Source organism: Papaver somniferum, chromosome 7, assembly GCF_003573695.1.
Source record: "Papaver somniferum cultivar HN1 chromosome 7, ASM357369v1, whole genome shotgun sequence".
Taxonomy (NCBI): Eukaryota; Viridiplantae; Streptophyta; class Magnoliopsida; order Ranunculales; family Papaveraceae; genus Papaver; species Papaver somniferum.
Genome location: NC_039364.1, coordinates 268,322,469 through 268,379,019, shown reverse-complemented (window position 1 = coordinate 268,379,019; position 56,551 = coordinate 268,322,469). Strand labels below are relative to the sequence as shown.

Sequence of the window (56,551 nt, the reverse complement as noted above, 5' to 3'; positions counted from 1 at the left end):
TGGGTCGTAGTATTCCGTATACTACAACACTTTTCAAGTATCGTTCTATGTAACGGTGTTTGCAACAATTAAAAACGTTGCAAACACCCGATTTTCATTATTTTCTCCTTTTCATCATTTGTACACCTCCTTTGAGCAATAAAATCAACTTTTGAGCGTGTTTCCAATATGCGGAGATAGAACCCATCACTGGGACAACGGAGGAAGCAACTTTTCATGATTGTGGTAAATGAATTAATTCTTTATATGACTTTTTGCATAGATTTACTTGTTTAATGATTTCTATTAATTATTTGTTATTTTGTCTGATGTCGCATGCTTGGTTTAATTTACTTTTGATGCGTCATTCTTACGACTTACAGATAATGTTTTATGAAATCTAGTTTTGGCAAAGAATTAGAGTCACAACTTCTTTTGTTTGAGCTATATTGTCTAGAGTTAATGACTAAACCACAAGAATATGAAAAAGTGTGAAATCCTGCGTCCTAGTGTCTCCTCATCCTGGTAATAAATTTTTGTACATTTATTTATTATTTTAGAAAACTTTAATCTTTACAAGTCCGAGCAACGAACTTTTACTACCACTTTCAAAACTACAAAAGTTAGTAAAACCCTATTTTTGGAAAATCGGCCTAACCGAACATGGCTCTGTAACTCCTACAAAACCCTATTTTGATGATTTCTATTCGATTGAAGCAATCAAAATCAAACTAAAGTGAAGGGTTTGTTAGAAAATACCTCCGGAGTGGTCCCATGGCAGAATCAGGCTGCGACTGACGTCTTTTATACTCGATAAAATTATCATGTAACAGAACTTAATTGTGATTGCATTGATGTTGTTACATTTCTTAAATAGGCGGTGGTGGTAGTGGTGGTGGGAGGAGGTGGTTGGTGGTGGTGATAATCGGAGGTGGTGGTGGTAATCGGCGGTGGTGGGCGGTGGTGGTGGTAATCGGTGGTTGGTGGTGGTGATAATCGGAGGTGGTGGTGGTGGTAATCGGCGGTGCTGGGCGGTGGTGGTGGTTATATATATATAGGTGATTATTGGGTTGGTTTTAAATTAAATTAGGTTAAGGGTAGGTTAGTCATTTCAATGTTTTAGTACACCCCTTATAACTATAGGGTAGGTGGCCTAATAGGATCATGGTCCCCCAAAAAAACCATGGTCCCCAAAAAATCGTTCAATTTTTTTCTTCGGATTTGTACCCACAGACTACCCTTTGATACTTGATAGATGCCAAATAGGTACGAGCCGGTGTCTTCTAGATTCAGGTCTAACACTATGAAAATTATTGATTAACTAATTTAATTTACTTGATTCTAATTCCAGGAATATGGAATTTACTTGATTCTAATTCGAGGAATGTGGAATTTCTGCATGTGTTGTTTGGCATTACAGTAAAATTTTGATAAATGAATCTGCGATAAATTAATAACTTCGCTAAAATAATATTTGTTGCCAGTCCCGATTTGGGCCAGTGTATTAAATTAATAACCTCGCTAAATTTATAAGATAATAAAAATTTAAGTATCCAATAGGGCCCAATTGAAATATAAATTAATAATCATTATAATAGCATTACATTACTGGCGCGTTACTAAAATTAGATTTCAATGTTGTTTGTTTTTTTGTTCACATTTATGCAACACTGGGCTTCATTTCTGATTTCTTTGTAGTCCCTTGAGGAGCTCAGGAGTTTCAAATTGTAGGAGGAAATCATTTAGCTTTACTATTGATAAGATTGCTTCTTTATGAGAAACTGGATTCACTTGAGATGTATTCCGATGCACGCTTAATTGTATTTGATATCCTTCCTTGACATACTTGTATGTTTAACTTTTCAAGAAGCCATTTTTGTGTTTCTATTTGAGTCAAATTCGCATTGGAATGACTATACTCACACAATGCTTTTCGAATCTCGTTTGTCATCGTGGATTTTTTGACACCTTTGAGATGAGCAGTATGAGCTATACTTCAAGAAAATAAATGAAGATTCAGAAGAAAACTGATTGCTCGTTTGTTATAGAGACTCATGGCATCAGTTGCATACGGCCTTACTGCATCCTGAACTTGTTTAGATGTGCACGTACGTTCTTTTACGGGTTTAGCAACCTGGTTATCTGGATCAGGCCTGAAAATTGTCATGATTAAAACGAAAATCACTCAAAAATTTAAGGTTATCAAGCTTTCGTCAAGACATTTAATTCATAGTTGAAAACAATAAAATCCAACAGAAAATATATATCACTCAAAAGTCTAAAACCATGACTGCCTAAGAATTACCAGGCAGGCACAACCCTTGAACGCAAACATTTGGCGTTATCAAGTGAAGAATCAGACGCATCCGTCGAACGCGAACGTTTGGAGTTTTATGAAGAACTACCACCGCCATTAGTATTTGAACGCAAACCACCATCGTTACCCTATCTCTCTCGGGACTCTAACACCTCTCTGCATTGGTCCTTCACGCCTAGGGGTGAGCATTTTATCCGTAATCCGCCGATTTAACCGGGACCAACCGTATGTGTGCGGATGGATGCCCGGACCGTTCGCTAATGAGTTGGATAAATTTTTTGAAATCCAACGGAATACAGATTGGACCCGGATGCAACCTTGAAAATCCGTTGGACATCCATATCCATTAGATTAAGGGAATTTGTATAGTTTCTAGAAAATATATGGATAGTCTTAGAATTTTTAGGTGTTTACTTGAAGTATTGTCCATGACACTTCTATATTTATATACATATATAAAATGTGTAGGGTCTAAAAGAAGTTATCTATATAGGCTTTATTTTTTCATTATAAATTTTAACTAACACAAATCCATTGGATTATTCGCACCCAATCCGCTCATCCGTGCATCCATTGGATGCAAATCCGTTGGATATTGGATTGGATGCGGATGCCAAATTTGAAATCCGTAGTGTATTGGATTGGATGCGGATGAGGTGAAAACCGGTCCATACTGTCTCATGCTCACCCCTATTCACGCCTCACCAAGTAATATACTATGACCATTATAATGGGCTTGTGTAGTGTCAGGCCCATTTATTTTAGGTGCAAAATATTTTTGGGAAAATTAGGGGGAGACCCAAAAATAATAATATTCTCATTGTCAGGCCCACAATTAATTTTGGGTACCGTGACACCCATAATTATATGAAATTATTAAAGATGTCTGCATGAAAAATTATGCATCTGCATGACGGGTTATGCATCAGGGGTATAATTGGCAACGCAACTTGGATATAACATATCTAAAAATTCACGCCTTGGAAATTTGCAAATTTTATATCGTTGGAAATATTTTAAAGAGAGATATGCAACGAGTACAAACAACAATATCAAATTTTTGTTTTTCACGAAAAAATCGGAGGTGATCATCGTTTTAGGGAAAAATTTCGAAAAACTGACTGCATATTCATTATGCAGCCTCCAAAAAAGATGTATAACACATCATGCAGACGCATAACAAATTATGCAACCATTTTTTCGACTGCGTAACAAGTTATGTAGCCATTTTTTTGGTTGATTTTAGTTCGTACAGAAAAAGTTGATGCATAATACGTTATGCATCCATATTTAAATAATATATCAGGTTATGCATCCATTTTCTCGATGCATAATGCATTATGCAGCCGTATTTTGGATGCATATCAGGTTATGTATCCATTTTCACGACTGTATAACATGTTATGTAAATATTATTATAGGTGCATGATAAGTTATGCAGCCTTATTTTTTGTTGGTTTCAATACTAAGAAAAAAGTAGCTGCATAACGTGTTATGCAAAAAAAAAAAAAAGTTGCAAAACGTGTTACGCAACAAACTTTATAGATGCATCACCTGTTATGCATCACTATTCACATCCAAAAACAAACCCATATCTCTTGATATATAAGGACTATGAATACCCGATATCTCATCCATTAGTCAATTAAAAAGACGAACAACAAGATCCGCATAAAAGACCGAAGAACAATCAGGTGGATCGTAACTAAATCAAAAAAAATAAAGTCCTAACAACTAAAAACATAAAATTTGACATCCAATCATATGAACCGCACTATTAACGCATAGAGAAGTACAGAGAGATAGAGACAGGTACAGATCCGTAAACTTTTATCAAGCTTCCCTGAAAGTGCTTGCAGAAATGTTGTTTTCCCTGAGGCTGGAGGTCCAAGTAGCAACGTCAATCTGCAGCCAGTATATGGAGAGCATAAAATAACATTCCACGGAAGCCATTAAGGTTGATTTCCTTTCCTTCAAATGTATCCATCGTTTATGGTAAATAGAGAGTAGTTAACATCACGAAGTATCTTGTTAACTACTTTCTTGGATGGCGAACATCGTATAAAACCAAGAAGAATTTATTAAGAATAAAAAGATAATCCACATAAACACAACTACTTAGCAAGCATCTCATAAGAAGACTAAAGAATCATTTCATTTCACCATGATCCAACGACAAGGCAATAACAGAAAAACCACAGGCTCACTAAGTCCAATTGTTCCATAGATGTCATACTACTGAGTTGATAATACAAAATCTATAAAACTTGTGAAATTCCCAAACGACAACCTCCACTTCTAAACTTCCTAACTACTGACAAACTCCCAAACATTTCATATTGATAATCATAAAACTGCAATCTCTACTCTTTATGTTGTACAATAGAATTTACCCTTGTAAATTTTTATTAAGGTTAAACCGAAATCACAACAAGCCATCATTTAAGCAACACAAATTATTCCTACTAAAATTTCTGTATCCGCACAAATTGAAACACAAAATTACCTCCATAGCGTTTAGCGAAGCATTGAACAAAGTCGTAAGTGTTCTACTTGCAATAAACGCATCCCTTTCCACTAACAAATTCTCAAATCGCACTTCAATTTTAGGAATATCAATTCCAACCCTGTTATCAAAAAAACCAAAATCAAGTCCTCCATAAACAAAATTAACCTAAAAATCCAACAAATAAACAGAAAAAAAATTCAACAAACCTATCAATTCGATTCCTCAATCTCAGAAGTCAGGAGAAACTTTTCATTATCTTCTTCAACAACTTTAAGTATACTTTCCGTCAACTGTTTTTTATCCTGTAAATCCAATTTCGAAATATCAATTTCAGAAAGATGAATCCTACCACTCGTTGTAACCAAATAAACTCCATGAACCAGAAAGATTATAATTTATTCATTGATTAAAAGAGAGAAACCAGATTTACACTTAAGGGATACGAGAAAAATTAAAAAGCGGAATTTTTAGAAAATATGGGTTTGGGAGTAATTTTTTCCCCAAAAATGGGGGCGCGATTGAAATTTTTTGTCCGTGGGTTTCTTAATGAAAAACTCTAGGAGAATGGGTCTCACCGTAGTTTTCACAATATTTTTCCCGGATCTGTCACACCCACATACTACCCTTGATAGACGGATACCAAATAGGTACGAGTTGGTTTCTTCTTCTAGATTACGCTATGAAAATTGTTGATTAACTAATTTTACTTGATTCTAATTCCAGGAATATGGAATCTCTGCATGTGTTGTTTGACATTAGTACTGTTAGAGGTATTTGCGGTGTGTGAATCCTAATTAGAGATTCTCATAAGTAGAGATGGACTTTTTTTCGTAATGGTTTATTCTACTGTTTATATGATTGTTAACACTGCTGGTTATAATGCGACATATGTCACATCTCAACTCAATTTTCCTTGTGCTAAATTCTGGAAGGTTACTCTTCTAACTAAGATCATTTATTTCTTATGGAAATGTGTACACAATAATTGTGTTTTTATAAAGAGGAGACTTGCTAGATATGTGCATTAACATTAGCTCTTGTTATTAAACATTTTGAACCGTTTAATAGGTGTGAAGTGTATCACACGAATCACATATATTTTATATTTTCAAACTTAAAAAAGAAAACACCGAGAAATAAAGACTACCATTACAAATGACAAAATATCCAAATAGATAGGTGAAAAATTGAAATACAAAATATATGTGATTTGTGTAATACAATTGAACTATACTTTAAATAAAAATGGTTTGAACTTAAGATGTTCGAAAATATAAAATATATGTGATTCGTGTAATATAATTGAATTGCTTGGGAAATTTCCAAATGATCGACTTGAAACAAAAATGATTCTTCAGCAATAAAATATTTTTAACTAACATTGTTAGGGGTCTAGAACATCCATTGCTTGGATCATATTTAGAGAGTTTAAACAAGATAAATTCGAACTTGAAATTTTTTCTTTGCAGTATTAATTAAATCTACTAAAATCATACGACATGGTCTCATAAGATAGAATGGTAAATTCCGTGAGTAAATAGGATATAGGTCAGTTTTCGCATACCTCTTTGTTGATGAAGTTCTCGAAAATGTCTTCTTTTGTTTTTCATCCTTCAATGATATTTGAAGGTTATTCCGTGGTGTATAATACTCAACTACCATTTTCTAATCCTAATCCGAGACTTGACTTTAGTAGATTAAAAATATATATTTCTACATCTAACATTGACAACAATATAATAAAACTTGCGAGTTCAAACGAGTGTTGCTCTAACAACTAATATTCTAAGAGAAAACTAGGGGCATCCTTTAACATTTTTATCAGTGACCCGACTGCTCAGGAAACAAGGAGAAAGTTCGCGTTGTTGGAGATACCGCTGAATATCCGAAATGCCGAACAAGGGACCGAGGAGCCATATTTAGAGCTCGTTTTGTTTTTTTCTATTTGTTTTTATTCTCTAGTTTTACTCTCGGAAGACTACACTCTATTGACCGTAAGTCTATAGAGTACAAAACTAGGAAACTGACAGGTATCTAGTAGAGTCCTGACCTATAAGTCTTGGTCAGACTGGTACCTAGGTTTTGTTATTTATAGACTGGTACCTAGTAGCTAGATACCTTAATATTATTCAATCGATTCTTGTCCTTCATTAATGGTTAGGGTTGTACATGGTAACTTCTATCCGCTAAAACCGAAACAAACCAAACTGATTAGGGGAAGACCGAACCGAGCCATTTACTTCAATAGTTGGTTTTGGTTTAAAAAGATAAAAATTGAGAGTCTAACAGTTTCGGGTTTGGTTTGATTTAACCGTTTAGTTTTGATGTAATTAATATCAACCATTAGATCTATCTTAGATTAACTATGTTTAATCTTACATGTATGTTTGAATTATAAAAGTATATATTTAATTTTATTTAACTTTAATGTGTTATTTTTTGAGTAACTATATTTTTTGTCCAAGTTTATACAAACTTTCACCAAGACATTCAATTCATACTTGAAAAAAAAAATTCAAAAAAAACATTAAAATCACACAAAATTTTAAAACCATGATTGCGTAAGAATTACCGTGCAGGCACAACCTTTGAACACAAATGTTTAGAGTTGTCAAGTGAAGGATCAGGCACATCCTTCTAACACGAAGGTTTGGAGTTAAAGGAACAACTACCGCTGACATCATAATTACCAATATTTTCCTTTGTACTTGAACACAAAGCCATCATCGTTTTACCCTATCTCTATCGGGACTTCAACAACTCTCTACCTTGTTCCTTCACGTCCCACCCAGTAATATATAATGGATTTGGTACCACTATTATGAGCATATGTGATGGCAGGTCCATCCATTAACTCAGACTTAATTTTTAGGTCCTAAATGTTATTCCTGAATCCCTCGTAATCCTAGATTACCCTTGATAGATGAATACCATATACGTCCAAGTTGATATTTTCTAGATTTAGGTCTAATGCTATGAAAATTGTTGATCAAATACTTGAGATGAAGGTTACTCTGGGCAAAGAAGCTTTATAAGTGATTAGAAGATCATCAACATACATTATATGGAGAATGGGTGGTGTCTTTTTCTATATTCAAAGTCCTTGAACTAGTTTTCGGTTTTGAAGGTTTCAAAGATTTGTAGGAAAGATTTCTGCATATATTATGAAAATATCAAAAAATCACGGGTTTTCTTGCATAGTACCTTTCGTTGGGGTTGATATATCCATATGTTGGATGTTGATCGAGTATGTAATGATTGTGATAAATAGGATAATATAATCTACATCTACAAAGATAATTGGAAATCCAAGCTTGGTGAAAGCAGTTTTGATGAGTCCCCAATCTAGTATGTCGTAGGCTTTCTGGATATCCAGTTTGAGAGATATTTTTAGGTCTTTGGTGAGGCATGAAGTTTTGATATAGTGGAATAGATCTTCAACAATTGTTATGTTATCGTGAATTAATATTTGTGATATAAAGGCACTTTGATATGGGATTATTAAAAATGGGAGGAGGGGTCTAATTCTAACTAGGATTTTTGTAATGAATTTATGTGTGACTTTGCAGACCCTATGGGTCTGAATTGAGAAGGTTTTGATGGACGGTCCATTTTAGGTATTAGTATGAAGTTTGTATGATTCATGAGTGGTTGTATATTAAGATCATTGAAAAAACTATGAACCGCAGCTATCAATTGAGAATGAGTTGTCCCAAAAAAATCTTTAAAAAACTTAAGTGTGTAACCATTTGGACCAGGAGTGAGAATGACGAGGGTACCAAGTACACCACAATTTTTTCAGTATCAATCTATAAGTCATATATCTCGTGTAATCTAATATAGATACAATCTGTCAAAAATATAGCAAACCACAATGCATACACTTGGTATAGTATTGGTTCGAAATTGAACACAACGATAGGGATCAACCCAAGTGTTTGGAATTAGCGTACAATTTATTTACTTGTATTTATAACTAAATCTGTAATTATAATTGCGGAAAGTAAAAGTAAAGATACAACAATATTTTGTTAACGAGGAAATCGTAAATGCACAAAAACCACCAGACCTAGTCCAGTTTTGAATACTCTCAGAATTAAGCCGTTATACAAAGACCATTACCAACTTTGTATAGTTGAGACCAAGTAAACTACCCCTAGTTACCTAGTTTCCTCAGTATCCCTACGCCTACAACCAATTTGGCCAATGCACATGATTCCTAAGATAGAGTCCACTATCTTAAGTTGCTTCAAAAGTTAAGCATTATACTTCTTAATATAATATACGAATATAAAGCATTCACAACTATTGATATATTCTTCCTTGACGCTTTGATCATAATAAGATGATCAAGTATCTAATACTAGATTTGCATATATATATATATATATATATATGTAACTTCGCATGTTATGTTTTCAATCGGAAACGAATTGAAAGCAACGATATGGATATGGATACAAGTCAAGTCATGTATTAATAACCTCAATTGGAAGGATGGTGTCTTCATTGATGTTGATACGTCTTCGGATTCTTCAGGTATTCAAAGTAATACTTGTATGTCTCAATATTTCTATACTTCCTAGTCTAACCTAATGAATTTGACTCTAGTAATCTAATTTAGAAACTTATGAGTTTTGATACTAAAATATGACAACTAACCTTGACATACCAATTATTCGCGGGTTCAACCAAGCAATGCTCTAACTAGGAGCACTCTCGGTGTTTGTGGAGAAAAGTTCTTAATTGACTTCTGTTATAGGTACCCATTCAGTAACAAGGTTCATTTGTCTGGGGTTAATCTTGGGTTGATATCCGTGAAAACATGATTATCACTGTAGGTAAAGTCGTGTATTGTTCAAAGTAATGGTCAAGAATGAGCTGCACCACGCCTTCCTTATTATTAACCCAAATATATTGTGGGTCCTGAAGCTGTTGTATATTATTAGATGCCTGGTGAATGGTTTTTTTAGCGTGAAAAAAGGTTGTGTTGAGATTTCCTGATTGTAACCATTGAGTTATGGATATTTATTGTCAATATGTTGCGTGACATTATAGCAAATCTGTGTGGTCGGATCTTAGTTGCTTTTTTTGAGCCAGCCAGAATTTCAGGTCATTTCCATATTGAGTAGCACACTAATGTTGAGCTATTTTTATCTTTACCGTCGATTTGTTGATCATAGTTGGTAGGCGGCCAAAAGTGTCCTTATTCCATTCCAAGAGAGTTTGAACGATTGTTATGAGCTTTAATTGAAGGTCCTGAGTAGGTTCGATATCTTGTTGTTGTACCCAAGCCGAATCAACCACTTGTTTAAGCTGCGGGTGAATGAGCCATAGATGTTTAAATTTTTAATTTTTTTTATTCTATGCCAGTCTATTTATTTTTCTTGCAGTAGGATTGGGCGTGATCAGATGCTATTCTCGGAAAATAAGTGACTGTTGCATGTATATTTGTGGTACAACGATATTGGGTTATCAGTACTTATCTATTCTATCTAGAATATTATCTTTCCTCAGTTGGTTGTTTGTCTAGGCGTAGGGGTCACCTCGAAATCCTAAATCCATTGGCCCCATCTGGTCCATCGTTGTGAGGAGAGGTTGAGATTGTGCAGAAGTTACTTGTCTTTTTTTTTCTTCCTCCAATTGATCCAGAATGTCACTGGATTCTTCTAACAAAAGCCAAGGCATATCCGGGTTGATGTTGTTGAAGATTGAAGGGAAGCCCTGCCATGAGTTTTTCCTTATATCTATATATGGTGGGCCATATATACCCTTGCAAATCCAGGGTTGTTTAGGGGTGGAGGAGTAACCATTGCGCGAATATAATTTTGTGAGTGAAGTAATATTGGTATACTGAGGTTATCTTACCATATTAAACACCACATCACTTTCTAATTTTAGGGATAAAAAAGTGATTATGGAACTGTAGGAATTGTGCCAGTCCTTTCATATAATGATCATTTGCTAGGGTTTCAGATAAGAATAAAATGTTGGGCATGTGAATGAAAACTAATCCCCCTAAATGTTGATCAGTTATTGGATGGTTTATTCCTTGACAATTCCACGCAAGAATAGTCATTGTCAAGTAAGTGAAAAGAGTTGAGTTATATATAAGAGGTTAGGTTAACACGGATGGGGTGAGTGAGTAATGGGATGGTGGTGTTGTTGGGAAAAAAAAACTTTACATGGGACTAGCGGCTTAGGATTTGAGAATACGGGCTCAAAGCTTTTGAAGATTAGAAAATATAGTGATGATTTGATTTACAAATGTATATGAGGGAGAAGGAAACAATGAGATTTTTTTATAGAGGTTGATGTTGGAGGCGAAGGTGTTTTGTTCTAAGAAAGATAGCAGTTAACGTGTTACTATTAAAAGCTTGCAGAGTTTTGGGTTCGGTTTTAGGAAGAATGAGATTGAAAGATTCATATAAAAGGTTTAGTAATTATAATTAAGTTACAAATACTACAGAAGGATATATAAATTTGATCGAAATTAATACACCAGTATATAGAATAGGAGCGTGAGCAGCAATAACTTCAAGATCAGCAATAGTAGGACTCAAAATAGAATGCAGATGATTTATTTGGTTGACTTGCTAAATTATGGGGATAAAATGCACAATATTGATTCTAAATTAATAAGTTTTCTAATAGTTGATATAACAACTTCAAAAACTAAAACACTTTAATAGATCACAAACAAACAACTACTTATAGGAATTAACACATAAATAATTAAACTCAAGCAAAAAAAGAATGACTGAATAGGAGTAAAGAAAATTTTACTGAACTAGTATTATGGAAAGAATAGAATTCATAAAAGAACATAGTATCTGGGAGGTTGGCAACGGAAGAAATATTTACATTTCTAAAGATAACTGGATCCCTAGGCAAGGTATTTTATCTGATTGGCAGAATACCGCTTTAGTGTATGTTTCAGACCTTATAAATATGCATGGTAATTGGAATATAGGCCTTATTGATTCTGTATTTCAAAGAAGTATCGGATCTAAGATAAAATCAATATATATTAATGGAAACAATCAGGATAGACTAAGATGGATAGAAAATAGAAATGGGGAATTTACCACCAGATCTGCATATCGTATACTATCTAATGAACATCATAACAATGCAGATAGAATATGGAAGGAATCAAATATGGAGGATGAATTGTATTCCTAGGGTAACTCTGTCTACATGGAAAATGGAAGCAGATGTATTACCTCTGAGAGCAAAAATGAGTTCAGTTCTAAAACATGTGGATTCCCACTGTCTCTTATGTAACTCAAATGTGCCTGAAACTTCAGCACACTTATTTGTTCATTGTCCTTTTACTACAACAGTCTGGTTTGTTTTAGGTATTCATAAGTCAAGTTATGATTTAGATTTTTTCTCTTGGATAAGGAAATGGTTTACTTCTGAACTTTGGGAGCGGAAAGAAATTTTTGGTTTCATATGCTGGAAACTTTGGAATCATAGAAATTATGTCAACTTTAACAGGGCTAAGCCAAATCCTGTAGATTGTATCAAGGAGATTAGATTGTTTTGAATGACTGGAAAATATTTCAGCACAAGATTTTCATAAAACAAAGAAAAGAAGAAAAAATATAAATGAGAGTAAATATGATAATGTAAAGCATGAGATCTTCACGGTTGATGCTTCTTATGATGAAGTAGATGGTTCATATGGTGTTAGAGTCATTTACTGGCGGTATAATGTTATTGCTGACATTCTATTTTTTTCCAGGAAATACGACAGGACCAGCTGCAGCAGAAGGATTTGCGATCTACAAAATTGTGCAATGGGCAAAGGAGTTGGGAATAAATAATATCAAAGTTACAACGGATTATAAGGATGCAGTCAATTTTTTGGGCAATAAAACATCCTCCTGTGGCTGGAGAGCTAAATCTATTTTGAAGGATGTGATGTCCTGTGTACTTTTGAATGTAATTATGTGAATAAGAATTATAACGTGGAGGCGGACAAACTGGCAAAATGGAGTTTTGTAAAAAAGAAATGTTTTGTAGATGATGATTCCACTAGCATAAACTTGAAAGCTAAAATTCTAGATGGCATCGTAAAAGGTCATAACATTTTGTTGTATAGCGGCTAATTCTTAATAAGACTTTAGTTTATTAAAAAAAAAAACAGATCTCTCTCCAAATTGAAAAGAAATGGTATGTTACCCCTGATAAGAATTGTATTTTTTCCTTAATTAGAAACAACCGAATTTGGAGTGTTTTAGGCATACATCTCTTGTGTTCTACTAAATATGTTAAAATAGGGTCACTGAATAGGAAAATGACAAAACCTCCCGCCAATTTTTTATAATGGTAAAACTGCCACGAATCCTTACGTCTTTTAACTATTTTATTTTTTTCTTGGGAAATGGGAAATTAGGCTAAAGCAAAAAATATACAACAAAAATGATTGACCCACTGAAATTTTGCACCGCAAAATGCACCGTGTGAGAGGTGTATTGAGGTATACAATCACCCCACTCTCTATCCCAATGTTGAGAGCTACATCCGGGACCATTGGATTCCACCGAAGTGCACTCTGCGGTGCAATTTTCAGTGGGTCTAAAATCCTTCACATCTCTGTGGCTGCCAATGAATGGACGCCACGATTCAGTGGGTCTAAAATCCTTTCAGTTCGATTTTTAACGTATCAAAATCAGATATTTTGCATATATTAAAGTTGTTAAGATTAAAATATTTTCACGGAGATAAAATTGGAAAACGTTTATCCTCCCTCAACCTTAAACTAATTTTTGTGTTCGCACTGGCCAAGAATTTTCTTGGTTCTTAAAGCATTTTTTGAACCTTCAACTTCTGTTAAGTTGTGTTGATCAGAGTAGACCAACATCCTTAGCGTCTCAATAAAAAGACAAAGGTTGATTCATATCACCATTTTCCCATTGTAGTATGAAATGATTATTTGTGATCTACTGTTGCGTAATCCATTTGTAACACATTCGTACCATATGATCTACTATGAAAAAAAGGAAAACCCATGTTGGCCATTTTATTAAGGGGGTTGAGGTTAATGGTTCTTGACTATTAACTAGAACCGGTGACATCAACTATTTTCTGCATACAGTCCATCTCTATAAATGTAGAAAATTATTGATAAATTTTTCTATCAGGAAACATTTCAGTATGCGGTTTAGTCCAGCTCGAGTCAACTAGGTACAAATTAGTCCAAATATATGAAAAATACACTAATAACCCTTAATATTTACAATTAGTACAAATATTTGTATTTTAGTTCAAAATGACTCATGATGACATCATCAATTTTAAATAATATATAAATATTTAAAAAACAATTTAACTTTCGAACCGCTCATCCAAAATTTACAAACTTTATATATTCGAAAAGCTCTTTTCGAGATCTATAAAAAGAGTACCCATATGAGTATATAATTTTCACTTTTAAATTTTTTTTAATTCACACTAGTGTACAACTATGGACACATCGACAAAAATACATAAAAAATCCAACATTCATGATAGCAAGACTGCCACTCTAGTCTGCACAGACTGACAAAAATATCAATCACGCCAAGCTCTTGCTGAATAATGGCAGGATTTCCATAGGATGGTTTAGCAGTTAACCTGCATCCAAGAAAAATCAATAAAACATAAGAAACCACATCTTGAAAAAAAAAACGATAACCTTTCACCAACAACCACATAAGAAACAAACATTAAAATGAAATGCAAGTTAAGAGAAGATATTATATAGAAGATCATATGTATATGCACAGACCTCGCCAGCTCTGACCAAGAGGTATGAACTGACTTCAGTGTCAGGCAGAGCGACTTAAAATCAACATGTGTACAATTATGTACACATTAAGAATGAACATGTGTACATGTGCACATTAAAAATGAACATGTGTACAATTATGTAAAAATTTACGATCGACAGGTCGATTGTAAACTATCGACCATACATGTACAGAATAAATGGGTAAAAACTCTTCATTTCTCTCAAAATGAACTTATGTGAAACGAAATATAAAATATTATAAAATTTCACAGTTAGAAGATACTGATAAAGTTAATCTAGAATTTAGAAATCTATGTGAGGTTTTTCGAAAGGATTCTTACGAATAAGAATTTTACGAAAAAAGAATTATTATTATTCCGTGGATTATATCGCGCAACCAACTATAATTGAATGGGAAAAATTTCTTAAACTCTTTGTATCAATAAAAAAATAGATTAAATGAAAATTAATTCTCACATATAGAAGTTTTGTATCATCTCCTTCATATCAACCACTCATAACCCTACTGCTGCAAACAACTATAGCACCTCAACCATTCAACTCGAATCTTCTATCTTTGTTGTAGCTTTCTAAATGTCTTACATATTACTACAAAAACAAGAAAAAAAATCTTCGAGTCAAGGACTCAATCCATACTATATGTGGTTCTCCCCATCACCTGACTCAATGCATACCATATGTGGTTCTCCTCATCGGGTTTAGATCTCGTAGAGACCGATATGGATCATTGTAATGATTCCTCAAGTCAGGAAGAAATCTACGTCTATTGTGTATAGACAAGTCTAAATACAAATACTAATTTGATAGTTTCAGGTTCATAATCAATGTTGAAACAAAGTGCACGAACTGGTGTTATTTAAAAGTACACTGCGTATAATCGGTGCACATATAAGTACACCGGTACAATAAAAGCAATGCACATAAAGGTTTTTACAGATTATCTTCACAGATTTTACAACGAAAGGAATAATTGGTTAGAGAGGCTACATGTGAATAATTTACCTCGCCAACTTTGTTATCGTGAGATGCAACTCGTTTTGTTACTGCCGATATTGTTACCTATAAAAAGAAAATGTAAGAAATCATGACACACCAAGATGGGATGAAAGAAAATATAAGACAAATAAAGTAGAAAAACAAGGGTAACGAGAAAAATAACACTGAGCATAAAATAGATTTTGCACATCGATCATTTAAAATAACTTTTCTATTTATTTATAGACTTCTCAAAAAGAAAGTATGAACTATTCAAACTACGAGTGACTCTCAAATTAACCTATGTTAAATGATGCAAAAAAATCACCTAAACAGAAATCCACACAAAAAAGAAGATTCTTCAGCTTCGATGCGTCTCTTAGATATGATCGATCCTCATGATCTTCAACCTGAAAATTAAAATATTAGACATCATTTAGTTGCTTTGAAGAAAAACATATAAATAAAAAACAATTAAATTGCAAAGCTATGCAAAACTTCAAAAAGAATAACACGTGTACAACTATGTACACCATAATAATTAACATGTGGACAATCTAATACACATTAATAACTCAAAAATAAAATGTATAAAATGAGCACAAGCTACTAAGGCAAGTGTTTACTGTATCTGTAGATTGTAGAGAGCCAGATAAAAACTTGGACTAGTTGTCTCTTTAAGGTTGTTATGTTTGTTTAGATAATAGGTGTTATCTTTTAAACCGTCTCCTAATATACAACATAAAAATTTCAAAAAATAGTCGTGCACGACAGTTTCTCAATTATGTAATAAAGTGATTGGACACTTTGCATGAACTGACATTATGTTAGTTTAGTTTTTTTTTTATAAATGTACTGGAGACATTCAGGTTCTCAAACAGAAGTGCAAACTGAAAAATGAAATGATAATCAACCACTATATCTCAAGTATGCAGTTCTTGTCCCATATCCTATCTATTTGTATCTATACAAACGAGTACATTTTAAAATCCCTTCACAGAACATTATTCTTTCTGCCATGTTCTTTTCTCATTATTTTACTGTTTCAATAAATCTTTGATAGGGAAAAAAAATCTTTCTGCCATGTTCTTTTCTCATTATTTTACTGTTTCAACAAATCTTTGATAGGGAAAAACAATGTACAATAAAGTACAGATACTATATAAATAAAGTTTATCATTTCTTTTTATGTGTTCCTTTTACATAAGGCAAAGAAAATCCCTACACTTGTATCATTCTGAAATGAGGGTCAAGAGACTACTTACTAACCCATCCAGCGGCAAGCCCCGGTCCTTGAATATCACCATTCAAACATGCAATAGTTTTTCCTATTAAAAAGTACCACCACCATTATCAGTAATACACCAACATACAAAAATGGAAGATGATAAATAATTTGCACTACGAATGATAAATTGTCAAAATTACAAATTATAATCATAAGTGATTGTAATCTGGGCAACCCTCTAGGGTCAAAATCTCATGGTAACTTGTTGCTAGGGGGAGTAATCCATTCTTAGCAATGTGTAAGGAGCATGGACATGTGTCAGGAGCATATTAGGTGAGGACAAAATACACCTAGACATGATGAAAATGAAACAAAGTAGTGCCACACATTCTAACTGAGCTGAATTCTTATTATTAATTTCTATTCATTCATGAATATAGTTTTCAGTGTTAACACCAACAAAGCCGTATGGACCATTCACCTGATAAAAGAAATGTTATTATCCTCATATATAATTGACCATGCAAACTGATAAAAAGTGGTGTTGTCATCATATTTAATTCACATGTGATTTCATATACACAAATCAATCAAACAGAACCATGAACAAACACCATACATACACAAATTAAAGATATGAAATAGTAATACTTACAAAAAGGGTATGTATTTTTTTTTATCCCGAATATCATCAGGACCCCAAGAAGATAAAATTGGTGTTGTTGTTTGATAATAATTGTCATCATCCACATCCATATCGCCCTATTTTTGATGATTTAATAATTGTTCGATAATAATTACAGTTTATTCAGATCTAGAAAATCGAAGAAGAAGTAAAGAGGAAATCAATCAAATAACATAAAATGAAAGGATTAGAGCACTAACCCGAAGAACGAATCTCTGTGGAAGAACAACAACTCCAAATCGCCTCCTTGTTTATCTCTCTCTCTCCAAAAAAAATTCTGAGATCTAAAAAACATTGTAAAGACGAGAAGGGAAATTAAGGTAAGGTAAAATGATGGTTTTTTTTGGATCGGCTGAAATTTGGACTAACTCGTCCAAAGTTTGGACTAAACTGTTAATGCGGGGAATTTTGCACTACCGTGTACTGGGCTTGGGAAGGGAGGAGTAGAGTGTCCAAAGCCCAGGAATAATGGGATTAAATGTTAATTTCTACTGGAAACATTAACTCATGTTTTGTAGAGAAAATATGTTTCAGGTGATTTTTTGCTAGTGATAATAAGATTTTACACTGTGTGGGCAGAGAATATCGTCCCCACGTAGAACCATCTGGATACGCCGTCACAACCTAAGAGAGTGGAAGTGACAAAACGAATAATACCTTGGATGTCATTTTACCTTAAACCGAGATATCTACCATATTCTCAGGATATGGACACGATTAAGCTTGTAAGGATACACAAAGCTTAATCGTGTACATAAAGCCTCTTGGTAAATTTTAAAAAGCAGCAAGTGCCCAAAGCTTGAAGTGGGTAGATATGTTAAAAAGGAGAGGATACCGAATACACCATTAATTATTTTATTTGAAAATTTTATGGACAAACTTGTTATAACCAGTATTCTGTAAGTATCCTTGTATCGGACTTGTAAATGAGTTACTTGGACGATCCAAAAGTCAACCTTGTATATATCCAAAATGAACATGAACCGAATTCCAACAAGAATAAATTTTATGATCTATATTTCTAGACATGAAATAACAAGAGGCTTGATGTAGTGGAAGTCATCAGTCCGACCTAATTAGCCTTAAAGCCGATATGAGTTTTTCTATTCCACCCCCTTCCCCTCCCATGATCTAATGAGAATGGATAAGAGGCTCGTGAGAGTCTTGTAGTTTGAGATTAAAAACTGTCTAGGTTGTTTAACATACTACTTGTGGTTTTTTTATTTAATATAAAATAAGCAATATAATGCTGAAAAAAATAACAAAAGACACCAGAAATTTTTTTAACGAAGAAAACTTCAATGTGCAGTTTACCCCCAGGACCTAGCCTGGTGTGAACAACGCACTATATTAGGTCGCTAAAACACTAGCCTACTATCAGACATCAGACTAAAATATAGTTGAAACCGAATCGATCCCCTGAGCAATTCAGCTTCAGTCGTTCTACTTGCATCTCTGGATCCAACGTGATCCTACGCAATTGATTTTCCTAGATGGCGTCTTTGACATCTAAGCCAAAATGAATACCTTTAACTATTCTGCCTCTAACAAATAACCCATTGGTTTCCTTCAGAAAGATATACAGTCAAGGTAATAGAAACTTGTTTTCTTATGCGGGATCTTCAAGGTAAAATAAGATATCAAGCAAACCTCAACAATTAATTAGATAGCTTATTTTCTTCAAAAGGTTATAGAGATTCCTAATTGATTCTACCTCACAAGATCAATTTATATCAATCTTGTTCCTTGGTAGATAATTCTTGAATGATCGTACATAAGAAGAGACAAATGTTTAGAATAGACTAGAATTACGATGATCAAGATAAAATTGTGGATATCAAGAACTATCAGGTGAAAGATAGTTTGATCGGGCTTCATCAATCCCTCAATGAAAACTCCAAAAGTCATAACCTAATATAGTTTCACGAAGAAATATAGGTCTTTAGAGGACAACTCTAGCCTCAACTAGGACATAGAGGTGCCATAATTGAGATTCTAGTTTGCCGAGTGTTCTTTAGTTATTATGATGAACAAGGATAGGTAGCTTACAACCAATGTTGATCTCGTGAAATAGTTTCCATGTTTACTAATTACTTGGATATCAAGTAAGATTAATTTCTCAATATAAATTAATCATGATAGCATGTGAGAAGGTTTCCTTGAATTACATAGAAAGATGCGCACCGCTTATAAGTCGACATAAGCTATGTGCACTCTCAAAGATTAAATAAGGTCAGGAACTGTCCAAAATAATTTATGAACAAATAGTCGTCTCGGTGTTCTGAAAACTTTTCATATCCATAAGTTCGCCATGTACTACTCAAGTTACAAAAAGTGTCCAAAAGCCTCTCCAAATTAACCAGTCCCCATACTGACCAAATCAGTTTATGTACTTGAGGATTCAAAGGTATCCAAGAACATCTCAAAATCAACATGGTAGAGCATTGCTTGGTTGAACCCATAAGTTTTGTTATCCCAAGCTTGTTATCAATGTTAGATGATCATAACTATATCTTGATTTCTAGTCTATTGAGTCAAGTTTCGGATAAGTTAGAATTGTAGTTGAGTATAAGAGATCACCCTTGAACACTGAAGATCGATGAATACATTTGAAGAACTTCTTTATCAAGTATGTGAAGACTAAACCATTCTATTTTACTCACTATACCATCATTCTATCTATTGAGACTATGTCGTATGACTTATAGTAGATTAACAAAGAAGATGTTTCGAGTCAAGCTTGTCTTGTGAAAAATCTCGAAATATGATTTAGCGATTGGATGTTCAAAGTTCCTTAGCAATATTAGTTCTATGAATTAAATTGTAGATCAATTGAAAATTTCCCATGCAAATGATTATATCACTTGGGAATGTTTCAAACATCATAAGAGAGAAATATAAACTTACTGAAATTTCTACTCAAGGGAGGTTGGCGAACTAGTTCGCAAACTATAGATATCTGATATTAGAATTACAGAAAGGTTGGCGAACCTGTTCGCAAACCGCAAGTTCAGTTGGGTACAATTCACGAAACCCGGTTGGCGAATCGTGGTGAACTTATTTTATAAGTTGGATAAATTGGGTAACAGTTGGATAACCTAGTTCACGAACTGAGGTCAACTGTGTTTGGTAATCTAGTAGGGTTGGAAAACCTGATTCACGAACCGTAGCACCCTGACTCGTGAACAATCCCTACGGTTGGCGAACCGTTGTACCAACTGTCCCAACAATGTTTAGCAGATGCTTAAAGACTTATTATTTTAATATGTTTAGCATCCTTGAACTCTCTTAAACACTTTTAAGGCTTCGTTGATCACTTAAACACTTATGTGTCTGAAATATTATTAATTTCTTAGGTGTTTAAATGAATATCAAATAACTTTTAGTTTTTTTGGCTAAGTTGCCAAACCAAACAGTCATTATACACGGTTCAGTAACCGAACCTATGTGTATAGTCTTTTTTTTTGTAGTTTGAAGACCTATTTTGTTTGCTTGATTATCAAGTTATCTTAGCTTGAATTGTAAGCTAACCATTGTCTTTGAAAACTATAAATATAACATCTCTGTCAACCAGGAAAATAAATCCCTGACATTTAGTGTCCTAGTTGATTCCAGAGTCGCCTCTACTGACCTTTTAGGTCTACGACTAAAAAGATTTCTCTTTGGGATTCGTGAAGCCATGTCCGACTATTTTTACCTTGATACTTCGTGTATTCTGATCTTGCTTTCCGTTATTGAGGTTTTCTTAATATCTTTCAGGAAAGATAGATAGTAATCACAAAGTTCTCTTCGTCTCAGACTTTGTGATTCCTCAAGATAGATATCTAAAGACTGAACTTAGTTGATCTTTTGATGATTTTTCTTGAGAGGTATTTAAGAATCTAAACCTCTCTTCAGGAGTCGTAATTTCCGGATTTGTGAAGTTTTCTAGCTTGTCTATTGGAAATAGATTTCCACACCTTGATCTTTGATCTAAACGGGAATAAAATAGGCTTATCTGTTAGAGGCAGATTGGTATCAAATTCACTTCGGCTGAAGCAACTCTTAGGCTGTAAAAGACGTCAGCCAAGGGAATCTGTTACGTATGACCTTGCGAGGTTCAAGAGACGTAAGGAGCGCGACTGCAACTTAATCGCTTGGAGGGTGGACTTGGTCTCAACTATATTCCAGTCCTAAGTCTGATATTAGGCTAGAGTCTGTAGCGGCTTAATATATACAGTGTGGTGTTCAATATGGACGAGGTCCAAGGATTCTTCTATTGCGGTTTACACTTTAACAAAATTTCTGGTGTCTTGTGTCTTTCATTTTCCGCATTATATTGTGTATCTTTATAATTGGATTTACACAATTTTTTACGTATTCAATCTAAATAGATACGTCCACTTATTTGTAATCTGTTACGAGACTAATTTCTTGCATAATTCTTATCTTAAAAGATAGATAACAAGTTTAATCGCTTGGCATAATTCCGATTGAATTATTTGGATACGACTAGATTGATCTTGGATATTGATTTTTGAGATCGTCCAAGTACTCTACTTAACAATCAGGTTCACATGACCTTGTTTCTGTATACATACTGATTGAGTAGAGGTTGAGATATTAACCCTATATACTTATTGCCATGGATCATTAAGTTGGCCTACTTGCAATTGTATTAAATTTTTCTATACAGGTTGCTGAACGAAACAGTTGGGTGTATTTGGTATCCCATGCATTTTCACAACCAATTAGGGAACTAACCAAATCAGTTTTTGTGCACGAGTTAATAAGAGTTTGATTCATCAAATATTATTATTTATAACTTCAAGTTAGTGTAGTGACCAAATCAATTTGTGTATGTAGAAAATAACTTGATGACTCATATGAACATTATATGCAATTAGATATGTTAAACAATAAATTGCTCTGAACCTATTATGTGATAAGTTCTCTATTGTTTGATCTTATAAGTCGTGACTTATCAAGCATTTACCTTGAACTTGAGAGTTTTTATTTGCAATATTCATCATAATACTAAAGTCATACGACATTGTCTCAGTATATAGAATTATAAATAATATGAGTAAACATGATACTCAATCTTCAAACAAATTTGTTGATGAAGTGCTCGTAGATGTCTATGTTGTTCTTCAGTCTTTAAACTTCCAAGTCAATTGGTGATATCTAATACTAAATTACCATGCTTTATTCCTAGTCCGAGACTAACCTTAGTAAATTAAAAATCAGGATATTGTTGTGATCAGCTAAATTTGACAAGCTTGACATACCAAATTAAAATTTGTGAGTTTGACCGACCAATGATTTAACAATCTCCCACTTTGTTAATTATACTGACAAAAATATCAATTAAATATGGATTTATATAAAGGGATATTTTCACATTGGTTCCCAACTTTGTGACCACTATTGCATTTGGGTCCTAGAAAGTTGCAAACTAAAGTTTGGGTTCCAGGACCATCATTGACCGTGTTGATAGTAACCAAAACAATTTTATTTTAAAAAATTAAATTAGATTTTATTAATTTGTTTTTGTAAAATATGAAAAGAAAAAAGAAAAAGATTGTAAAATTACATACCAGGAAAGAAAGTAGAATAAGATATGTCAAAGAAGCGATAATATCATCGGGAAAGAAAGAGAATAAAAGAAGAAGAAAATAATAGAGGAAGTGTATATTGCATGCAGAGATATACCAAATTTTAGTTGAAAAATTGAAATCAACGATGAAATTAATCTATGTTGCTGGATTTTGTTGGGTCTTGAGTATCGATCAGGTAAATTTGGTGATGACGGTGGGGATGAAGACAATAAGAGTATTAACAGAGAAGATGAAGAGTTCAAATTTGTGTACTCCTCTAAAACCGGGGTGCACATTGCGACCATCATAATTGAGGAATCTGCGGTCAAATACCAGGTTTGTTATTTTATTTTTAATAAATATATTTTCCGTTTAAATACAAAATCTTCCTATAATACAATTTTTATCTCTTCTTCTATTATTTTCTCTTTCTATGTTCTTATTTTCACGGTCCCCAGATCATCTTGATTTTCATAACATGAGTACTTATCTTGCCGATAATCAAAAACTAATTCGAAGACAAAAAAGAAAATATATTACTTTTTTTTTGTTAATACACCAAAATAAAGAATTCAGTACATCACAACTCTACACAACCAACTGGTCCAACTCCAAGAGATTTGAGTATACAAATTCCATTGTTTTTTCCCTATTTTTTTTTTTTCTGCTTTCATTTCTTCTTTTCAATAAGAATCCTTTTTGTTCTCTTCCCATTAAAAGTTTCTCACTTTTCTCAATAGTTTTGATATGTCTCACAGGTTCTGATTCCATTTGAATTTTCTTATCTTGTTTAAGACCTCGGTATTGTTGTTTAAGATGTTTGTCCCAGTTCAAGAGAGTTTTCTCGATTCTATGGAAACTTCTAAGACTCTGTTACATCTGTTAAACAATGCTCTAAGTAGAGTTGCATGTACCATTTCTTGTTGCTTGATTACTTGTTTATACCGCTACGACAGTCCCAACACGTTTTAATCCAATTCAGACATGTGGAAAGAAAAGGAAACGAAATTGCACTATATATTCAGTTTAAATTTGGTTCTTGTGTATCACCATCCTCTTCCTCAATCGTCTCAAACAAATCAATTCAAAAATTTCAATGTCCTCAGAAGATATCAATCATCTCACCCATCAATTTGATTCCGCTTCAATTGACTCCTCTGAGGATATTAGAGAAGTCACCAATGTTGCTCAAATCAAACCTGATATATTCTTACAGAGATACGGGAGTAACATCATTGTGAAAATCATCACTCACATCAACGTGAGCAGAGGTTCTGCAGAAAAACATGCCGAACTTCTTTGCGGAAATAAAGTAGGAAACTTTGAGCTGAGAAAGTAAGCGAATAACTTATTCACTGTTAAATTTTAAACAAATGAGGAGTGGAAGTGGGTTTTATCTGAAGCCCCTTGGTGCTTGGATGGCTTTCTGTGGATCATTAAACCATGGAATCCTACTCAAAATTATCATGATCTCAAGTTTGACAAGCTACAGTTATGGGTCATATTTAAAGAACTTCCACTAGATTTTCTTAATGTTCAAGTAATTAAAGAGATGGGACAAATATTGGGAAAGGTCTTAGAGCTTGACCCTGGAGATGATAATCTAGTGGATTCAAATGATTTTAGTGCTCTCATAGAGTTGGAGATTAAGAAGCCACTTAAAAGAAGGGTCTTAAGCCAAAATGTAGCTGATTCTACTCAACGAATACCATTTTATTATCAGAAACAATCACATCATCTTTGTCCTTGCTTTATTATTGATCATGATGATGATGATTGCAAAAGATGTAAGAGACCTATCCAAGAAGTTGTCCAGGTTCTTAGACAAGATTATTTATAGCATGATTAGAGATGAGTTCTATAATTTTAATGAAGTTCCAACTATAATTTCTCCGGAAAATAATAGCAAGAGTAGAAAGAAAAATACGGTTCTCTTTGTCAGACCTGAGGATGGACATTACTGCAACTCTATTTACAAGAGAACATTCAAGATGATGAAAGTTTATATGCAAATTTTGTTAGAGATGAAGGTCAAAGCCGCAGGGGAGGTATTATAAGAATATTTAAGAGAACTAGGGACAATTAAATCTCTAGAGTGAACTCAAACCAGATGCATACTGGTTTGGATAAAGGAGATTCAAGTCATCAGCAAATGGATGATACTTATCAGATGAATATGCAAGAAACTAGAGACTGGAAAAACACATTATCAACTACCAAGAGTCGAATGCATAACAAATTTTCTCTCTTCTCATTTAAAGTTTTTTAGTTTGATCTTTGATAGCATTCCCAATTCTTTTCATTCCCATTTTAATTGCAAAATGAAAATCCCGGCTTGGAATATACAAGGACTAGGTAACAAATTATCTAGAAACCAACTTAAGAATTGTATTTTCAACTACAACCATGATATCATCTTCATCTTCGAAACGAAACAAACAATGAAAAAAGCTTATTTTATGCAAAAAAAAGAAAAGAAGAGATATTCTAATGTTTGCTACAATGAAGATAGAAGTATGGTGAGAGGTTTAGCTTTACTATGGAAAGATGGGTTGGAGTTAGAGTTCATTCACTCTTCTACATATATGATAAACTTGGTCATGAAAAATAGTGCTTCTAATACTGAATGGTTTCTAAATTGTCTATATAGTTCTTCTTATGATCATGATAGACAGGAACAATGGGGTTTTATAAATGACATGAAGAAAAATATAAATCTTCCATGGGTTATCATAGGAGACCTTAACTCCACCCTTCACAGTTATGAAAGACAGAGCTACTCAATAAATCACACCCAATTTTCATAAATATTGTTGCTTCATTGGGTCAAATGGATATTCCATATACAGGGTGTCCATAATCACATGGTATAATCATAGAAATTAATTAAACCAAGTCAGAACAAGGTTGTATAGAGTAGTCTGCTTGCCATCCTGGATGCAACTATTTCCTGATGCTATTCTCAAAAATCTCATACCTTCAGGTTCAGATCATGCACAAATTCTCTTAAACACCAATCCTCAGAATGAGAACCTAAATAATCCTTAACAATTCTATGAGCACTGGTTATGAAATAGCACTTGTAAGGAATAAATCAAAAGGAGCTTGAACTGTAAGGAGATAGGTATTGCAACTTTCAAATTCACAAACATGTTGAGAGAAACCAAACAAGGGCTAAAGAGATAGAGATTGAATGAATATGATGATATATACAAGCAAATAAAGAAACTTCAAGCTTAGATACAAAACCTAATGGAGTAGCAACCAGCGGACATGAATGAGTACCAAAGACATCAGAATAAGCTCAAGAATCTATATAAAGTAAAGAACAAAACAACTTACTAACAATCCAGAGATAAAGCCATCAGATATCAAGACAATAACTCAAAGGTGTTCCATGATCAAGCCAATTACAGAAGAAGGTGCAACCAAATTCACTCCCTGAAGGATAAAAATGGAGATTGGAGGAGCACAGGAAAAGATATTTCAAAGATGTTAAGAGATAATTTTCAAGAAATTGCCACAACTTCAAACCCAGTTGAAGATCCAGAAGTCATGAACCTAATTACTCTTTGCATTACTGAAGATGAGAACCAAAGGCTAGTTGAAATACCTACTGATAAAGAGATAAAAGAGAATCTATGTCAAATAAAATCTTGGGTAGCTCCAGGTCCAGATTATAACTGCATTTCAGGAAGGATTCTACTACCAAAATTGAGAGATAGTTGGTGAGGATATAATCAAGAAGGTGCAAGAATTCTTCAAGAATGGTAAACTTCTCGAAGAACTGAATCATACTTTTCAAACTCTCATTCCATATTATAACTGCATTCAAACACCTTCCGACTTCAGGCCAATAAGTCTCTGCAATATATCATATAAAATCATCTCAAAAATATAATCTTGACTAATAGACTGAAACCCATACTTCACAAGATCATATCCCCATGGCAAACAACTTATGTACCTGAAAGAATATAATGGATAACATTATTATTTCTCATGAAGTCATACAGTATATGAAGTATACAAAAGCCTTCTATGGGGTTGTAGCTGTCAAATTGGGTATGTCAAAAGCATTTACAGAATGAAGTGGAAATCCGTTATCAATGTTCTAACAAGGTTGGGATTCTCAAATAAATGGTGTCAGCTGGTGAATCAATGTATATCTACTACAACCATCTCTATAATGGCTCTCTAATTGAAATAATATATCTTTCAACGGGTCTTTGGCAAGGTGACAGCTTATCTCCATACTTATTTATCATCTACATGGAAGGATTTAGTAGAATGTTACAGTCATTTGTTCAAAATAAAGACATAATGCCCATCTATCCTGCTACAAATGGTCCCCCAATATCCCATTTATTCTTTGCAGATGACTGCATATTGTTCTCCACAGCTAAGGACAATTCTCTAAGTAATCTAAAACATATAATTCGGAAATTATGTGAAGTTTCTGGTCAGATGGTCAATCTTAATAAATCAAGTGTTAATTTCAGCAAAAGATCGAGTGATGCAGCCGAGGAAGATATTTGCAGTATGCTTGGAATGAAGGTGACCCACTTGAAGAGTGTGACTACTGGTTTTCCCGTAGTCTACGTAATGTATACAGTTCAGAGAATCAGATACTAAGTAGTTATGATACCTCTGTTGAACCGATAATGCTAAGAAATAAAATATATCTAAGATCATAATAATAACGAAGAACAAAAATATAATGTAAAAGCTTCTAAGTTATCATGAGACATAAGAGATTACGTGGTTCGACTTTCGTCTACGTCCACGGGGTAATGAGTGATTGTTTTGTATAAGTTGTGGTGGTTACAAAGATCTTAAATGCTTCCTAAAGTAATAGAGAGAACTCAAGTTGAAGTAAATACTTAAATTCTAAACATTAAAGAGGTATAAGCTTAAGACTAGATCTTCTCTCCTAGATATCGAATGCCCTTAGTTTGTTGGTATAAGGCTTGGTATTTATAGCCCCTTCTTCTCCAGGTATATCTTTGTTGCCTCTGGGTCCATCGATTGCTGATATACCTTTCGTAACAATGGTACCTTCGTTCACCGCGTGCTTTCTCCAATCGCACTATGCCACCTCAGCCGACCCATGTTCCTTCGGGAACTTCCCAACCTTAGTACAGGTTGTACCTTCGTTCACCTCCAGCCTCCGTCAATTAGGTACCGCCACATCATCTCTCTCCACGTGTTTCGATTATGCGTGTAGATAAGAGATTTGTGCATTTAATGTTGATTAGATGTGTCATCTAACTCTGTCCCTTCGCCATCTGCCCCTTCCTAGACTAGGCTTTACTTTTTCCATCCTGACCGTCGAGGTATCCCTTCTTGGGATGTGATAAAGTAGATCTGCGAAGGTATCCTCTGCTACTTAGGCTTCTCTGGATAGCGAGGGCTACGCAGTTATCTTGTATGCATCCACTAAGATCGTGACATGTGCTCCGCAGAATATTGGTATTCACAAAGTGAAATACTTAGGAATAAATCTGTTTATGCGGAGAAACAAATCAAAATATTTCATTAATATTCAAGAAAAGATGCAGAACAGATTAATCGAATGGCAAGCAGGGATGATCAATCAAGCAAGAAGAAGCACACAAATACAATTTGTCTCCGATTCGATGGCTACATAATGTGTTATGGAAGTATAACGTTTTATTAGTTTCATTGGAAAATTACTTGATCCATAAACCAAAATATGGCTACATAATGTGTTATGGATCCTTTGTTGTGGTTTGCATAATGGTTATGAAATCAATTTTTGAAAATTGTGCCTAAAATGATAAACACCTCCGAATTTTTCTTAAAAACTTTAAATTTGATATTGTTATTTGTACTGATTGTGTAGATCTTTTTAAAATCTTTCCAACGAAATAAAATTTGTATAATCCAAGGCACGGATTTTTAGATATGTTATATTCAAGTTTGCTTGCCAATTATACCCCTTAAAAAAATATGATAATAAGGAATTATAATACAATTTGACTTTTATACATATTTGCCATTCATCTTTGATTTATTTACAAAAATGTCTAATACTTATTTGCCGTTCTTCTTTGGTTTATTTATGAAAAATGTCTAATACCTGTATGCCCTTCCTCTTCGGTTTATTTACGAAAGTGTAAAAAAAATTGATTCCAAAGGGCAACGTCGTCCTTTCATCATTGAACCAAATCCAATCTTTTTGTGTCAAATTGGAAAAAACTAAATCATATTTCACATTGATACAAAGTCACCATATATAAGTCCACCCTCGCTTTACTCGATCGGCCCAACAAACAACAGTGATTAACAAAATATTCTTTCAGTTACATTTCTCTTTCTTCATATACTCTCTCTATGTTGAGATATATCTATGTTTTCGAAGGACGCTGACCCAGTATGTAGATCGTACCATTTCGTAAAATAATGGTAACTGCAACCAAGCGAATAAAACCATAGGACAACAACTAAAGAGTGCTATTGGAATTGTTGCTTGTGCAAATCTGTCTCCAACCACGATGTATAGTGATGCACCAAAAGCTACCAATATCGCGGCCATTGATATAAAAAGGGCTGAAAGACCTATGATCAACTTTTGTGGTAGAGAACTGAGAAAATCTATTTCTGCATATCGCGAAGTATATATAGCTAAAAACATTAGTGCTGAGGTGATTGAAGCAAAGAGGGCTAAAGCATCTGCTACGACGAACACGGTAAAAGAAGGTTGTCCTAAGAAAACTGGGGTGCCATTCTTAGTGCTATTAGTATCACTGATATTACCTCCGGGAACAGTAAATGCAGCTGCAAATGCCACCGTTGCAATTAGAGCAGCTACTATCATGCACGACCCAGAGGTATCTTTCATCCAATCCTCTCCTTTCTTTAGCAAATCCTTGTGTTCCACTTGAAATATAAACTGAGCAGTATCTCCATTCTTATTCCTCTGCCACCTATCACATTCCGACATCATACCTTCCACCCCCTGAATGAAGTAAAATTGTTCATGAGGTAAAGGAGAACCTAATAGCAATGACTTTTCGGTTAACACTGTAGCATTCTATTTTCATAAACATTATTACCTGAAACCACTGAAGTTCTCGTTGCATCTGAAGAGCTACTCCTGAGATCATATTGAGTTGAGCAGGAGGCGCCTGCTTGGCAGCATAATGCAAGATGGTGTTGTTATCAGAATCTGTTCTAGAAACCAGATTATTTTTATTTCCATGCCTTTCGGCGCAATCACATGTGAGATCCAGTATCATTTCGTTACGTTCTTCAATTGCCATTTCTATCATCCTTTTATGCGGCAATCTATTAAAACTTAGGTAACTGAAATGCCACAAAAGACCCACCACAAATTCTACGAGTCCATGCTTAATAGCTACCTTAATGATATTGGAATTATTATTGAAAAACGATCTAATTTCAAGAGAATCATTCGCAATATCAATTTCCAATAAAATTTGTTTAAGTAATGCTGTTGCTTGTACGTGCATCAACTTCTTCTTGTACAATTTTTTGATAAAAGGCAGTGAAATAAAAATCAAACCAAACTGCCGTTAAAATGAAAACTTTGATACTTGATTATCAAGACCCTATACAAGACACTGGATGAGGTATTCAACTAAGAAAAAAATGCGTACCTCGTGTTAAGCAAGGCAGTAAGATTCCTTTATCACTATTTGAGGAAACTTGTAAGCTTTCCTCTGCTTTGGTGATTTTAGGACGGTTTTCTTTATCTCTTTCGACGAACTCTAGAGGGTTCTCTTCGTCTATTTCAGTGTCTTTGACTTCTAGACGGTTGTCTTCATCTCTTTTGGATTCCAACGAGGACTGACAAGTAATTGGTTGCCCATATGAAGTATTTATGTCCACTTGAATTACTGGAGCAACATATCAAATATTTGGATTTACAATTTTAATTAACAAAAACTAGTTACTCCAATTTCCTACGTCCAACTATTAGCCCCCCATAATGACAGTATACTAGAGTGTACCTGAATAAATGCGGTCCTGCCACCATGTCATCTTAGCTCCACTTCTGAAGGCAAACGGCCTCCGTACCAACAACTCCAATCCACACATACCATATGCGGATGATTCCACCATAACCAATTCTGGAAACCGATTGACAAGACATAACGCTAGATCTGCAAATGAAACATTTAGAGTGATCAATAATATTGATGATGCCAATACAATAGATATATATATATTCACTGGTGTCCGCTTACATTTGGTTAAGGCAATACAACCCTAGATGCCACAAACTATATATTGCCTATATTTATGTTAGCTTCACTCACATAAAAAATAATGATAATGATAATAATACTAGTTTTTGTCACCCACTGTAGAAATTAGCAAAAATTGCCCTGCATAATAAGGTAGCACCCTCGTTACCCACAAATGGGCTAGGCTCTTCGTCTCTTGTTACAGAGTAAAGATACTCAACTATCTCCTTCTGCCCAACTGTAAAACGTCCAAGAGAAGACTCGAGCGGTGTCTTCCCAGAGTAACTACGTATCTGAGGCAGCTTAGAGTTTGTATTTACTAACATCACAGCAACTTTAGTGTTTCCACGCCAGGCAGCAAGATGAAGTGCGGTGTTCCCATTTTCAGTATTTTTACATTCAAGCATTTTTGGTTTCATGAGTTTCACAATTTCTTCTATAATTGGTGTCCCTATCCCCAAATCGATTGCCAATTGCAATGCTGTACTTGAGTCATATGTGATCCCTTCGTTAATCGCTTCAGGATTGTGCTTAAGATATTCGGTGGCCTTTCCCCAATCATTTTCCGATATTGCTTCGTATAGTATATCGTGCTTGCCAGGAACATAATTTGCCACCACACCTTTGTAGTTGTAGGATCAACATGCAAAATTAATATATATATATATATAAATAATAAGAAATCACGAATTAATCTAAAATGTAGGCCATATTGAGTGAGCCATACATGCATAGGAGCTTACCACCATCGTCTTCTTTATCATCATCATCATCATCATCATCGGCTTCTTCTTTATCATCAGCATCAGCATGTGCCTGTGTGATCTCTTCTTTATCAGTTTCATTGTTGACAGTATCTCCTTCTGTTATCAAGGCACTTGACGATTTTGATCAGTACAAAAAATATAATGGGGCAGTTGCCAATGTATGAACTATGAACAGTAAAAATTTATGAGATAAAACTATGTAAATAACGAATAATAAATTAATTATGTATAGTTGTATACCTTGTTGTTTATGACCAGCACTGATAGTGCTTTCTAATATCTCTATGATATGCTGTTGAGTGTCAGCTTGTGTTTCTGCAAGTCTAGCCTGAGACTCAGCTTGTTTAGCTTGAGATTCAACAAGCATTTTTAGCAGCGCTTTAATCTCTATCATTTCACTTGATTCTGTAGCAGCAGACATGGTGTTATCGTAAGTAGATCAGAGAAAGAGCGCTAGATATCAGGGAGGTGGAGGTGCAATAAGGTGTGTGGAAGGGTATCCGCTATATAGTCCCAACTGTGATCTGAAAGGTAGATGAAGACTAACATTTCAAATCTAATACCATTGAGGGCCTTCGATGGGTGTGACCGGTATAAAATACTTGCCTTGAGATCTAAATGATCTTTTGAGCATCTTTCTCCTTTACTTGTGCGACAAACATTCTCTGATTATCTTTCTCCATTGCTTCTGCGACAAACATTGATTACGTTGAGCACACAATTAAGAACATACGTAGTATCAACATATGTGGGCCATGTGGCCTTGTCAAAGTGACAATTTGGATTTTGGAACAGTCCTCAAAGGGAAAATGCTTCTTTTTTTCTTCGGACGAATATTTTGTTTCGATCAGAAAGGTTGAACATCCTCCGACGAATATTGAGCACACTCCTTTGAAAAAATAATACTCCCTCCGTTCTAAATTATTGGTCCGTTTTAACTAAGTCAAGATATTAAGAAGACCAGAGGAGTGTACAGAACTATCCCTATTAAATGCTATTGTTATAATACGGGCATCCAACTCAAAACCAATTAGCAATGAGTGGAGAGGACCTTAGGATTATAAACCGCAGGATTTTAGATGCCCAGACAATCTGGGACTAATAATCTCAACAACTATGTTATTACTAAAACTAAAAGGAGTATATGGAGCATTTAAGAAAAATACATATTTGGTAATTTTATTATTTATAGAAATGTTTAAATAGAAGATAAAAATAAAAATTGTGGATTGGTTTAGTAATTTTATTTCCTATTGAGGAAGATATCATTTAAGACGTTTAAATAGAAGATAAAAATAAAAATATTTATGGATTGATTTAGTAGATTTGTTTCTTATTGAGGAATATATCATTCAAGATTTTTGATTGGTTATATTTAAAAATAAATTTATAATTATAAAAATTGAAGGATATATTTGAGAGTTTGACTAAAAAAATATGACTATAAACAGAAGTTAGTCAGTATTTTAGGACAGACGAAAATATAATAGAGGACATAAATTTTAGGACATAGGGAGTAATATTGAGCACACACTTTACTCCTTTAGAACATATGTAGTATCATATGTGGGCCATGTGGCCTTGTGAAAGTGACAATTTGGAACAGTCCTCAGGCTTAGTCCTATGGTCTAGATATTTAGCTGCTAGATTGGCCATCCACGTCAGATAGGGCAACCTCCTAACCCCTATGGGATGGCCAATCTAGCAGCGGGATGCCTAACAATTCGGCGTTAAACGCCGAACAGTAGAGCGTTTTGGGAACCCCGAACCAAGCGACGTTTGACCATAGTCAGCTAAGTTGACGCGCCGCTCTGTTCGGCGTTGAAGAGACTCGATACATTAGCGAAACTCGACCTTTCCTCCATTTACAGTTCTTCTCAAAAATGTTCATTTTCTCTACCAAAATTGTTTCTCAGAGATCTTGAGTTCTAGAAGTTGTTTTACAAATTCCTTCAGTGGGTTTGTGCTTCATTGGATTTGTGATCGATTGAAGGTGGTTTGGCGCGATTCCATCCATGAAATCATCTGAGGTAAGAAATTTAAGTTTTAGGTTGAATGTTTAGGGTTTTTGATTTTTGATACGATTTCATTCAAATTGATGATTGATACTTGGTATTTAGATGATGTAGATGATATGTGTATGATTTAAATTGATTATTTGTGATGATTTTCATTTTTGGGGATTTAATTTGATTATGTGTGATGAACAAAAAATGGTTTTTTTTTGTGATAAAAATGAATTAATTTGTATGATTAGTTTGTTTGTAGGTAAATTTATATGATTACGAATGATAACGATAATTTGTATGATTAAAATGAATGATAATGATGATTTAGTTTGTATGGATGAATTTGTAATGTGATAATTTAGTTTGTATGGATGAAAATGAATGATAATGATATTTTTTTTCCATCTTTGTTATTGATTGTAGTACGAGTATGGATGAATTGCTAGACCGGTTGGATAGAGTTTCGTCAAAGAATTGTGATAGATATGTATGTCAAGATATTATGAAAGACTCTCGCAGTGTGAGCTTTAGAGGTAGTTTGAAAGATGTTGAAAAGTATTATAAAATTGTAGTGCAAGATAATCCGGTAGCACAACGATTTTGTGATAATTGTGGCTTTTCCTCTGTTTTTGAGTTTGATTTTTCCAATGGGGATAGAGGCTTAGTTGAATCCATAGCTGAGAGATGGTGGAAAAGTACTAGGAGCTTTCATTTTTGGGAGTTTGAAATTGGCCTCCTTCCTTTAGATTGGTACATGTTAACGGGAATTCTCACTGGTGACCCTAGTAAACGACCAGTAGTTATGCCGCAGTTGGGTAGTGATCTAACATATCCTGCTTTGGATGATTTGTGTTATTCGGATATCAAAACTTATGGTCCATGGGACTCTAAGACTAATACATTTTCCTTAATTTTCTTAAAAAAATACATTGAAAGTAGAGAAGGCCAGAATAATATTGAATGTGCAGTGACATTGACATGAGCATTCTTTATGTGGTGTTTTGGTCATTTTCTTCTAGCGCATTCTACTGGAAAAGCAGATAAAAGTTGGGTTCTGTTATTGGCTGATTTAGATAAAGTTGGGGAGTATGATTTGGGTCTAGCTTCATTAGGTAATACCTATAAATATCTCGACCATTGGTCAACCAAGGGTACGAATTTAGTTGGCATGGTTGTGGTACTTGAGTATTGGTACTATTACTACTTTCGCAACATGCAACCCTTCCTTTGTCAGTCACCTCAAGGACATTTTGATGTTTTCCCAAAGATTAGTCTCTTAAAGAAGGAAAGGATTGTATCAAGGAAGAGAGGACATAAAGGAGGCCAAAAGGATACCATGAAACGCTCAGTGAAAAGCGCAAGAATACAGATTGATACTAGAACAAGGGAAACATGTATTTGGCAACCATGGGAAGAGAGTCGGTATGCTGTGGGAGACCAATATGAGTATGCACTAGAAGTATCCAGAAAGAGAATTCTGTTTTTTCACTTTGAAAGTGGCACAAGAGTTAGTTGTTACTTGGGGGAGAGATTCCAAAGGAAGATTACAGGTGAGATTGTAGTCCCGGCAAATCCTCAAAATTTGGAAGCAATTGAAGACAGAGATATTGTAGTAGAGGTCAACGACAATTATACAGTCACTGAGGATCAATATAACACTTGGTGGATCAAGAAGAGTGTTGGAGCTTGTGACACTGATTCATACCATGCACAGAATGTCGATGAGATAGCAGTTGGTAGCTCAGTTATTCCTCGCAGTTTGTTTCCTAGTCATCCTCCTCCTAACATGATGTCACAGACATATACCTATGGCACAGAGAATGAGCCCCCATCACAACTGCCAGAGATAGATTGGAGTTTACCATTTACTGATGAAGCCGGCATAGAACATCTAGTACCAGTTCCAAGGGTTCCTTGTCCGTTTAACTTTAGAGATATGAATTTGACAATGGTAAGTACATTTACATTTTGTACTCATTTTTATTTTAAGTTTCTTGAATATTTAATTAAAATTCTATGATTTATATACTTGTAGGATGATTGCATTAGGTTTATGGAAAACTCATTTTCATTCCAGCTTGGAGCTTGTCAAGTCGCACGGGACGAATCATATAAAAGGGCTACAACTTCATGTTCCTCATCTGTCAGATCCACATCGTCTTCAGTACCATCTGTCCAATCCCAGCCTCCAAACAATCCACATGGAGCTAATACATCACAAGACCTCACATTAGGTGGTTCATATGAATGGGCTACAGGTCAAGAATTTTACACTCCTAGGATCGAAGATGGAGCTACTACATCACAATATCAACAAGGAGGAAATGAATTTACTGTGTTGTTGACGGAAAGCGAGCCTAATATTGTTTATGATACTCAGTTTGCTCCACAACAATCCTATAATTTCCTTGACCTGAATTAGATTACTTGTTGTAGTGTTTATGAAACCATATGGAGTGTTATTTGTGTTTCTATGGAGTGTTAAGATTTTATGGAGTGTTATTTGTGTTTCTATGGAGTGTTATGATTTTATGGAGTGTTATTTGTGTTTCTATGGAGTGTTATAATTTTTAAGTGATATTTTTTGTATGGACTGTTATACATTATGTTTTCGTTGTGTTAGGTACATTATGCGGGGAGCTTTGAGAAGAATTTTGAAAAGTCGTCGGGATGATGAAGATGATATTGAGACGAATGTTGTAGCAGTGGCTACACTTTTGGAGACGCAGAGGAGGCATGGAATACGTCAACCCGTCCCGAATGAAGTCAAGACACGTCAGAGGGTGCAAAGAAAACGTGTAGATGCGGATGCTCGTATGATGCATCAGTACTTTAACTTCAATTGTACGTATGGGCCAAAGAAATTCAAAGGTCGGTTTGCTTTGCCTTGTCCACTTTTTCTGAGAATTTTAGAGCAAGTTTGTGAATTTGACCATGATTTTCGCCAACAAACGGATGCTTGCGATATTCCTGGTCATTCTCCATATATGAAAATGGTTGTCGTCATGAAACATTTTTCCAAAGGCATTGCACCGGATTCCTTAGATGATTACAAACAAATGGGAGCCACCACTATCTACCATTATGCTATGAAGTTTATGGATGCAATTATTTGGATTTATAATGGTCGATACATGCATCAACCTACCGCTCAAGATACGGAAATCATTTTAGCAGAAAATGAAGCTCGGGGATTTCCTGGTATGCTTGGTAGTGTCGATTATTTTCACTGGGCATGGAGAGCATGTCCAATGGATCAAGAAGGTTCCCACAGCGCCTATAAGCCATATCCCTCCATTGTTTTGCAGGCGGTAGCTACATATGATAGATGGATCTGGCATTCCTATTTTGGGTTGGGTGGGCATAACAATGATCTTAATGTATTGCATGCTTCGGGTTTGTTAGATAGACAACTTCTTGGTGTAGCACCTCCTTGTCATTATCAAATCAATGAAAATAATTACGACCAGGGGTACTACCTAGGAGATGGTGCATATCCCATGTATGGTTGCATCGTGCAAGGATACAAACCCGCCTCAAACATTAGAGAAGGTCTTTTCAATCAATATCAAGAAGCTAAAAGGAAGGACATAGAACGTGCATTTGGTGGTTTAAAAGGTAAGTTTGGCATTATATTGAAACCTTGTCGTTATTATAAAAAATCTGACATGAAGGCAATTATGAGGGGGTGCTTGATAATGCACAACATGTGTGTTGAGCTGGAATATCGCAATGCGGATTGGGGGAGGATCACGGGAGATGAACCTCAACCGTCAATTCAAGGAAACGTAAGGCTACCTCCTCATATATTGTACAACCCTGCGATTTGGGAACAACTTCGCTTGGAACTCAGTACACACATATGGAACCGACACGGAGAAGGTCTGAGAGATGGTGATATTCCAAACATGCATATTGATGATGCCTTGCCAGAAGTTCATGAGGGTACAACCGACGTGGACACCGATGAAGATCAATATGACCCTCAAGGAGATAGTGCATTTTATGAGAATGGAGAGTAACCATAATACTCCTTTATTTTAATCAAACACGCTTTCATTAATAAGTAGACATTTTAATTAGTTCTTGTAATACTACATAATACTCTTTTTATCACTTAAGTACGTTTACAATTACATTACATATTTAACTAGAACTTCATATGCATACTTCTTCATAATACTTCTTCATGCATATGCTTCATAACCAAGTATCTCCAAAGCGGTGTTACGAATGAACGACATTCCATGATCCGTTTCATATAAAGTCCTAGCATCCTCACGATTACCATTTGATGCCCTTAATGAAATGACAAAAAGCTTGCAATAACGCTTTATGCTTGATAACCGACATTGCAACACTTTTTTGCATCTTCCATTAGCATTACCATTGGTTCTCACAAATTCTTCAACAACTTGTTCCCAAAAAGAGTTGGTTGTTAATTGAGTGTTGTTAACTTTGCAATAACTTCTAACTAAGTCATTGTCTTCGTCGATGGAAAATGCGGCCATGCTTGATTTTTGAATTGAGAATTATGTGATAGGAGAATTGACAATTGGGGTGGGGATTTTGAGTTTTATGTGATAGGTTTATATAGAGATAGGAAATGGTCTGAGTTTGAGGTGAAAATGTAGCCGTTTGAGGAAACGCCGAACCAAACGACGTTCCAACGCCGAACCGAACGGCGCTAACAAGTCTCAGCCATCCGATCAAGGTGACCGTTGCATTCTCAACGACTCAGATTTTGTATCCGTTTGAAACCTCAACAGCTATATTTTCAGGCTTCCCTATAAATTGAGGACTACTTTTCCTTCATCCCTCACACCAAAATAAATTGATTATCTTCTTCATCGATATTCTTCTTCTTCTTCTTCTTCACATAATTTTTTTCATACAAAACTATGACACACTTTAGTACAATAGAAGAAGAGGCACTAATTTATGGTTGGGTCATAGCAAGCAACGATCCGATTCATGGAAAAGATCAAAAAGGTGCAATATTTTGGGGAAAGATAATGGAAGAATACAATAAAAGAAAAGCTCATAATGGTGTCGAAAGAGATAGAAAGGCATTAAGTGTAACACATTGAGAGCCGAAGTGAAAAAATATATTTCATATATTATACCCTACTTCCGAAGTAGACCTACGGGGATGACCGAGGAGAATTATGTAAGTACCTCAAAAAAAAATTAATGTTTTCTTTCTTCCATCTTGATATCTTTCTTTCTTTCTCTAAATTTTTCTTTTCATTTTTTCCTCAGTATCGTCGTGGAAGAGAGAATTATGTAGCAACGACTAAAAAACAATGGACGCACGAATCGATTTTTCAGATCCTGAAGACTTATCAACCAGATTACAATCCAGCGGTGAATAATGATGATGGAGTCGGTACTTCTACTCAACCTAGTCAACATACTCAAGCTACTGAAGAAAATGAAGTTGATAATTTGGATGAAGAATTTCAAAATATGGCAAGGTTTGGTAGCTCTTCATCTACTCATAATTCTAAAACCTCGGACATATCAAAGAGAAGGCGTTATTTTGAACAAACAGATGACGTTAGAAGTGAAGGGAGAGATCAAGCAAAGAAAAGGGCTCGTGAGGCTAAAGCATCGCATAAATCAGATGAAAAATTGGATAAACTCATCGAACTTCTTGAAAACGCACAAACACAAAGAATGGCAAAATATGAAACAGAGGAAGAGTATCTGAAGAAGGACATGGAAAACTCTTCAATTTTGGCACAAACGCAGCAAAGAGAATCGGACATGAAGATCCTACGTCAACCCTTGGATGAATTACAAGAATGGGAGAAACCCGTCTACAAAATATGGAAGAACGAGATTTTATCCCGTCATGGATTACCACTTATCCCCTAAATTAAAATGATATTTAGTAATAATTTAAGTTATTTAGAAGTAGGATTTCAATTTCAATATACTTTTTTTTTATATGTTTTAAGTTATTTAGAAGTAGGATTTCAATTTCAATGTATTTTTTTTGTGTTCTAAGTTGTAGAATTTCAATTTCAATATATCTTTTTATGTTCCAAGTTATTTTAATTTTAATATTTTTTTCAATTTATTCAAAAAACATTGTAACTGTTTTGCAATGTAATTAAAAATTTCCCTTTACTTTGATAAATTCTCAAATTTGAAACAAGCAACCATTGGAACAAATTGGAAAATCATTTGGAAATTCTCATAATTTAGAAAATGGAATTCTGTAACAAAATAGCCGTTGGAGAAAAAACAGTCAAGCGCCGCATGGTGCGACGTTGAAATAGGACGCCGAATGGAACAGCGTTAATTGAAACGCCGAACGGTTCGGCAGAGATTCCAGGGAATATTCCTGAAACGCCGAACAATTCAACGTTTAGACCACTTTTTCAGCGCCGAACGATTCAGCGTTTCAATCTCGCTGATAGTTGGACTGCGAGCACTTGCTAGGTGAGAGAACTATCAACTATCACTGTTAACTTTTTTCCAACACTTATTTTTTAATTTGCAACACTTTTTGGCCAATCTAGCACTCCAATCTAGCCCATAGGACTTAGCCTCAAAAGGGAAGATGCTTCTTTTTCTTCTAACGGATATTCAACACTTGTATTAACATCTTTATGATAATCCCATTTTTTATGGGTAAAAAATGTCACTATGGGAAGAATGGTCCAAATCTTTCTGAAGTCCGGATGGTACTCCACTGATGTAGGGAGTAGGTTGTGGAGTAGTCCATCCGGTCATAGGATGACCGGATATGTCATCCGGACATTAAGTGTTCGGATTTTTTTATTCTTTTTGTTATCCGATCACTAACTGATCAGAATCCGGTCACTTGATGACCGGATGAGTATACCAAATTTTTTTTTGAAGAATGATAGTTGAATGGTCGGATTTTTGGCTATAAAAAACCTATGTCTTTGCTTGTTGTTCTACACATTTCTCTCCCAATCTATTCTAGCATTCTTCTACCAATCTATTTCAAATGAGAGCTCCAAACTATATATACTTTAAAAGAAGATCTAGCACTTATTACAACAGATATCAATTTTGGAGGTGATGGTGCAGTTGGAGTACAACAACAAAAAAAGGTAGAAAAAATGTCAGCAACAGATTTAATAAACGAAAAATTCCCTATCATCGTAATCAACATAGCTTGGAGAATCGATTATTGGTTATAAACAAAGAAATCCATAATTTTGTTTCTCATTGGCAAGGTTTACCGAAAAAATGTAGCGGTTGGTCAACCGAAGACTTGGTAAAATCTTCTTCCCTGCATGCTTACTTCGTTGCCAAGGCTGTCTTTGTTAAATACCGCCATGTCGGAAATATACAGTTGCGTGCATTTATATACTGCAGTTGAAGAGAGAAGGAGAGAGAAAGGCAGACAGACGGAAAAAAATTTAATATGCAAATTATAAGATATATTTATGAAGAAGTATTGAAAGCATACATTAGCGGTGTCATCAGTTAATGTCAGCTACCAACGGATATTACTTATGATGAGTTTCTTATGGAATGACAATAAAGGTAACAAAAAATTACACCTTGTGAAATGGGATTTCATTTATAGAAAAAAGAGACATGGCGGTTTGGGTGTTAAAAATTTAAAAGATATGAACAATGCTTTACTTACGATTATAGAGGTTTGCTATTGAATTTGATGCTCTGTGGAGGCGCATTATCGAAGAAAAATATGGTATTTTTGAAGTTGAATGGTTGTCTAAACAGCCAAATGGTGCTCATGGGTATTCAATTTAGAAAGGGATTATGCAGAAACAAGACCTCTTTCTTCAAAATTTCCAGTTCAAAGTGAATAGTGGTGAGAAGACTAGATTTTGGGAGGACAGATGGATTCTTGATTATGCATTATGCAATATTTTTCCTCATATGTATGCTGCTGCAAGGTCGAAATTTAAATTTGTTGCTGACATTTGTTCTGGTATTATTTCTCAATTATTACAACAGCTACAACTCCCTCGTAGATTATCTGTCATTGCTACAGGCGAGTTCGAAAATATTCAAGAAAGTCTAGATGATTTTAGTCTTATTCCAGAAGAAGAAGATATGTTTAAGTGGGTATTAACTTCAAAAAAAAAAAAATTGTCAAGTCGTGTTATGATAAGCTAAATCCTTTTACTGCTCTTCCAAATCAAGATATTTTCTCTTTTATCTGTGAAGAACATTATCCTCCTAAAGTTGGTTTCTTTATATGGTGCATTAGTCATTTTCGAGTTCCTACTAGGGATTCATTAATCAGAAAAAGGCATTCAAACTTCTGCTTCTTGTTTGTTTTGTAATGAAGATGAATCTGTGGCTCATCTATTTCTTCATTGTGAGTTTGTCACTCGTATTTGGCAACACTTCATGGAGAAGATCAATTTGTCTTTCACTATGCCATCAACGGTACCTGCAGCTCTTCTAATTTGGCAGATGCACTTTGATTCTCAACAGAAAATGATGGAATCTTTTGGCGGTGGCGATATTCTCTGGTGTGTATGGAAGGAACGACATTCTCGTGTTTTCTCTAGTAAAGCGCAGACGACTGAGAAGGTTATTCACATGGTAAAATACTGTTTATTTCAATGGGCTTTAGTCATCAAGAATTTTGAAGATGTGACTTTTGACTCAGTTGTTAATAATTGGTACATAGTGTATTTTGATCCTCCATAGTTTCTTTGTAGGAGTTTTTTTTTTTTTTTTTTTTTTTGACTTGCTTGCTTTGTTCTGCGAGTTTTTTTTTTCTTTTTTCTCCTTTTCCCCCTCTTGGGTGGTTCAATGACAGCTCTACTGTAAACCCTGCGCTTAGGCCTGACAGATACTGTCAATGAAGTTATACTCAATCATTGGACTAGAGTCTATTTACCATTCAAAACTTCAAACACTATTTACCTTAAAATTAATTCACTCTCTTTTATATCACATATAAAAACAAGAAAAAAGAAAGAAGGATCATCAAACACCTTTGACGTGGATGTACAAATGATAAAAACTTCTACTTGTACAAGATACACTTCTATGGAACCCAACCTTGTTATACATGAAATATAAATCAATAAAGAAAACAAAAACGGAATCCTAAAACACACCTTCAACGGCTTCTTTCTTCTCAAACTCTTCTATAACACTCCTGAAAAAGCGGGGTCTAGCAACCTCACCCAATATTTCGATTAGCAATCTGTATGGACTAACTCTAATATACTTTCTAGAGAATCAACTAGACAGTCAGACTCAATCTGTGAGTCTTTATCAAATACTAGAGAGATAAACTTGATGGTACCAAAGACCAATATCCAAGTGTCAATCAATTTAAATCAGCAACCAAAGGTTGGATATTCTAATTGATTGTTCTTAACGCACAACCTGTGACATTTCAATTATATAACAAAATATAATGCGGAATAGAAATAACACATACACCAGAAATTTTGTTAACGAGGAAACCCCAAATTCATAAAAACCCCGGGACCTAGTCCAGATTGAACACCACACTGTATTAAGCCGCTACAGACACTAGCCTACTACAAACTAACTTTGGTTTGGACTTTAGTTGAACCCTAATCAATATCTCATTGATTCAAGGTATAATTGTGCTCCTTATGTCTCTGATCCCAGCAGGATACTACGCACTTGATTCCCTTAACTGATCTCACCCACAACCAAGAGTTGCTACGACCCAAAGTAGAAGACTTTAATAAACAAATTTGTATCACACAGAAAAGTCTACGATGATATATAAATTTGTCTCCCACAGATAAACCTAAGAGTTTTGTTCCGTCTTTTGATAAAATCAAGGTGAACAGAAACCAATTGATAACCCGGACTTATATTCCCGAAGAACAGCCTAGAATTATCAATCACCTCACAATAATCTAAATCGTATGGTAGCGAAACTAGATATTGTGGAATCACAAACGATGAGACGAAGATGTTTGTGATTTCTTTTTATCTTGCCCAATCGGAGATATAATCTCAAGTCAATTATTCAATTGAACTCGTACAATAGAAAATGGCAAGATCAGATCGCAAAACTACAAGAGAAGTAGTTTCGTCTGGCTTCACAATCCCAGGGAAGTCTTTCAGTCGTTAACCTACAGGGTCTCGATAAGAAACCTAAGTTTAAAGGAGAACCGACTCTAGCAAAACCAACTAGTATCACACAGGAGGTGTGGGGATTAGTTTTTCCAGTTACTAAATGTCTCATTTATATAGTTTTCAAATCAGGGTTTGCAATCCAAGTAACCTTGGTAACAAAGCATTCAATATTCGTCGTTAGATGAAAAACCTGATTTAACCAAGCTAATATCTTTCAACCGTTAGATCGAAACTTAGCTTATCACACATAAATGAAATGTATTTCATTTAGGTTTGAGTAACCATACCTAAACGTGTACACTTAGTTGGTTCACAAATAGTTAACCAATGGTTAGCCATATGAGTACTTTCATATTAACCGTATTCATCTTCTTCACATAACTAGTTCAAATGACTCATAAGAACTAGTTGAAGAGTTGTTCAATTGCTTAGGTCTTTATGAATAGACACAATTGAAACAAAATCGGTTTGATTCACTTGAATCAATTCATGAACAATATAGCCACGGTTTGCAAAGATTGCATTCCTTATTGATTTGTTGTTTAAGTTCATGATCTTCCAATTTGAGAAATATAACCAGCTTGGGTACGCGTACGGGTACGTGTACCATAGCTACCGGATTTGAGTTTACAAACTCAGCAGAAATTTTCGGTCGAAAACTTCCATGGGTACGCGTACGGGTATGCGTACCTAAGGTGACTGGTTTAACAATTTGCAAACTTACAAACTCAGAAGAAATTTTCGGTTCGAAAACTTCCACTGATACGCGTACCCAACCTGTCTCCTTCACCAATATCGTATGCACACATATGCACACACTTGGTTTCCGGCACATGGATTTATACAATAATATGCGAACACACTATATATGCTTATATCCATAGTTGGTTACGAATCTCAACTGTACATTTCAATCATTGAAACATTCTTCTATAATGTTATAACAGTCGTTATTCACAACTATCGTCATCAAAGCTATTTTCAAGATTGAAACGTGATCATGACTTTCGTCACGGATTAAGATGAAAAGTGGTTAAAGCGAAAGCTTACCAACACATATTTCGAGAAAAAGATAGGCGAGTAAACTCGGCTCGAAAGAGCAAATGTGTATGTATGAAAACTATCATAGTTATACGACTTTGTCTCAAGAGTAGGAGATAGAGTAGATAGACTTTTGAGTGATAGATAAGTTCAAGTATCCACATACCTTTTAGTCGGATGAAGTTCCACTGGTTCCTTGAGTAGTTCTTCGTCTTCGTAAGATGATCGACATGGAGTCTGGAGCTCAACTACACTACATTGTCCTAAATCGAGACTTAACTATAAGTAGTCTAGAAATCAAGACATATAGTTTTGACAACTAAACTTGACAAATATGCTTGAGATAGCAACGCATGTGAGTTCGACTGAGCAATGCTCTAACAACTCCCATTATTTTTCCAATCTTTAAGCTCATTCTCATTATCACCCTCTATGGTTTTATCATAATGTTTTTCTACTTTGTATTGATGCTTCATTGCAAAAAAAAAGCCACAAGACAAATACAAAGCAAAACATGACAAGCATCTTGTGCCTTGTAATTTCGGTATTGGTGACTTGGTATGGTTAAAATTAGGTAAGGAACGCCTGAAGGGGGAAGGTAATAAGTTGAAGCCGTTGAGATATGGACCATTTCGTATTCTCGATCAGATTGGTGACAATGTCTTTCGTCTGGATTTACCACCTTATCTAGGAATGTACTCGGTTATAAATGCTGAATACTTGAAGTTGTTTGAACCACCATTACTAGATGATGACGGCGACGACACTATGATCTTACCACGAGTATAAGACTTGTGGTTTGATAGAGAGGAACCACTCAAGGAAGACTGCATATTAGAGCGAAGATGTAAGGACCCTCAAGCTCGTCAACGCTATTAGACCAGTCATGAGACGAGTAAGCCGTTATTGACCCGATTAATTAAAGACGAACGTTAATTAATATAAGTTAATCTAACAACGATCTAGTTAAGACATTAGTATGACTAGATAGGTCTCGAAAAGTTATGCGAGATAGAGTACTCGAACGTGTCAATCGGATACCGGACGAAGAAGATATTAGCAGATTAATGAGAAGGGCAAAATAATCATTTTTGCATTTAAACCGCCTGGCTGCCCTTATCATTTATCTGGTGGATTTATCATTTTTTTTGGCCTTATCAGCCCAGATCGAGCAGATAAGCTCATTCTTTCTTTCTTCTTCTCTTTCTTCTCTTTTCTTTCTTCTTATTCTCTTTTTTCTTCTTCTTCTCTCTGTTGATTTTGATCGCAGAGATTTAGCCTCTTCTGTTGGAGATTTTCTTGTAAACCTTGTTATCCTGATGAACTAAGGGAAGAGATGTTATTACTGAAGTTGAGTTAGTTTTGGAAAAGCAGAGATTTGGGTAAGTTAATTTAGGGTTTTGTGTTTATTGATTGTTCTTTATGAATCGTTTCATTTTGATCAATTATAGAGTGGGTTTGTGTTTAATTGAAGTTTAAATGATTCTATAGGGTTTAATTTTAGTTTCTCAATTAATTGAATTAGATGTCAGGACTTCTCAGAGGATTGAATTTGAGTTCAGTATGAGTGATGATTAAGATGAATATGATACTGATTGAAGTTGATTTTTTAATTAGTGTTTTGCTGAGAAGAAGAGTTATGTGTATGATGTTAGGGTTTGAGTTTGATATAATAGAAATTGAGAACTGAGATGAATTTGATAGAGATGTGTGAAGCTGGGATTGCTGGTGGTGTTTGGTTATTGGATACATGACTTGGTGGTGGTATGGTTCAGATTTAAATAACAGGGAAGTTTCAAATGACGCTGAGGATGGTGGTGATATCACTGAAGTGCTAATTGTTGAGACTGAAGAATGATGGTGTGGAACAAGGTGAACTGAGGAATGGTGGTGTCATTGCAATAAGAGTTGTAATTCAATTACGTATGATGCATAAGGAAGAGCTGATATGGATTTGCAATTGGAAGAGTGGATGTTTTTATTGTTACTGAATTGGTTATGCTGAGTTGGTTTAAAATGTAGTAATGGTGATGTGTAATATCTGGAATTGAGAATGGTAGCAACTCTTGGTTGATGATGTGATGAAGATGATTTTAATTCAGTCAATGGAGGTTCAAGTTGTAGATATTGCAGGTGTGATGGTGCTGGTTGTTTGGTTGCGCTGAATTGAAGTGTAGCTGCAGCTAAATGTAACTTTGCAGGAATTTGGTACAACTTGGAGCTGAACTCTAACTGGTGATGCTGAACTGAGATTGAGTTAAGTATAGAATGAAGCTATGATGTACTTTAGATTAGAAGTGAACTACAAGGGGTTAATGGTGAATGCTATAAAGAACTGGTAGTGATGGATCTGGAGAACTATTAAACTTGTAAAGAAGAGAGTGAGTTGTAACTGGTGGAAGTTTAGAACTATAGGTGTTGGTGTTGTTTTAATGAGATGTTGCATGTGGATTTAGTAATATTATTGGTGCAATTGCAAGATGTAATGTCTCGGTTGGAGGTGTTGTATCTAGGTGTAGATGAAGTTGAATGTGTAAGTGAATTCTCAATGGGAAGAGGTTGTATCTGAAGCAAAAGGGTCTTGTTGTTGTGTTTCTCTTAAAGTAATTGGCAGGACAATTGAGAAGAGTATGAAGGCAGTGTTAGAGATGATGTTGATGTTAACAGATTTGATTGAGATTCAAGAATAAGGAATAGGGTTGTATTTTGGTTAAGCTGTAGGAGTTGTAATTGAAGTTAGAAATGCATTTTTGACTTAAAGTCTTGGCATGTTCTGTGTTGCATCTTGATTGTGCATTTGTATGTCTGGCCCGTGCAATGACCTGTGTTAGAATTCTGTTTCCCCGCCAGTTATCGGATTGATTTACCCTGTCTGACTTAGGGTATCTGACTGAGTTAACTCAGTGACCAGATTTGACCAGTTTACCATTGACTTGACTTTGACCAGGACCGGATTTTAGACTTTAGACTTGACCAGACCTTGACTTGACTGTTACTTGACTCAGATGGACTGGGCCTTAGATTAATGGGTCGGATTAGTGGACTTGGGCTTAGGCCTGATTTTCCTATGTTGATGATTTGGACCCCTTATGGTCTGAATTCTCCTTTGGCTTCTTTTACAAAGTTGTAGATATTTATAAGACTTAGTTATTGGACTATAGAACCAACCTAATTGGATTAGTAAATCTTAGATATGCTAAAGATAGATAGTATGAAGGTGTAGAACTATAAATGGGCTTAGAACCATTATATAAAATTGTATGTTTCTTGTGTGAGTCATTGTGGCTAGATTCTTAGAGTTCTCGTGTGATTAACAGTTAGTTATTAACAACAATCGATTCAAAGGATGAACCAGTGGATTGAGGATCTCAAGTATGCGAGGCTTGTCATCAATCGGGTGGGAACTCTGTAACCTTCTTGTAATCATTACGTTTACTTTATCTGCGAGCAAGATGAGTCTTTAATTACTGTAAGAATATTAATTGTAATTCAATGGGTATGTTGTGTAATATGCGATGTGTGGTTTCCCCGTGAAGAGTGTGTGTGATTTCCCCATAGCTCTTGTCTAAGTTTTAGTAGGGCAATGGTTTCCCCATAGCTCTTGTCTAAGTTTTAGTAGGGCAATGGTACGTTGTTCGAATATTACCTAGTAGTCCGTCCTTACCCCGGTTGATTATTATTACATTTTATTGTCTTAAGATAGTAGTCCGGCTTTACCCCGGTTGATTATTACCTAGTAGTCCGGCTTTACCCCGGTTGATTATTATATATACTATTTTATTTGGGGAAGTCACTCATGTACATATTATACTTGTTTGTGCAGTCTTAGTAGTATGACTGGGCTATTATGACCTTGACTTAGGAAGAAATTCTAGGTTCATGACTGGATATGGTCATTATTTGGAGACTTCGGCCTACGAATAATGATTGGGCCTTTTGTGAACCTACTGTGTGGGGTCATATCATAGTAATCAAAACCATATTATATTCTAGACTTAGATGGTGGTATTGGAATTTATGAGGTGTACGCATTCCACGATAATATCTTACGGTACCTGGATTCATGCTATCATTTGAGACTGGAGTTATTCCTAGCATCATATTCTCGATTGAGTGAGACGAGGTTGGGATAACATATGTTTAGGTTGTTAAACTCATTTCTCATAGATCCATCCGGTGGTGGATCTTTCACGGATATTGCCACTATGGACGTAATATATAGGGAGGTGTGTTGAAGCAATCTTCTGCTCTATGTTGTGTGTGAATATGTTTACTGTATTTTCTTTAGTAGAACTGTGATGCATGTTGTTAATTACATGAGAGTTATATGTTTCCATTGATCACCCCTTTAGGATGATGTGCTCACTCGTTCCCACTTCAGTTTTCAGTTTTCAGAAGAGATGGAGCGCATGAAGATGTTCGTTTCGTAGTTCGAAGATTTAGCAGATTAAGAACGTTTATGAATCTTTTATATTTCTTTATTCTTTATTTACTCTGTAAAATAACACATTAATATATTCATACCACAAGAGAGTTCTTCGTTTATACAATGTAAGAGTGTATGGGTTTGTCTTTGGATTTAGCTTATGTAACTGAGTTTCTTAAGATCGATAATATAGGTTTGATGCTTTTATTAGGTTATAATCTTATTAGCTAAGCAGGTGATTAGATTGGGGCGTCACAAAAGAGTGACCAAAACACGACAAAGAAAGAAAGAAGCTTTTCTAATTGGATGTACAGGTCAAGTTCCCAGCAAGGCCAAGAGGTTTAATAAGGAAAAGGGGACTTTTGAGTTCCCTAACCTTCATTTTCAACTTTCACAGGAGTTCAAGTTCTTAGAAGGGGGACCCATGATACAGGTGTATCCCTACTCATCTTAGGAACTTAGTAAACCTGAAGCTAAGTTGGGGGAAGAATCCTAAATTATGGAGGAAACCTTATTTGGGCAGAATTCCTAGTTAGGAAGAGTTTTGTTTTAGGCAACACTCTTAGTTTAGGAAATAGATTCCTAATAGAAGACCTTGTCGGCTGAGTACGATGAAAGTCTATAAATAGGGAGGTTCGGTTGTTTACTATACAGACCCAAAGACCTAGAGAAAAAAAACTTGTATACGAATACTTTTGTTAATCTTAGCAAACAGTTTAGGGTTAACTATTGTTTAGAGAGATTGTGAGCGTAACAAAGAGAGAATTGTAAATCGTTTTCTTGTTCATAATCTAGAGAAGATATATTTCTTCAAATCACTACTTTGTGTTATGTTTTCTAGTTTTCCTCTATTATTATTCTGAATTCCGTCTCTATAATAATAGTCACCAAGGTACAAATATCAATACGTACCAGCAGCGGTGATGGAGTTAGATGTCGTCATACCATAACAATGGAAATAGAACAAGCTGAAGCGAAAGTTCTTCTAGAGCCAATTGTTGGGCTAAAGAAATGGAGTGAGGCATTTGCATTTGGAAGGGATTATCCTAATATCATTTTATGAAATTTGACTTTGTGTAACAGCAAGCCTCTTGGTTTTTCTTCTTTTTTGATTATGAAATTTGAATAACCTATGATAAGCCAAAGGCATTGGAATCTACCAGAGAGTCTAGGAAAAATTCCCACAACCTATCAATTCCTAGTTCATCTGGAGCACCATACATGCAAATAATAAATACTTTCTCATTCTCAGCACCATACTGCACAAAACACACAATGAAATTCCTATTGCAGTCTACAACATCAAGAACCAAGTTATATTTCCAAAGAAGAAACAAACCACCAAAAAATCCTATAGGGTTCACATACCAGTAATTGGCATAACTAAACTGGTTATTGTGTCTTTTTTTTTTTTTTTTTTTTTTTTTTTTTTTTTTTTTTTTTTTTTGTATATTCTTTGTTTCATAGAGAAAAACAATACCAGGTGTTAGAGCAATGCTCGGTCGAGCTCGCAAGCGTTGCTATCTCAAGATTGTTTGTCAAGTTTAGTTTCCAAAACTATAAGTCTTGATTTCTAGTCTACTTATAGCTAAGTCTCGGACTAGGATAGTAAGTGTAGTTGACCTATAGACTCCGCGGCGTTCATCATTCAAAGAAGAAGAACTGCTCTAGGAACTTGTGGAACTTCATCGACAAAAAGGTATGTGGAGACTTGAACTTATATATCAATCAAAAGTATCTCTATTATATCTTCTATTTTGAGACAAAAGTCGTATTGCTATATAGACTTCGATTATACACATTTGTTATTTCGAGGCGAGTTTATCTCGCTTATTTATTTCTAGAAATATGTGTTGGTAAGCTTTCGCTTTGGCCAAGTTCATCTTTACTCGTGACGAAAGTCATGTTGATTATTTCAATATCTTGAAAATAGCTTTGATAAAAAATAGTTTGTGGATAACAACTATATAACATCCTATAAGAATTTTTCAATGATTGAAATGAGGGTTTAGAACATGTAACCATCTTTGGATATAAACATAGTGTGTTCTTAGATTTGTTAAAAAGTCCAAAATCGGGAACCCAAAGTATGTGTACCAGAACGCGTACTGGCGGTTGTTGGAAATACGGGTGAGTATGCGTACCCATACGCATACTGGCGGAAAGTTCACATCCGTGAATTTCTGCTGGAGTTTTAAATTGAAAACCAAACTCAATCCGGTTACTTAAGTACGCATACCTGTTCGCATACTTAGGTAGGTTACTATCTAAAATTGGTTTGTTCATGAACTAAAACATTTATATAATAAGGAATGCGATCTTTCCAAACCGTGGCTATAATGTTCATGAATCGATTCGAGTGAATCAAAACCTACTTTGCTTCAATTGTTTCTTATATACTTTTATGAGATCTAAGAAATTGAACAACTCTCTAACTAGTTCATTTGAGTCATTTGAACCATTGGTTAACTACTGTTCAACCAACTAAGTGTATACGTTTAGGTACGGCTACTCAAATCTAAACGAATGTACGTTTAATTTGTGTACAATATGCTAAGTTCGATCTAACGGTTGAAAGATATTAGCTTGAATCTAATCAGGTTTTCATCTAACGGTGAATATTGAATGCTTTGTTACCAAGTTAACTTAGATTGCAAACCCTGATTTTGAGACTATATAAAGGAGAACTCTAGCAACTGGGAAACCTAATCCCCACACCTCTTGTGTGATACTAGTTGCTTAAGCTAGATTCCATTCTCCTTTAACCTTAGGTTTTTTACGAAACCGTGTAGGTTAACGACTTGAAGACTTCATTGGGATTGTGAAGCCAAACCCAACTATTTTCTCTGTAGCTGCGTGATCTGATCTTGCTATTTCTATCGTGATTTAGTGCAATCGTAAGATTGGATTGAGATTTATATGTCCGATAGGCAAGATACAAAAGTAGTCACAAACATCTCTGTCTCATCGTTTGTGATTCCACAATATCTTGTTTCGCTAGTCGATTAAGATTATTGTGAGGTGATTGATATTTCTAGGTTGTTCTTCGGGAATATAAGTCCATTATATCAATTGGTTCCTGTTCACCTTGATTTATCAAAAGACGGAACAAAACTCATAGGTATTTCTGTGGGAGACAGATTTATCTATTCCTAAAGACTTTTCTATGTGAGACAGATTTGTTTATTAAAGTCTTCGTCTTTGGGTCGTAGCAACTCTTAGTTGTGGGTGAGATCAGCTAAGGGAATCAAGTGTGTAGTATCCTGCTAGGATCAGAGACGTAAGGAGCGCAACTGTACCTTGAATCAGTGTGAGATTGATTGGGGTTCAACTACAGTCCAGACTGAAGTTAGTTTGTAGTAGGATAGTGTCTGACGGCTTAAAAGCTATCATACATGACATTACCCCAGATCTTCAGTATCATGTGACTACCTGCACTAAGTCTAAAGAAGCATGGGATATCTTAGAAACCGTATTTGAAGGGAATACCTGTGAAAAAGAAGTTAGGCTTCAAAACCTAAATTCTGATTGGGAAAACCTTCGTATGGCAGATGAAGATTCATTTGACGAGTTTAATCACAAAGTGTCTGAAATTGTTAATGCATCTTTTGCACTGGGTAATACTATTCCTGAAAAGGACATTATGATGAAGATTCTCAGATCTCTGCCATCTAGATACGATTCTAAGAAGCATGCCATCGTTGAAGGAAATAATCTCTCAACTCTTTCCAGAAATACTCTGGTTGGGAAATTAAAGATCTTTGATCATAAGCATACATCCAAACCTGGAAAGGATATTGCTTTCAAAGCATAAAAGAACACTAAATTAGTTGACAAAAGTAAAAGTGTTTGCATCTCCGAAGATGATATTTCTGAGGCTGATTCATCAGATGAAGATCTTGACAAGTCAGTCTCCTTGATCACAACACAGTTTAGGGATCTTCTTTTGAAGAGAAGTAAATGTTTCTCCAGAGATAAACCTAGGTCATCAGTTAAACCCCATAATCGTGTTCCTCCTAAAAACAAGGATAATGATGAAACTGATGACGAGAATATGCCTCAGTGCTAAAGGTTTTGGCCGTTTTGCAAATGAGTGTCCAAATCGTAAAAAATACACCGGTAACAAAGGTCTTGCTGCAACTCTTGATGAAATGTCTGACAACTATGATTCTAATAAAGACGAAAAGTCAAGTGTTACACTTCTTTGTGAAAATATTGATATTGGTAATTGTAGAAATACATACATCAATGATATTCTTTCAGAAGAAATCCCAATCAATCTGGGAGAGAAAATTGATCTACCAGTTTCATCTAGAAACTCCTTTCCTGATTTTGCAGGTTCCACCATATGTCTAGCAGCCTGCACAGATAAAACGTGTAAACCTTCCTCCAGGTTGACATTTCCTTATTGTTCTCTCAGAGGTCATGAGTTATCAAAATGTTTCAAGTACAAACATAAGATAAGATATGTCAACAAACTTCAACGAAGAGCAAATCGATTAGCTAACAAACTCAAAAATGTTCAGGAATCGGTTAAAATATGTAAACGCATATCCTCTTCAAATAAGTTAGTTTCCAAATGAAAAGGCGAGGGTACCCAAATATACAAAATATAAAACTTTTCCTACCTATAAGTCCTTTCTCCAAAAGTAATTGTCTATGGACAGAGTCGAGACAATACAACTAATCGGTTCACACTTTGTGTGATCGTCTATGGATACGAGATCGAGACAATATAACAACGAAGTATGTTTACTTGATACAAAGGTTCGGACTTAACCAAACACAATAGGATTGCTTATCAAGTAAATATGAATTAACGTTTGTGTAATTTACTTTAATTATAATAAAACAATTATAATGCGGAAAATAAAAGTAACATAGCAAGATTTTTTTAACGAGGAAACCGCAAATGCAGAAAAACCCCGGGACCGTGTCCAGAATTTAATACTCTCAGGATTAAGCAGCTACACAAAATTACACCAACTTCTAAGGAACTCTATTTTTGTACTAATATTGTGTTTTTATGTTTGTTTAGGTGTTTTTGGAGAAAATACCCTTGTCTGGAAAGAGTTGCTCAAAAAGTGATGATTTACACCCCGGAGAAAAGTACTAAAGGCACCCCAAAAATGTCCTGGAGGCGCCCCAGAAATGTACCGGAAACGTCCCAGAAATGTCCCGGAGAAAACCAGAAAAATTACTTTTTCAACCCAAGAATTACTATTTCAGCCCAAATTACTAAGGGGACACCAAGACAGGATAGGGGGACACCCCTTTTCTTATTCAAATTTCAAACTCTATTTTGGCGGGAAATGTTCTTCACATCTGTATGAATTTTTGATTTGAATTCTTGGGCTGTTTTGAAGAGATTCAACACCCGAAATCCATTGGGATGGACTTGAGTACACTAAACAGAGTTAGTACAAGCAATTTAATCGATCAACTTGGGCTACAATAGGAGAACAAAGTAAACAGAGACGTGAGAATATTTTCAGAATATTGGATTCTGTTGGAGGATATACGTGCGTTATGAGAAGATATACAGCTGGTATTCGAATATATCCAGATTAGGAAGGATTCAGAGAGTTTCAGAAGACAAGAGAATATTTGGTAAACACGATTTCGATTAAACAGGAAAAAAATCAAAAATATTATTCTCGCGTCTGCAAAGAATTGAAGAGAAGATTATATGGAGTTATGATGGAAGATATCAATGCTGTTGGGTATAAATAGCTCACTGAGGTCAAGGATAAAGGGTTCGAGAGTTGGGAGGAGAGAAGGAACGCTGCAGAATCGAGAACCATGATTTCTCTCTGCTGCTGCTGCCATTGATGAAGATGAAGATGAAGAACACGAAGAACGGACTCGCAGTAGCAGTCGTTTATCAACAGTCTCTAAGACGCACACTCGTGGGTCGTAGTTCGTCGTACAACAGCAGTTATCATTTATCGTTCTTCTTGTAACAGCTGAACAGCGCCTTTGCAACAGTTATTTCTGTTGCGATTTTTCTGTTCAATTGTTTTACACCTTTTCATCATTTGTAAACCACTTTTTGAGCAATAAATAATTATTTTGAGAGCATTTTTACTATGATGATCTAAAACCCAACACTGGGACGACGGAGGAGGCCAAACTTCATACTTGGGGTAATTTCATTAATTCTTTTTAAGACTTTTGCATTAATTTAAAATTGAAATATGATTTGAATTAGTTGGTTGTTATTTAATTTGATGATGTATGCTTGGCTTAGGTGTTTTGATACATCATGCTTAGGACTTACAATCAATGTTTTGAAAATCTACTTTGGCAAAATAAGAGTCCATATAATTTATGTTTTGAGCGATTATTGTTGAGAATAAATCATTGAGCCCTATGTTATGAAAATTGGCCGAATCATTAGTCCCAGTACCTGTCGCCCATTGTGACAAATATTGTGTACATATTTTTATTTTTAAATCTTTACAAGTCCGAGCAACGAACTTTTACTACCACTTTCAAAACTATAACATGCTTAATTGTCAAATGTTTGTGGGGTTATCTTGTATCTTTATAAACTCCTTGATGAATGCATTTAGCTTTGGCTTTAGGATTGCATCTAAATAAGATGATATATGTTTCTTTTTTTTGGTCATGAAATGTCTCTTTCGGAAATTTCATTAGGATCCCGTTCTTGTACCTTTGCCAATTTTATTGACAAAAAGGAGTAGAATTAATATGTAGTTCACACCACAAATACATATGGTTTTCGGATCATTATGTAAGGGGAAGTGGTTTCCATGTGAGATGGAGTATTGACTAAGGGGGAGTGATACATATCACCATAGTATTGTTGTTGAAGTTATGATACGATTGAACTTGACGTTGTGTAATGATACTATGACACTGTATAACAATGATTGAGAACT

The 56,551-nt window shown here is 35.0% G+C and overlaps 2 protein-coding genes and 2 long non-coding RNA genes across 4 annotated transcripts; 1 reads left to right on the top strand and 3 right to left on the bottom strand.

Moving 5' to 3' along the window:
* Positions 1–3,847: 3,847 nt before the first annotated feature.
* LOC113293796 lies at positions 3,848–5,298 on the bottom strand. Its single transcript, XR_003332577.1, has 3 exons — positions 5,012–5,298; positions 4,803–4,923; positions 3,848–4,201 (listed from the first exon to the last, which is right to left on the bottom strand). It is a non-coding gene; the product is annotated as an uncharacterized LOC113293796 (long non-coding RNA).
* Positions 5,299–14,085: 8,787 nt separating this feature from the next.
* Positions 14,086–17,773, bottom strand: LOC113293795. The gene is made up of 6 exons (XR_003332576.1): positions 17,696–17,773; positions 17,466–17,572; positions 16,848–16,910; positions 15,911–15,992; positions 15,610–15,666; positions 14,086–14,429 (listed from the first exon to the last, which is right to left on the bottom strand). It is a non-coding gene; the product is annotated as an uncharacterized LOC113293795 (long non-coding RNA).
* A 12,147-nt stretch (positions 17,774–29,920) lies between these two features.
* Positions 29,921–32,583, bottom strand: LOC113300385. Its single transcript, XM_026549604.1, has 7 exons — positions 32,316–32,583; positions 32,052–32,171; positions 31,427–31,930; positions 31,072–31,224; positions 30,718–30,957; positions 30,154–30,225; positions 29,921–30,056 (listed from the first exon to the last, which is right to left on the bottom strand). The coding sequence occupies exons 1-7, from the start codon at positions 32,494–32,496 to the stop codon at positions 30,028–30,030; spliced, it is 1,299 nt and encodes a 432-aa protein (XP_026405389.1). The 5' UTR covers positions 32,497–32,583; the 3' UTR covers positions 29,921–30,027.
* Positions 32,584–38,985: 6,402 nt separating this feature from the next.
* On the top strand, positions 38,986–39,964 carry LOC113296586. Its single transcript, XM_026544889.1, has 2 exons — positions 38,986–39,162; positions 39,347–39,964. The coding sequence occupies exons 1-2, from the start codon at positions 38,986–38,988 to the stop codon at positions 39,962–39,964; spliced, it is 795 nt and encodes a 264-aa protein (XP_026400674.1).
* Positions 39,965–56,551: the final 16,587 nt, after the last annotated feature.

Excerpts from the sequence above, each read along its gene's own strand:
- LOC113296586 (XM_026544889.1), top strand. The coding sequence starts at position 38,986 with ATGACACACTTTAGTACAATAGAAGAAGAGGCACTAATTTATGGTTGG. Across the intron at positions 39,163-39,346 it reads GAGATAGAAAGGCATTAAGT|TATCGTCGTGGAAGAGAGAA; the intron begins GTAACACATTGA and ends TTTTTTCCTCAG.
- LOC113300385 (XM_026549604.1), bottom strand. The coding sequence starts at position 32,496 with ATGTCTGCTGCTACAGAATCAAGTGAAATGATAGAGATTAAAGCGCTG. Across the intron at positions 31,225-31,426 it reads AATTTTTGCTAATTTCTACA|ATCTAGCGTTATGTCTTGTC; the intron begins GTGGGTGACAAA and ends TTTCATTTGCAG. Across the intron at positions 30,226-30,717 it reads ACTGCCTTGCTTAACACGAG|GCGCCTCCTGCTCAACTCAA; the intron begins GTACGCATTTTT and ends GCTGCCAAGCAG.